The sequence below is a fragment of the Myxine glutinosa genome, chromosome 1 (genome assembly GCF_964187855.1).
Source record: "Myxine glutinosa chromosome 1, kmMyxGlut1.1, whole genome shotgun sequence".
NCBI classification, from domain to species: Eukaryota; Metazoa; Chordata; class Myxini; order Myxiniformes; family Myxinidae; genus Myxine; species Myxine glutinosa.
In genome coordinates this window covers 414,062,234-414,134,322 of record NC_136261.1, presented here as the reverse complement: position 1 = coordinate 414,134,322, position 72,089 = coordinate 414,062,234, and the positions used below count along the sequence as shown (strand labels likewise).

Here is a 72,089-nt window from a genome sequence, read left to right as displayed (position 1 = left end):
TTGCACTCACCCCTGTATTATGGGATATATGGTCAATTGTATTTCCCCTACCCCTAAATTTCTTGCTTTTTTACAGTTGACGCCCCAAGTTAAAAAATGTCCCTACAGAATTCGCGCAATCCAAACTACCTTGCTAAAGTCACTTTTCTGGTGGCTAACACCCCCACAGACATGATCTAGGGGTCAAACATTTTATAGCAGGGGTGTCACTTCAAAATCAAATTTTGAGGTCTCGGATCCCAGACTAAATTGTTCCCATTTGTATTTTCGTTATAACTGTTTATTTTATGGTGTGTGTACGTATATTGTGTCCCGACGAAGATTTTCGGTGCAAATCTTTCATACCTGTATTGAAAATCGTGTTAATTCGTGTCGTGTCTTGAGGCCTTGTACAGTGTACAACCTTGAGACTTTGTTTTTCTCTCAGCGGTCCGTCGTTTGTGATCCAATAACTTTCGTTCTCTGTTTTCCCAGTCTTTTCACCCCATAGCCTACTTCCTTGTGTAAATCTCAACTCACAAAAAACAAAAAAAAAACATTTCCTTCTCTGTTCTCATTCGTTTATTCATTCTTATTCGTTCGTTCGTTCTTCGACCACGTGTTTCTCCCCCATTTCCCCAGATAGTTTTCACTGTTATTAAACTTCAATGTTTACACTTTCCCCTCAAGTTATGTATTCCGTCATATATTATAACACCTTTTTCTTCTTATTCTTTAAAAGGCTGCTTTCGACTTGCTCACCAAATCTATTCATCCCAAAAAAAAATTCCATCTCCTATAGTGCCTTTTTTCTACATTCCCTAAACTCTCCTGCACTCCATCCTCCATCCAGCGTCCTTAAACGTATTTTTAACTCGAAGGTCACAAGAAACTCATTTTGCAATAAATGTTCGTTTCCCATTAATCGTACACTTTCTAAATTCAAATCTCACCCCTCCCCTCCAAATCTTCCCCATAACCCCTCCCCTCCAAATCTTCCCCATCACCCCTCCCCTCCAAATCTTCCCCATCACCCATCCCTTTCAAATCTTCCCCCTTTCCCCTCCCCTCCTAATCCTCCCTATCACCCATCCCTTTCAAATCTCCCCCCTTGCCCCCTCCGTCCTAAACTACCCCCTCACCCCTCCCCTCCAAGACTCCCCCTCGCCCCTCCCCTCCTAGACTCCTCCCTCACCCCTCCCCTCCAAATCTCCCCCATATCCCATACCTTTCAAATCCCTCCCCTTGTCCCTTCCCTCCCAAACTCCCCCCTCGCCCCTCCGCTTCAAATCTCCCCACCCTCATTTCTTCTCAATTTCCCCCCTCTCACTCCCCCTCCTCAAAGCGTCCTCCCCACTTCTTCCCCCTTCCAGCTCTCACCTCCATCTCCCCCAACCTTCTGCCTCGCTCTTCCCCCTCCTCAAATAACACCTCATTGTGCCTCACCCAATCACCATCAAACCTTTTGTCCGCCCCATCCTTCCCTTTCTCCGAGCTATTCTGAAATCTCTGACATACCTTCAACAGCTCTCCCTACCTCTTCCACCTCTTCCACATCTTACCCTACCCCTCCTCCTCCCTGTTCTGTATCCGATGCTCCCCCTTCCTCTTCATTAACGGTATGGACCTCAAACATCCGGGGCCTTCGTTCAAACTTAACTGATCTCTCCATACAGGTTGCTTCTGTCAAACCAGACGTGATCTGCTTAACAGAAACTTTCCTCCTTCATGATGTCTCTGATTTCTTAGTATCTCTCCCGGGTTACTCCCTCCTCCGGTATGATAGACCTGAGCCACGTCCTGGAGGTGGGCTTGCTATCTTTATCAAAAACTCTCTTCCTCACTCACCCTGCACTGCACTCTCCACCTCACCCCCAGGAATACCTCTGGCTACGGCTTCCCCTTCGCTCCCACCTCTTGTTCATATGTGTGTTGTGCCGTCCACCAAACAGTGATGACTCCATCTACATCTCGCTGTCTGATAATATGGACCAACTTCTATCTACTCATCCCAACTCTCTCTTCCTCATATGTGGTGATTTCAACTGTCATCATGCCAGATGGCTGGGTATGGGTACCTCTCTCACCAGCCATGGCTCCTCAGCAAAGGACTTCTGCGACTCACTGGGACTGACACAATCTGTCAATTTCCCGACCCGGATCTCAGTCAACGGAGCATCTTCTCTTCTGGACTTGGTTATGACTAACTTCCCTGAAAATGTCTGCTGCTCTGCTTCTGCTCCAATCGGATCATCTGATCATGTCCTTGTTAAAGTGGACATCTCTCTGACCATTCTCAGGGAGCCTGCTCAGTGTAGACGAGCCTGGCATTTCACTCAGGCCAACTGGCACGGTCTTCAAGCAGCCATCAATCATCTGGACTGGTCTCCCATCTCTACCACCTCTGACATCAACTCATCCTGGGAATTCTTCCAAATTAAATTGCTCTCTCTCATGCACAGATTTATCCCATCTCGTCTTCAGTTGTCATACCCTTCCTCCCGTCCATGGTACACGGAATCTTGTGGTGAGGCCGTTGCCCAAATACAACTTGCCTTCGTCTCCTGGGAAGCAAATCCAACGGAAGGAAATCTCATTTCCTTTCACAAAACCCGAAACAAGTGTGTGTCCACCCTCAGGAGAGCCAGGAAACAATATCTCTCCGTTCTCAAGACCGAACTCTCTTATCTGTCTCCCTCTTCCAAATCCTGGTGGCATCTGGTAAAATCCATTTCTGGTGTTTGTTCCCCCTCCATCCCCTCCCTTACCTCAAATGGCTACACAGCTGACTCCGCACGTGAAAAAGCTGAATGCCTCAACTCTGTGTTTGCCTCTAAATCTTGTGTCTCAAACCCATCCCTCTCTGTACCCACCATACCCAGTCGTACCCAGCTGCTCCTGGACTCCGTGTCCTTTCCTCCTAACAAGGTGGAAAAGTTTCTGTCAACCCTCGACTCTGATTCTGCAACTGGACCCGATGGCATCAGCCCACGGGTCCTAAAATCCTGCTCTGCCGCTCTATCTCACCTTCTATCTGTTCTCTTCCCCCTCTCTTTTGCTCAAGGTCAACTGCCATCTGCTTGGAAATCAGCCAACATCACCGCTTTGCACAAAAAGGTGCAAAAACAGATCCTAGCAACTACAGACCAATCAGCCTTCTCGCAATTATCAGCAAAGTCATGGAATCCATCATTGCTTCGGATATGAAATCTTTCCTCTTCTCCAATGGCTTGATCTCTGATCATCAATTTGGTTTCAGACCAGGTCACTCCAATATGGACATGCTGCTTCTGCTGTCTCTACAATGGATGGAGGTCCTCAATGCCAAACAGGAAATTAGAGCTGTCTCCCTCGACATATCACGTGCCTTCGATACGGTCTGGCACCCCGCTCTGCTCACCAAACGCTCCTCCTTTGGTATCCATGGAAATCTCCACGCACGGCTGGCGGACTTCCTCTCTAGTCGTCGTCAACGTGTGGCCCTGAATGGGTTTCTCTCATCTCCTCTTCCTGTTCAGGCTGGAGTTCCCCAAGGCAGTGTTCTGGGCCCTGTGCTTTTTCTGGTCTTCATCAATGATCTCTCTGACTCTCTTGAAAATCCTCTCTATCTCTTTGCTGATGACTCCACTCTCTGCCGCTCCATTCCTCTTCGCTCAGATCGATCGGCAGTCTGCAGCCTCCTCACTCTCTGAAGACTTGGACAAAATCACAGATTGGTCAAACAAGTGGAACATGTCTTTCAATCCTGACAAATCTCACACTCTTACTATGTCTCTCCGAAAAGATCGACTGGACAACCCTCCCATCTACTTTCTCAACAATCCTCTCCAAGAAGTTCTGTCGCTCAAGCTTTTGGGTCTCACTATCTGCCATGATCTTTCTTGGGAAAACCACATTTCCAAGCTGGCCTCCAAAGCCAGTCGCCGACCCTGAAAGGCACACCTGAGCTCCTCACCACATAGAAGGCTTTCATCCGCAGCTCAATGGATTACTGTTCTCCCCTATGGGCCGGTGCTCCTGCCTCACACCTAGCTCGGCTTCACGCTGTTGAAACCAAAGCTTTCAGAATTATAGGAATCTCCCACGATGAAGCTATCTCTGAGGGCCTTTCACTCACTCACCGCAGGCAGGTAGGTGGTCTTTCTGTCTTCTACCGACTCCTCTCCGGCCTTGAACCCCCAGCTCTCTCTGTGCTCTGTCCCCCAAATATTCCTACAGGTCGCACAAGAGCTGCCAGCAACCCTCTGATGGTTAAAATGCCGAAATCTCGGCTCTCTGCTCACCTTCACTCTTTCATTCCTCTTTTCTCCCGCCTCTGGAACAAACTCCCTCACTCCCTTCAATCCCACTCCTCCCTCCTGGTCTTTAAAACAGCTGTTCACCACCATCTCTTATCTTCCCCCATCCAAAACCTTGATCTTTTCTACCCTCGCTAATTCACCCCAGATCCACCTTGTTTGAAATTCCAACTTCTTTCCTGGAAGTCCTGGCAGTGTCCATATGTGTTATACCTCTCCCACCCCCCCCCCCCCTTTCCCATGCCCCTCCCCAAAACCCTCGCCCTCTCTCAGATCTCTCGATGTCTCCATGTCTCTCGGTCCCTGCTCTCAAATGTTGTGTTTGTGTCCTTCCCCCTCTCTCCCCATCTTGTCTACCGCTACCGATGTTATATGTTTTATGTGTCGGTTTGTCTTTATGTGTGATTAATGTTCGCTCTTTCACGAGCCTCGATCTTGTATACAAAAAAAAAAACAAAAAAAAAAAACGAAATTGACCAGACGCCACCAGGACTTGGAGGAGGGAGACAGGTTTGAGAGTTCAGTCTTGAGAGCAGAGAGATATTAGTTGCTGGCTCTCATCAAGGTGGACACACACTTGTTCCGAGCTTTGTGAAAGGAAATTTTGGGGAATTTTTAACGCCATTAAATTTCAGAATTTTTTTTAGATGAATTTTACAACCTTTATTTCATTGAAATGGATTTAAATACTTGAACACTGTTGAACACAAATGGCCTTCTTGTTACTTCCAATAACCTCCAGTGTAGCAGTACTTGGACATGTTAAATAGGGTGGTGATTAAGGCTGAAGTAGAAGACTGCTTCAATAATGCTTGACATCCGGAATTTTTCTTTTTAACAATCTTTTATTTCATTATTATCTTTAAATTGAAGTATATATTCCATGATGTAACATGTTCTGTGAATCCTCAAGATGTTTTTCAATCTCAAAACCCTGCAAATGGCTGATGCTGATTTGTACACAGGTGATGTCTGTCCTACAAATGTGGAAGGCAGACAACACAACAATGATTCATCTGCCACAGAAGATTCAAAATGTGCTTCTGCAAAGGAAAGTTCAAATGATATTCAAATGACAAACGCAAGTGCTTCCTGTTTTTCTACTGGTGAGTGGAAATGTACAAAATTAACATTCCACACAATATTTTGTTTTGAGAAAATACATAATTTTCGGAAATTTAATTTGCATTTTGATTTTGAGCAAAAAAATATAATGTTGTGTTCTTTATTTCTGTAGACCAATTCAGAAGCAATATGCGACAAATAAGGTCCAGTTGCAGCTTGACAGTGAAGAAGAAGCCTTGTTTGAAGAAACGATCATGACATCAAGACTCACTTCCTATAAAATACAAGTTCATGTCTGGGCCTCATAACACCAAGATTAATATGAAATTAAACAAACACAAAAAGGTTTTACAAAGGCGAATACGTATTAAGTGTAATGTGTGCAGAATGGATTTTGCTTCAACAAGTAACATCAAAATACACATGAGGATCCACACTGGAAAATGCCCCCACAAGTACTCTGTCGTGATAAAGATTTCTCTAGTAACAGCCATTTGCAAAAACATTTGAGGATCCATAGAGGAGAGCACCTGTGCAAATGCTCGATATGTGATAAAGATATCCCTCATAACAATAATTTGAAAATATGATGATTCGTACAAGAGAGCGACCTTACAAATGCTCATTATGTGATGAAGGTTTCCATTGAAAAAGCAGTCTGAAAGTACATTTGATGATCCATACTGGAGACGACCTTACAAATGCTCGATATGTGATAAAGGTTCCTCTCACAACAGCAGTTTGAAATCACACATGAAGATCCATACAGGAGAGCTGAAATCTGAAATATCAGGAAATGAAAAATGAGGTTAAGATTATTTCAAAATTGAAGAAACCTCAAATTGTACCAGTGATAGTCGGAGCAACAGGGAAGCCGGATGATCAAGAAACCCTAACTTAATAATTAAGAAGCATTCAGGGGAATATCACCACAAACAATCTGCAGGTGGAGGCTGTCAGAGTTTCAGTGAGGATTCCAAAACGAGCCCTCAGGAGAAAGCTATGGGAATGAAGTTTCACAAACTGGTTCATAAATAATAATCTTTGGAGGTGGAAATTTTGAGTTCTGGGAGAACTTACTACCACCTCCTAAAACCCACATAGGGAGATAACAACCAAAGAGAGCATCCTTACAAATGTTGTATTTGTTTCAAGGATTTCATTTCCAAATGGAGCTTGAACTTCCTTAGTGTAATCCACGCTGAAGTGCTCGCACAAAAAGTGCTCTGACTGTGGGAAAAGTTTTGCTGATAAAGGTTTGTTAATTTCACATAGCATTACCCATACCGGGTGTACGTGCCCCACTTGTAAGCGATCCTCAGCAATCGGCAAGGTATTCAGTTAACCAGAAGGAGAAAGCTATTGTGAAAGCGTACAGCCCTTTGGGCATCTACCTTGTCAGCACAACGTCTCAGAGTACCATCTGTATCCCGTGGCAACCAACCAGCACCCCGAACCCCTTGATGAAAGCCACACAGTTGGCTGTCACCAGAATGTCCACAACAATGACTGCAAACTGGTGTCAGAAGGCAACAAGAATCTCAAAATGCTAACCCCTTCTGCATCCTCAAACTAGGTTTAAAGAAAGTGACATCTTAAAAAAAAAAGTAAAATTTAATAAATTGTTTCTCCATATTCTCATAATAGAGGATAGTTTAAAAAATGATGCCAAAATCTCAAATGGTAACAGAACTTAATCTCTCAATCTGATCTTGGATCTCATTGTGCTTCTTTCAGGGTCTTCCTTAGGTTGCCAGTTTGTAATTATTGTCTCTGTCCTTGCCATGTATTCAGCGAAGTTCCATTTGAGTTTTTTTTTTATGACCAGTGTTTAGGAATTTTGTTTTCTATCTGATTGAGTTGTTTTTCTTGTCCTTTTTTGGTTTTGCTCAGATGGCATCTTTCCATGGCAGTTTGAACATCAATTTTTACTCGATCTTTCCTGTCGTCCTTGTTTCATTGCCATGTGTGACATGGGGAGAGCACCCTTGTTGTAAATGGTTTAACACAAGAAGACCTCTGCTTATGTTTTTCATGAAACTTGAATTTGTGAAGGGTTTCCCAATAAAGAGAGGTCCTCGAAGTACAAATGCACTGTCTGTGGATCAAATTCAAATTTGATCAAAGAAAAAAATGTTCAAAAACAGTAGAGTTGGCTTGCAACAAGTTGACTGTGCAGGGTAAGTAATCTATGAATACCATCTAGTTGTGAATAGGTAATGGCACATTATGATCAATTATTATCAGTGAGTGGAGAGTTTGGAGTTGTCCATATCCCTATAAGTAATCCTGATCAAACTGAGAGTTGTTCACCAAACCTGTTGAAAGCCTTGCATCGCATTTACCATCATGACTGCACTTCATGTCATCACTGATTGCTGCCAAGCAGCTCAGTTACACAGTTCCCAATGTGGAAGGCCACATAGCTGGTTGCTTCTACATTTTTCTCAACATCAATGTTAATGCATTGTTGATGGAGGGAATACCTTTAAACACAGACTTTCAAAGAGGTGAAGAGTGGAACGAACCCCTCCTCCTTCCCCTCCCTCTGCCCCCCTCCTCCCCTCCCCAAAAAAGGTTGAGATTTTGGCCAGGATATAATGGCGGGTCAAAACAAAACAAAAATTCCAAAAACAGATTCTTGCATCTGCAGACCAATCAGCCTGCTCCCAATCATCACCTATGTCATGGAATTCATAATCGCTTATGACATTAAATCCTTCCTCTTCTCCAATGGCTTCATCTTCGATCATCAATTTGGATTCAGACCAGGCCACTCTACTGAGGAAATGCTGCTTTGCCTGTCTCAACAATGGACGGATGTGCTCAACACCAAACAGGAAATCAGAGCTGTCTGGCAGACAGGAAATCGCTTGACATATCTTGTGCCTTTGATTCGGTCTGGCATGCCACACTGCTCACCAAACTCTCCTTATGGTATCCCTGGAAATGTCCATGCATGGCTCATGGATTTGCTCCTGTCATATTCAACGTTTAGCTCTAAATGGAATTCTCTCATCTCCTCTCCCTGACCAGGCTGGAATTACTCAAGGCAGTGTTCTGGGCCCCATGCTTTTTCTCCTCTTCATCAGTGATTTTTCTGACACTGGAAAATCTTTTTGCTGATGACTCCACCCTCTGCCGTTCCGTCTCTCATCCCTCAGATCGACAGTTCTGTGCAAAAAGCAGCCTCTTAACTCTCTGCAGACTTGGATAAAATTATAAGCTGGTCAAACACATGGAAGATGTATTTCAATCCTGAAAAATCTCCCACTCTCACCTTGTCTCTCTGAAAAGACCATCTGGAAAACCCTCACATCTACTTTCCCAACAATCCTCTTTGAAAAAGTTCTGTCTCTCAAGCGTTTGGGTCTCACTATCTGCCGTGGTCTTTCGTGGGAAAACCACATGTCCAAGATGGCCTTCAAAACCAATCGCCAACTGGGCATCCTCCATCTTGCGAAGACCTTCCTTAGCACTGCTGAGCTGCTCACCACTGTTACATATTTATGTGAATGTGTGTGAATTACCATTCAGGTCTTTGCTTATCCATGTGTATTAGAGTAAGGGTGGTTGTGGTTGGAGGGACAGGAACCCTTCTGAAAAGGGTCCGGAAACGGAAGTGACCGGAAACGGAAGAGAAAAGACACGAGGAAGAAAAGCGACGAGTATTATTCTTCCTCGCCCCGCTCCGACGAAAGGTGGGATCGACCTTGCGCTGCGTGGAAAAGCGGCGTTCCGAAGCCCGTCTGGCGAGAGGAGTTACCGGGATGTGTACCTACCCGGTGGAGACGTCAAGTTGACGTGGGGCCGTGCATCGACCCCCGCGTCTGGCACCGTTCGCGGCACCGCCTAAACAGACGCATACGGGTCGCACGTTGGGGCCTAACACGCCTTGCAAGCGGCGTGGGGCTTTTGGCTTGCTTTACCGTACCCGCTTCGCGTGGCCACGAGGGGCTGAAGCCGGGGTGCCTGATACGATACCTGCCCGGTGGAAACACGTCCACCCGGGGTTCGTTCACCCGCCCGAGTGCGGCGACGCCGACCAGCATCTTGGTCAGGAGGGGCCCAGAGACATTGTGAGGGGCAGAGACGAAAAGGGGGTCGTGAGTACAGAAGTGGACACACATATATAAGATGGCCATCTTAATCATATAGGGAATTGATTGTGGATTGGGAATTGTTGATGGTTGTTTGTTGTTGATTGCTCGGGGAAAATCTCCGTGGTTGTATCATTGAAATTGTATGGTATCATTACCATTGAATATATCCTTGAACATCAGTTGTCTCTTGGGTGGAATTCATATGGATTGCGTGGCGAAAGCGCATATATAATACAACTTTCTGGCGAAGTTCCTCTCACGGTCCGGGGGTCACCGAGACCAGGTATTCACCGAGGGGACCACGTAACAGAATTGGGGGCTCGTCCAAATTACGATTCGCAATTGGGTCTACGTCCGGGATCTAAAAGTGTATTTGTATAAAATAATAAAATAATATTTTTATTAATTAAAATGTATTAATTAAGTATTAATTGGTAAATTTTTGGGGAAATTGGGGTAAAGTCTTGAGTGAAGGTTAACAGGTGTTAACGATAGTCACCATGGCGTTTGTGGCACAGAACTTTGCGGTAACACCGAGTGAGGCACAGTTCCGAGCGTTACTAAAGTCGGACCTCTTGAAATTGGCCAAACATTTTAACTTGGAGGTCCGAACTAATTTGAGGAAGGCAGAGTTGCAGGCCACGGTGATACAATCAATGGTGGGATTAGGAACATGGGACGAGTTAGCCTGGGAGTGGCTACCAGAAGAACCAGAAGACGTGGAGCTCCGGAAACTGGAGTTGCAGTTACGGAGCCAGGAACGGATCAAAGAAGAAGAAAGGAAAGCAGAAGCGAGGAGAGAAGAGAAACAAGCAGAGGAAAGGAGAGTGGAACGAGAACTCCAGGAAAGGTTAAAAGAAGAAGAAAGGAAAGCAGAAAAGGAAAGAGCAGAAGAGGAAAGGAAAGCAGAAGAGAGGAGAGAAGAGAAACGAGCAGAGGAAAGGAGAGTGGAACGAGAACTCCAGGAAAGGTTAAAAGAAGAAGAAAGGAAAGCAGAAAAGGAAAGAGCAGAAGAAGAAAGGAAAGCAGAAGAGAGGAGAGAAGGGAAACAAGCAGAGGAAAGGAGAGTGGAACGAGAACTCCAGGAAAGGTTAGCAGAAGAAGAAAGGAAAGCAGAAGAGAGGAGAGAAGAGAAACAAGCAGAGGAAAGGAGAGTGGAACGAGAACTCCAGGAAAGGTTAGAAAAGAGAAAAGCAGGGGAGAGAAAAGCAGAAAGGGAATTAAAGGAACGTGACATGGAGCTTCAGCAGGAAATCAAATTCAAGGAGCTGGAGTTAATGAGAGAACGGGGAGAGGTACCACCCTTGCTGACGGGGTCGACACCTCGCCAGAACACCTGGGATGTGGGCAGACATGTGAGGCTGGTTCCACCGTTCAGTGAAAAGGAAGTCGCGAAATTTTTTCCACACTTTGAGAAAGTGGCTCGACAATTAAATTGGCCGGAGGAGGCCTGGACCATACTCGTGCAAAGTGTGCTGGTGGGGAAAGCTCAGGAAATTTATTCGGCGCTACCAATGGACCAATGTGCAGATTATGAGGTACTGAAGAAGCACATCCTCAAAGCCTATGAGTTGGTTCCGGAAGCTTACAGGCAGAAATTCAGGAATGCCAGGAAGAGGGAGAGTGAGACCCATGTGGAGTTTGCCAGAGTGAAAGAAAACATGTTTGATCGGTGGTGTGAATCAAAAGGAGTCGGGAAAGACTTCGACACATTGCGGGACTTGATCCTGGTGGAGGAATTTCAGCAGTGTGTCCACGAGGACATCAAAGTGTACCTGCAGGAAAAGAAAGTACCAAAGTTGTGGGACGCAGCCACCATGGCAGATGATTATGCCTTAACCCACCGAATAGGGGTCCACGAACCTAACTCCTCGCCTAGATCTCCGCAGGGGAGGTGGGGAACAACAGGTGCGGAGAACGACAATACATGGCGGCGGCCTCGAGAGGATTATGGGGACAACGCGGATACCCCACCTGTTCGAAATCAGAGGGATGCGGGCCCAAGACAAACTTATATTTCAGGGGGCCCGAGGCAGACCACGAGTTTTTCCTCCGGGCCTACTTGCGCTTTTTGCAAGAAACCTGGACACTTGATGTCCAGTTGTTACCGCATGAAAAGGGAAGACCCAGAGCGGAGTCCGACTATTACGACTCCAAATGCAATGGCCATTGTGAGAAATCGCCATCAAAAGGGTTACCAACCATTTATTTCAGAGGGGTTTGTGTCACTGGATGGAGCCTCGACTAACCGGAGACCGGTTAGGATATTGAGGGACACAGGAGCACATCAATCTTTAATGCTTGAAGGCATTTTGCCATGGTCCGAGGAGACGGCAACGGGGGATAGTGTTCGTGTACAGGGGATCGGGGGCGGTGTTAGTGCTCCACTTCATGTCATCCATTTGGAGTCCGATTTGGTGTCAGGACCGGTCACCGTCGGTTTACAAGCCACACTTCCTGTAGAGGGTGTATCTGTGGTTATCGGGAATGATTTGGCCGGGGGTCAAGTTTATGGTAACCTGAGGGTTGGTAAAGAGCCCAGCAGGGAAAATAACACCACACCAGCTCGGGATGGCGACAAAAGTACCAAGTTATTTGTAGGGGGACTGAACTTCAAAACAGAGGAAGAAGTTCTGACCTCTGTCTTCAACAGATTTGGGCCGCTGGTGGAAGTGCGGTTGGTAAGAGACAGGGAAACGCAACAGTCAAGAGGGTTCGGCTTTGTCACGTTTGCAAGCACAAAAGACGCCAGAGAGGCAGAGAAGAATTGGAATGGCAAGGATTTGGAGGGTCGGACCATAACAGTAGGGAAGGCATTTCGTAGGCGTCGAGAGGTCTACAGGAGAGTACAACTGGGCGGTAGTTTTGGTGGTGGCCGCAATCAATATTATTATGGAGGCTCCTTGAGTTACGGCAGCTCCCGAAGGAAGGATGGTCAAAGTAGTGGCCGAGAAGGAGACCGCTATATTTGGGACTACAGGGACAAGCGGTCCCCCCATAATTATTAGGGAAGTTCTAAAAAGCTGAAGCACTGAAGGCGGCGGAGCCGCCGAGCCAAGATTCCTACACGGATTAACCGTGAACGCCCCGTTCCTAAAGGCGTCCATGTAGTGAACTTTCATGCACGGACTAACCGTGAACTCCACGTTCCTCAAGGCGTCCATGTAGAGAACTTTCCTGCACGGACTAACCGTGAACTCCACGTTCCTAAAGGCATCCAAGTAGTGAATACTCGGCTTGGCCTCCCGGAAAAAGTGCTATCGAGTTGCTTAACTTTGGATCTTTGATCAACCCCTTAACCTTCATTCACGAGAAACTGACAGTCAAAGTCAGAGGGTCATGAGATGGGGTTTGGCTTGGTAGGAGTCCAACGGGAAATTGAACATGTAAAGGGCAGGGACAATGTCGTTGCTGGTGCTTTGTCCAGAGTGAGTTAATCTGGGGGGGGTTGTGGTGAAATTTTGGTTGCTTTATTTTTAAGTGATAACTGTGCCCGGGGGGAACTGATAATGTGGGGGGGGTTGAGTTATCTGGTTTGTTTCTCCAAATTGGCCGGCAAAGAAAGTTTTCGCTGGGTTCAAACTTTCTTTCTTGAAGGGGGGGAGTGTTACATATTTATGTGAATGTGTGTGAATTACCATTCAGGTCTTTGCTTATCCATGTGTATTAGAGTAAGGGTGGTTGTGGTTGGAGGGACAGGAACCCTTCTGAAAAGTGTCCGGAAACGGAAGTGACCGGAAACGGAAGAGAAAAGACACGAGGAAGAAAAGCGACGAGTATTATTCTTCCTCGCCCCGCTCCGACGAAAGGTGGGATCGACCTTGCGCTGCGTGGAAAAGCGGCGTTCCGAAGCCCGTCTGGCGAGAGGAGTTACCGGGACGTGTATCTACCCGGTGGAGACGTCAAGTTGACGTGGGGCCGTGCATCGACCCCCGCGTCTGGCACCGTTCGCGGCACCGCCTAAACAGACGCATACGGGTCACACGTTGGGGCCTAACACGCCTTGCAAGCGGCGTGGGGCTTTTGGCTTGCTTTACCGTACCCGCTTCGCGTGGCCACGAGGGGCTGAAGCCGGGGTGCCTGATACGATACCTGCCCGGTGGAAACACGTCCACCCGGGGTTCGTTCACCCGCCCGAGTGCGGCGACGCCGACCAGCATCTTGGTCAGGAGGGGCCCAGAGACATTGTGAGGGGCAGAGACGAAAAGGGGGTCGTGAGTACAGAAGTGGACACACATATATAAGATGGCCATCTTAATCATATAGGGAATTGATTGTGGATTGGGAATTGTTGATGGTTGTTTGTTGTTGATTGCTCGGGGAAAATCTCCGTGGTTGTATCATTGAAATTGTATGGTATCATTACCATTGAATATATCCTTGAACATCAGTTGTCTCTTGGGTGGAGTTCATATGGATTGCGTGGCGAAAGCGCATATATAATACAACTTTCTGGTGAAGTTCCTCTCACGGTCCGGGGGTCACCGAGACCAGGTATTCACCGAGGGGACCACGTAACACCACCTACAAAGCTTTCATCCTCAATTTGATGGAGTATTGCTCTCCCCTCTGGGCTGGTGCTCCTGCCCCATACCTTGTGCGGCTTCATGCTGTAGAAACCAAGGCTTTTAGAATCATTGGTATCTCCCACGAAGAAGCTGATTATGAGGGCGTTTCACTCTCATCACAGGCAGGTTGGCAGTCATTGTTTCTTCGACCAAGTCCTCTCCGGCCTTGCACCCCATGCTCTGTCTGTGCTCTGTCTCCCAAATATTCCTGCAGTATGCCCATGTTCTGCCAGTAAACCTCTTCTGGTGAAACAACCACAATCAAGACTCTCTACTCACCTTCACTCTTTCATTCCTCTTTTTCCGCTTCTGGAATGAACTCCTGCACTCTCTTTAATCCCACTCATCCCGCCAGGTCTTTAAAACAGGTGGTCGCCACCATCTCATATCTTTCTCCATCCAAAACCTTGATCTTTTCTTCCCCTGTTAATCCACCTTAAATCCACCTCCTTCAAATTCCGATTTCTTTCCTGAATAAAACGTCCGTCATGTCCATCTTGTTTATGCCGTATACACCCCCCCCCAGCCCTCTCTCTTCCACAGATCTCCCAATGTCCCTGTTCCTTACTGTCGTTGTACTTCCCTCACTCCCCCCCCCACCCCCCCTTGTTGTCTCCCGCTCCCCTTGTGATTTTGTTACGCTTTTTAGAACCTTCACTTTGTAAATTTTGGTAAATGTTCCCTTATAAATAATCCCCTGTAAATATCCCCATTATTTGGCTAATATTAAAGATCGCACCCTAGTTAGTCCATGTACAACACATAGAACACCATAGGACCTCTCTGTAGTTATCTCATTATTATGTGTTTTAGTTAAGGATCTGTTCCCAATAGTTGAATCTGCATTGTAATAATCAAATAAGATAGGCCCCTTCAATTATCCCCAATCATCTCTTCAAAGTGCCAGTAGCTGTATAGCAGCGTTCGCTGCCCTTTTTGTTGTTTGCTGGCCCCAAGCCGCCATTACGCACGCGGTAATCTGGAGGAAAAAGGGGAGGAGTGGGTTCGAGTGCCAGGAACGAGGCGTGGCCTGTCAATGTCTCCTCAAGAGGTGGAGCCAGGGAGCCCTCGCCAGCCAACCAGGGCCGAGGTGAGCCGACCAGTAGGCGTGTCCCAGGAGCCGGCGGCTGGATACAAGAATGCCCAATAAAAGCGTCTGGGAGGGACTGCTTCAAGAGATGAGTGCGAAGGTCCGAGATACGAGGTACCAGATGAATATACAGCTGAACCATAAGGCAGGAGAGTGGGTCCATTGACGACGACAATACCGCAATATATACACATTGTCCGACCACGTGAAACCGATAAGTGCAGCTGCCGCCGGCTTTCGCCTCAAGCCCGGAGCGTGGACCGGAGCACGACCTGGAGCGGACCTCAACGCTGTGCCATCTGCCCGGACCTTCCTGCCCTGCCATCTGCTTGGACCTTCTCCCGCTTCCAGCCATTCCTTCCTGCCATTCCCTATTCGTGTAAGTCTGTTTGCTCTGTCTGGGCGTATGGTAATATAAGACTGTTTTAAGGCTGCCCTGTGTATCTGCTTCTTCCTCTCCTTGTATATTCCCTTCTTTCATTTCCTCTTGTAGATAATGAATAAACCTGTGTTCTCTCTTACGCTTTTGGTTTCTTCTTCCCCCGATTGCTTTAGTCCTTTCCCAATTGAGTACCTGTGGCACGATTTGGCCAACACTTGGAATCGGGTTTAGTCTTTTGTTATCGGCCAGAGTCGCAGCTCGCTTCGCTCGGCGCATCCATTCACGCTGTGGCCCGGGTGGGAGTATCTCCTCGCTTACGGCCGGTGGTGGTAGTAAGACGGATTGGGCTTACAACCCTACTCACCACCGACCGGAAGTGACGTCATACTTCCAGGACCGGCGGACGGCCAGCTTAACAGGACAAGGGGACTAACCCCCCCTTGCTAACAGGAGTGCTGTCCCCTGGATCCATAACAATTGGTGTCAGGAGTGGGATTTGGACCCGAACCAAAATTTTAAAACATCTGAGAAATTTGGTCAAAATTTTGAGCGGCCGAAATTTTATTAACACCACTAAATTTAAATCGTGCCATGGATGATCAAGGCGATCGGGTGCCGGTAGGGGAGAATGAGGAGGTAGAGTCGACCCAGGACTGCAGAGAGGAGATGGGAGAGATAGAGGAGGAGGTTGAAGAAGGTGCGGTAGAGGGGGTTGCAGGCGCACAAGCTGGCGGCGCCCCGCACGTGGTTGCGGCAGCTCAAGATGGCGGCACCTCGCACATGGCCGTGGTAGCCGCGCCCACTGCACAAATCAGGGGAATGGATGTGCAGGACCTCATGGTGCAGTTTCATGCATCCATACTAATGGGGAATATGGGATTGAGAAATGAATTGAGGAATGATATGGGAAGCCAAATTGGGGGATTGAGGAAGGATATGGGAGAAATGAGGGCCGATAGTGAGGGAATGGAAACTAGAATGGGTGAGCAATTGGGAAATGAAATTAGGGGGCTAGACAGCAAAATTTTGGGGCTAGACAGTAAATTCGAGGGGTTAGACAGTAAATTTGAAGGGTTAGATAGTAAATTTGAGGGATTAGACAGCAAATTGGAAGGATTAGACGGCAAATTAGGGGGCCAATTGGAGGACATGGGTAGCCAAATTAGGGAAATGAAGGATGGGTTAACGGGATTGGAAAATAGGATGGCCACCCAGGAGAACCAAATGGAAGGGGTGAAGAATGGGTTAGAGGGGTTAGAAAACAAATGGAAGGCAAATTGAGGGAAATGGGGGAGCAATCCGCTCGGGAAATCAAACAAATGGGGGAGCACATAGAGGAGGTAAAAATCGGGCTAGAAACCAAATTGGACACCAACAAGGGGGAGCTGGAGCAGATGAGGGTGGCATCCACCAAGGAAATAGGAGAGACCGAGGGAGATGAACGAGATCGGCAGAGGCAAGAGAACAGCGCAGAGGCAGCGAATTTAAGAACATTGCGCAGAGGATCGTTTGGGACGTTCATTGTCAATACAAACTGCCATGGTTTTGAGAGCATTCGGCATGCTGAACGTATGCGCATTCCAGCCCCTCGCGTTTGTAAGGTCCGGTCGCGTGTTAAGCTGCCAGCCGTCCTTCACCCGCAGACACGGAGCCTGGATCATCCCCTCGCCTGGAACCATCTGCCTGGACCTTCCTCCCCTACCAGCTACCTTTCGTGTGAGTCTGTTTGTATTGTCAGGGCCATGTTATATAAGAGTGTCTACTGTCTAAGGTTGCCCTATGTCCTTTTGTTTCCTCTCCTTGTATATTCCCTTCTTTCCTTTCCTCTTTTAGATAGTAATAAATCATATTTGTTCTTCCTTTACCCTTCTTATTCTTTGGCTTCCTCTCGTCCGATCGTCTTAGTCTTTTCCCCATTGAGTACCTGTGGCATGATTTGGCCAACCGCTATAATCAGGTTTAGTCCTTTTGTTAACAGCCTGAGTCGTGGCTTGCTTCGCTTGGCGTGTCCATTACAGCCGCGGCTCGGGCGAGGCTCATTTCCTCGCTTACCGGAAGGCGCTGGTAATTAGGTAATAGGAACAATTGGCCTACCACCCTATTCAGTGCTGACCAGAAGTGACGTCATAGCTCCAGGACCGGAGACGGCCAGCTTAATAGATGAGGGGATTAACCCCCCCTCGGTAAGGGGAGTGCCGTACTCCGAGATCCGCAACAATTGGTGTCAGGAGTGGGATCGGCGGCAGCTGCACGTATCGGTTTCACGCGGTCGGGCAATGCGAATATATTGTGGTATTGTCGCCGTCAACAGACCCACTCTCCTGCCTTATGACTCGTCGTGTTCATCTGCTGCCTATCTCCCTCTCTTCACTGATCCCAGTGGGATTGGAGTTGGATTTCAAAACATATTTTTGTCTCCCAAAAGACAGGTCCTGGGTTTGCAGTGTACATAAATAGTGTCTTGTAAATATTGCTCCCCACCGGCTTTATGTGTAGTTTGGAAATAATTCCGTGATTCGGTTATCCTGTAGGCGTGAATCTGTTAGGTAGGATGCAACGCAGCAGGGGGACATACTTAATTGCTTTAAAACTGTCGCAATCAGGGTAAGGTTAATAGTACAGGGTTACTACACCTGAGTGTCACATTAAGTTAAAGTTCTTTCGGGCCGGGGCAGCCCGGGAGGAGAGACGGGTGCTGTGTTACGGTTTTTAGAACCTTCACTTTGTAAATTTTGGTAAATGTTCCCTTATAAATAATCCCCTGTAAATATCCCCATTATTTGGTTAATATTAAAGATCGCACCCTAGTTAGTCCATGTACAACACGTAGAACACCATAGGACCTCTCTGTAGTTATCTCATTATTATGTGTTTTAGTTAAGGATCTGTTCCCAATAGTTGAATCTGCGTTGTATTAATCAAATAAGATAGGCCCCTTCAATTATCCCCAATCATCTCTTCAAAGTGCCAGTAGCTGTATTGCAGCGTTCGCTGCCCTTTTGGTTGTTTGCTGGCCCCAAGCCGCCATTACGCACGTGATCATCTGGAGGAAAAAGGGGAGGAGTGGGTTCGAGCACCAGGAACGAGGCGTGGCCTGTCAATGTCTCCTCAAGAGGTGGAGCCAGCGAGCCCTCGCCGGCCAACCAGGGCCGAGGTGAGCCGACCGGTAGGCGTGTCCTAGGAGCCGGCGGCTGGATACAAGAACGCCCAATAAAAGCAGCTGGAAGGGACTGCTTCAAGAGATGAGTGTGAAGGTCCGAGATACGAGGTAACAGATGAATATACAGCTGAATCATAAGGCAGGAGAGTCGGTCCATTGACGACGACAATACAGCAATACATACGCATCGTCCGACCTCGTGAAACCGATACGTGCAGCTGCCGCCGGGTTTCGCCTCAAGCCCGGAGCATGGACCGGAGCGCGACCTGGAGCGGGCCTCGACGCTGTTCCATCTGCCCGGAACTTCCTGCCCTGCCATCTGCTTGGACCTTCTCCCCCTTCCAGCCATTCCTTCCTGCCATTCCCTATTCGTGTAAGTCTGTTTGTTCTGTCTGTGCGTATGGTAATATAAGACTGTTTTAAGGCTGCCCTGTGTATCTGCTTCTTCCTCTCCTTGTATATTCCCTTCTTTCATTTCCTCTTGTAGATAGTGAATAAACCTGTGTTCTTTCTTACCCTTTTGGTTTCTTCTTCCCCCGATTGCTTTAGTCTTTTCCCTATTGAGTACCTGTGGCACGATTCGGCCAATGCTCAGAATCAGGTTTAGTCTTTTGTTAACGGCCCGAGTCACAGCTCGCTTCGCTCTGCGCATCCATTCACGCTGCGGCCCGGGTGGGAATATCTCCTCGCTTACGGCCGGTGGTGGTAATTAGGTAGTAAGACGGATTGGGCTTACAACCCTACTCACCACCGACCGGAAGTGACGTCATACTTCCAGGACTGGTGGACGGCCAGCTTAACAGGACAAGGGGATTAACACCCCCCCCCCCCCTTTGCTAATGGGAGTGTTGTCCCCCGGATCCGTAACAATATGTTCCATGTGTTAGCTCTCAGCGGAGCAGAGACTAAGTATACAAAAATGTGTCACTGTCTCCCCTTCTGCCCACCACTGTTCATTGTCAGTTTCTCACATTGTGGGTGTTTTGACTGCGAGTGGAAAAGAACGAACATAAGGGATATTTGTTGTTTTCCCAGGAAGAGTTTGAGTATAGTGACGGCCTGTATACATGGAAACTGGTCCCTCCTCCCGATTTTGCACGGTCTGGGTGACTGTATGTATTTGTGATCGGCTCAGTTCCGGAAACAAAGAAATGAATGACTCAGGTGGCACTACTGTATCGTCAGACTTGTCCTTGTTCTGAACCATCAACTCGGAAATGACGTTGAAGACAATTCTTGTGTCTTTCACCGGTCCCTTTCTCACCAAAACAGGGACTAAAACAGACTCTTCTCTGCCACCGTTTTTAAGCTTAAACTCTGCTTCAAAACATCCTTCAAATGGAATGGGGCTTCCATTTTCATCCTTTAATCACAATCCATCCTGTAGGATTTCTTCTACTCGTCATACAACGGTGTCTCGCAAGTTATCTTATAGCCGATCCCTGCTTGCTTTGCTTACCTGGGAACCAGCATCCCAAAGGGCCTGAACCTCAATTCCATTCAGTTTTCAGAGCGTTATGGGTTAAACGTGGTCGTACACTGACGAACATCGACATCATTTAATCCAAACAATGGATGAGTTGGTTAAATCATGCATCAGTTCAACATTAAAGTGAATAATCGTGGAAATAAAAATGGGACTGCGGATCCTGAAGCTTCCTGGATCAGGAGCAACAGTAACGGAAACCCCACAGATCTCCTCAGACATTGCTTTTTTTTTAACGTCGTGAACAAACTTTGGTTCATCACGGTTGATGAAGGTTGTAGTCAAGTTTCATCGAAATAGTTTGTGTAGTTTCGGAGAAAAAAGTAAATACCTATTTTGGGTCGAGGCAAACCTCCCATCCACCTCCCCCTCCCCCTCCAGGAGGCGCCCCCAATGAGCGCAGATTTTGATGCGGTCAATCAATCCACCTTTATTAGGGATCAGGAATGCATCTTGTGGTCAGGTTGGTCAAAATCGTGTGTTTGGTTCAAGTAGTAATGATTGAAGTGTTTGCGGACTCACTCACTCACTCACTGACGCACACACACACACACACACACACACACACACACACACACACACACACACACACACACAGTCTCTCTCAGTCACTTATTTACCCTGGACACTGCTTGATCGATAAATTTACCGGACTAAGGTCCAGGTGAGCTAAAATCGAGTTTGTTACTTGGTAAAAAGTGAAACAACTTTTAGGAATCCTTTTTAACATCACACGAATGTAAATCCACGTGGGCATCGTGGGGAGTGACACATTTATTTTATATCAATAGATAATAAAAAATGGGGAATATCAATTAAATATTTTAATTATAAAAGGGGGAAATATCAATTAATTATTTTAATTATAAAAAGGGGAATTATCAATTAATTATTTTAAGTATAAAAAGGGGAAATATCAATTAAATATCTCAAAATTTTTACCTCAAATTTAGTGTTACGTCACACAATGTCAGATATGATTTTACATTGATAATTTCACAGGGATTCATTAGATATTATTGGTATCGATGAAACCTGTGTTATAATGCAAATGTACAATGCATTATGCAAATATGCAATGTATTATGCAAATGCACATTGTATTATGCAAGGGGCTATGTATTATGCAAATGTAAAAATGTATTATGCAAATGTACAATGTATTATGCAAATGTACATTATGCAAGTATACTTGATGCATGTGTATGTTATGCGCCATCATTGGACTTGCGCTATCGATCGACCGATCGTGCTGCGCTATCAATGGATCCATCGTTCGCGCAGGCATCGATCGATCGCGCATATCAGTACCACTCTTGGCATTGCTCACCTTCGATCAATAAATTTGACGTCATCTGAGCAGCAGCGTGTGTAATTTCTCCCCATTACCTTTTCATTTAAACTTGCTTTTTGTCATCATATAAAAATGGTTTTAAGTAAGGAACGAATCAGAAGACATTTTATATAGAAACGATTATAAAATAATAGAACGTTGAAAGGAATATTAAATGAAGAAACAGAGTTTCGCTTTGGTTTTTACCAACGCGCCTTCCAACTTCCAAGCCGATTTAAACATCCGTGTGCCGAATCCCCAATGTGATCGCCAAGGTATTTCTCCAGGTACACTGTGGTATTTCCATGTTTTCCCATGTATTACTTCAGCTCGTGATTGTGGTTGACGTGGATTTGTGTTCCATATAAAACGAATTGTTCCTTCCCTTCCTCACGTGAGTAAAGTTGCACATTTATTAATACTGGCAGAATACCCGCCCTACGAGCGAACCTCGTAGTTATGCTATGGGCGTTCTTGTTCCAAGCATACAACACATTTTCTGCTGATGCAACTTAGTCCATGGGCTGAGTCGGGTTTACATGCACCCCCCCCCCCCCCCACAACTTAACTTCCCGGGTATGTCCATGTACCCCCCACCCTAGGGGTTAGGAAAAACCATGTTAACAGAAACAAGTACAAAAAGTTTTAATTAAAACAAAAGCCGCGTCGATGTTACACAATGCCTAGATGCAGCTGTGCCTATAACGTCGATGTTATAGGCACAGGACATTCCTATTGATTCGATTACTTGATGTTATTTTTGTGCAAAGCGAAAATATATCTCGGCAATTTCCCGTGTGTGGCGACGAATTTTTAATATATCTCGGCATTTTCCCGTCTGTTATTTCAGGCGGTGTATGACTGACCATGCCGCGATTTAAAATATATATATCTCGGCAATTTCCCGAGTGTGGCGACACGTGAACGAAGCTATGCTCCTCTCTCCACATTATTGTGACGACGTATAAATTAAATATTTCATCGTGACGATTGTCATCAAATGGACGAATTTTTAATATATCTCGGCATTTTCCCGTCTGTTATTTCGGGCGGTGTATGACTGACCATGCCGCGATTTAAACAAAATATATATATCTCGGCATTATCCCGTCTCTTATTTCGGGCGGTGTATGACTCACCATGCCGCGATTTAAAAAAAAAATATCTCAATGGACTTGAAGTTACAGGCCTTTGAGAATTCATTTCGGTCTATAAAGGGCAACTTTCATCGGATTTTCTGCCCGTTTTTTTTCAACCGAGTCTAAAACTATGTTAGCGACTGTGAAAAATGAAATGATATATCGAATTTGATTTGAAATAAAACTGTGTGAGAGAAGAAGACACCACGGGCCTACAAAACAGGCCTCAAAGCTATGCGAGTTAATAAAATGGTGGATATTTGTTTATATGAAGGCTCTGCCAGAATGGGTGGAGCTATGGTTCCCAGAATGGGTGGAGCTTTGAGGTTTTGTCTTCTCTGCAAGAACAAGAAGAACAACAACAACAACAGCAGAGGGCACTCTATGAGCAGCGTCTGCGACGCGGCTAAAAAAACTCATTCCCAAGGTACCTCCCACGCATATTTTGATGTTACCCCCCCTGTGTCAGTGATTTCCGAAAATTAGGGGTAGGCGAAATTCAAATGGCCATAACTTTTTACCGAGTCATCCTATGGTTGCATATGACCCCTCAAAATGTTTGTCCTGGGACACTCTTTACAATGATATGTGTTATATGCAAATGAGGTCACTAATGAGGTCACCAGAGGTCAGACTATGAGGGAATGAGTTTTTTTCTGTTAACATGGTTTTTCCTAACCCCTAGGGTGGGGGGTACATGGACATACCCAGGAAGTTAAGTTGTGGGGGGGGGGGGGGGGTGCATGTAAACCCTACTGAGCCCACGGACTAACTGCTTTGAATTGGGTTTCTTGATTATTTCCTTTGGTAATATTGCTGGATTTCTGTTCAACTCAGGTGGCCTAGGTTTTGAGGCATCTCAATTTTCCAGAAAAAAACAAACATCAGCCATCCCCATAGCTAACCACACCCACGACCAAACCACACGCACCTGTTCACCCCTCCTCACTTCCACCATCTCCTCAAAATCCCCCTTCAACCGTCACCCAAGCCAACAATACGCACAAACAACCCACACCATCCCCCAGCAAACATCACCCTAGCTAACAATACCAACGACCAACCCACACACCCTCACCCCCTCCAACATTCCCAATCATTATCAGAATCCGAGTAGCTCAGAATGCACTGTCTCTATGTACTGTCGCTAGCAGGATCACAGTGAGATCACAATGTGATGTCACTGGCATATTCGAAAATCGACACTCTATGGCTTTTTTTCGGCACTTTATGATTCACAAATGAAATAAAAGAAAACCCCCTTCAAATTAGACTGATTAATGATTGTCAATGGTTTTCAGAAAGAAAAAAAATTGCATTTGGGTTTCCCTTCAAGTGTATTTTGGGTCTTTGGTGTCTTTTCAGTATTTTGGTTATTTTTGATATTTTGAATGTTTTTTGTCTTCAGTGTCCTTAAGGATAATTTGGGTCTTCAGGGTATTTGGGTCTTTGGTGTCCATTGGGTCTCTGGGGTATTTTGGGTATTCAGGGTCTTTTGCGTATTCGGGGTATTTTTGTTGTTCGGGGTTTTTTGAGATCTTTGGGTTTTTTGGGGGTCTTTGGAATATTTTGGGTCTTCGGGGTCCTTTCAATATTTGAGGTCGACGGGGTATTCTGGGTCATCAGGGTCTTTTCGGTGTTCGGTGTATTTTTGCTCCGGGGTATTTTCGCTGTTCGGGGTATTTTTGGTGTTCAGGGTATTTTTGGTGTTCGGGGTCTTTTCGGTGTTCGGGGTCTTTTCGGTGTTCGGGGTCTTTTCGGTGTTCGGTGTCTTTTCGGTGTTCGGGGTCTTTTCGGTGTTCGGGATCTTCAGGGTCTTTTCAGTCTTTTGGGTCTTTGGGGTATTTTGGGTCTTCAGAGTCATTGGGGTCTTCTGGGTCCTTCTGGGTCCTCTTTGTCATTTGGGTCCTTAGGGTTGTTTGGGTCTTTTGGTTCCTCTGGGTCTTTTGATCCTCGGGGTCTTTTGGGTCTTTTGGGTCCATTGTGTCTACATGGTCTTTTCAGTCTTTTGGATGTTTAACAGTCTATAGGGTATTTTGGGTCTTTGGGGTCCATTGGGTCTTTAGGGTCTTTTCAGTTTTTTGGGTCTTTGGGGTATTTTGGATCTTCAGAGTCCTTGGGGGTCTGCTGAGTCCCTTGGGGTATTTTGGGTCCTCTTTGTCATTTCAGTCCTTGGGTACCTTGGACCTTGGGGACATTCGGTCCTTGGGGACCTGTTTATACAACGACCGGCCTACTCTTGGACCATGATCCTTTGTGTCTTTAACAGACTACTGAGTATTTTGGGTCCTCTGGGTCCTTGGGGTCTTTTGGGTTCTCAGGCTTTTAGTTATTTTAACCGGTTGACACAGTCGTGTTCAAAGATTTCCCATTTAACCCACCCGGCCCCCTTCAAATCCCTCCAAAAGCACTATTCAAAGCCTTTAAAGCCGACCCTTATGAAGGGACACACACACACACACACACACACACACACACACACACACACACACACACACACACACACACACACACACACACACACACACATTGTGTTTTACATTGTAGATTATCTTATTGAAGAGCAACGAGTTTCCAAAGTTCCAGACAACCGCGGGCGGCTGGGTTCGTATCCCGACCCGGTATAAACTGCCGTCCAGGTGCTTCGCAAGCAGGTGATTCATCAATGTGTTCACCGTCGTCCCTCGGATGGACGTGAAGCTGGACGTCCTGTGTGCTCGCATTACTTGGTGAATGTTAAAGATCCCACGGTCTCCTTCGCGAAGAGTAGGCAAGCTATCGCCGGCATCCTGAACGAATTACACATTCCTGCTGAAACCCACGAGGCACTCCTGTAAACAAGGTAAAGGTACGACGAGCATTTGTTAGATTATCGGGAACACGTGACACCAGGATAGTTCCACCGACGTATTACGTCATCGTACACGCACCAACGTAATAAAACGTCATCACGACATAGAGTATTAAGGTGTGATTGAAAACCCGATCCACACCAGGTAACCCGGTTTGTAACGCGTGTCCCATCGTTTCTGAGTCGATTCCTCGAGCGAAGTGAATCACGTTCAAAGACCATTGTTGGATACCTGGTTTAAACGTGTACACCGTACAATGGCTGGTGTAACCTGGAGTCCCGATTCCCTGTCCTTGTACAACTCAATGTTCGATCGAACGAACTTTATAACAATCGGTACACGTGATCTTGTCTCCCAGGAGGAATGTCTTGGGGGTTGTCGGTGGATTGTGTCATCATAATGCGCTGTGACGTCACAGACGGGTGTTTCAACAGTTCGTTTCACGACTCGATAACAATCAGTAAACGTGATCTTGTCTCCCAGGAGGAATGTCTTGGTGGTTGTCGGTGGAATCTTTAGCTCATTACAATTTACCTGGAGCTTGATACAGTATTCGTTCGTTTATAAAGAACAACCTTCGATTTGAACACCTGGAAGCACCTGTACAGGTAAGAAATGGGGATTGGTGTGAGGGAGAGCAATGGGAATGTCATGTACTTCACCTGGACATTTACCATCATGGCTAAAATGATCCTTCTTTACCGACGATATTGAACATGTCCGGGTTCGAATCCAGACCCAGGTATAAACTGCAGTCCAGGTGTTTCACGGTCTGGGAATCATTTGTGTTCTCCTAAAATTAATTGCGAGTAATTGCGAAACAGGTAAACAAAACCGAATACCTGTATCGATTATTATGAATGTTTAATTGTCCTGGAGAGATGATTTTACCTTCAAGTGAAATTACCTTCAGTACAAGAACTCCATGTTTTTAATAACCAAAAATACCTGTTCAGGGATTGTACCAAGGAAGGTATTTGATCTCTCCTGAGGGAATGTGCTCATTCTGGGTTATGATTACCTGGACTCGGCTAAGACCATTAATCGAATTCCTTATCCTAAAAATCGGAAATTGCATGCACATGATCTATGACCCATTTGTATTGAAATATTAAATTTATGACATCATAGGTCACATGGTTTGGCAGCCATATTGGATAGAAAAACTAACCTTATCCGATCAACACAAAACTTCACAAACGTGATCCCCGACCCATACATATACAGATTGTACATTTTCCAGGTCATATGTCATGTGGTGCAGCAGCCATATTAGCTTGAAAGCCGATATTTAAAAAAGAAAAAAATTATGAATTTAATTAAAATGAAATTTATTTAAAATTAAATTGTAAATTTAATCATAAAAGAACTTAGGGTGGGGGGGGGGGGGGGAAATGCTCGACATCGCCTTACCCTCCTCTTGGGGTGGGGGAGATGCTAGATATCGCCTTACCCTCCTCTTAGGGTGGGGGTGGGGGGATGCTCGAGGTCGCCTTCCCCTACTCTTGGGGTGGGGGAGAGGGGGGAGGTGGTGGGGTTGGGGGAGGATGCTAGAGATCGCCTTACACTCCTCTTGGGGTGTGGGTGGGGGGATGCTCGAGATCGCCTTCCCCTACTCTTGGGGTGGGGAGTGGGGGGGGGGGGGGGGAGATGCTGGAGACCACCTTGCCTTCCTGTTAGTGGAGTGGGGGGTGAGGGGTAATTCTAAAGATATATTTGTCCTGTTGGGGAGAGGGGGAGGGACATGTTAGACATCGCGTTACCCTCCTCTTGGGGTGGGGGTGGGGGGGGGGGGTATGCTTGAGACCACCTTCCCCAATATTTGGGTGGGGAGGGGGAGGGGTGGGGGTGGGGAGGGGGATGCTAGAGATCGCCTTCCCCTACTCTTGGGGTGGGGGAGGGGGGGAGGGTGAGGGGTGTGGGGGAGTGTATGCTAGAGAACGCCTTCCCCAATATTTGGGTGGGGAGGGGGAGGGGTGGGGATGGGGATGCTAGAGATCGCCTTTCCCTACTCCTGGGGGGGGGGGGGGGAGATGCTGGAGACCACCTTGTGCTCCTGTTAGTGGAGTGGGGGTTAGGGGTAATTCTAAAGATGTCTTTGTCCTGTTGGGCAGAGGGGGAGGGGGAGGGACATGCTAATGTTACAATGCTCTCTTTTCAACATGCGATGTTTAAACAAATTTCTGTCCTCACCTCTAATCCTTCCCAGGGAAACTCTCATTTCCTTCACTGCATTAATGTAATATTTATTGCAAATAATCCATCGGACATAATCCATAACTGTATTTATTGTAATCCTCTGTGTTGTTAATTTTTGTGCACCCGTCTTTTTGACAGACTTTCCCCCGAGCTGGTATCGTAAAGGAGAAAACAAAAATAAAAATGTGCTGTTTGTGTAGGGTCATAGATCTACCAGGATTTCGGTTTCGGTGTTTCCAAGAACAGTCGGATCGAGGATTACAATCCAGGAGGAGAGGGACGGGACGGGACGGGACGAGACGGGGCAGGACGGGACGGGACGAGCTGGGGCGGGACGGGACGGGGCGGGCGTGAGAGGCGAGTGGCACTCCGAAGGGCGCGGCATGCTGGAGAAGGTTCTGATTTTCTCTCGTTCACTACTAGGTCAATATAATGGGTTCTGTGCAACTACAAACTTCGTGCCAAGTCCACGATTGAAAAACAACGGAACTAAATGTAATTATTCTCATGCACCATGAACGGGAGTGGTAAAATGGCCGATCTGTGGCTTCAGTTCTTTATCTGACGCCAATTGGCCAATGAGCCATCAACGACCACGTGATGGATATCGGTGATTCTGAGGAGGAGGAAGAAGAAGAATGACTTGCGTTCACAGGAAGGATTCAACAACGACGAGAACCTCCGGGTGATCTTATAAACGTTGAACTGTAACTGTGACGAAGAGTCGAAGATCCCCGTGATCGGATCGGATCGGATTGAGCCGTGTCCTTTTGTCCTCCATGCTCGGCTCCGCGTCCTTTTGTCCTCCGTGCTCGGCTCCGTGTCCTTTTGTCCTCCGTGCTCCAATCCTTGTCCTTTTGTCCTCCGTGCTCGGCTTCTTGGCCTTTTGTTCTCCGTGCTCGCCTCCTTTTCTCCTCCGTGCTCGGCTCCTTTTCCTTTTGTCCTCCGCGCTCGGCTCTTTTTCCTTTTGTCCTCCGTGCTCGGCTCTTTTTCCTTTTGTCCTCCGTGCTCGGCTCCGTGTCCTTTTGTCCTCCATGCTCGCCTCCTTGTCATTTTGTCCTCCGTGCTTGGCTCCGTGTCCTTTTGTCCTCCGTGTCCTTTTGTCCTCCGTGCTCCGCTCCATGTCCTTTTGTCCTCCGTGCTCGGCTCCGTGTCCTTTTGTCCTCCGTGCTCGGCTCCGTGTCCTTTTGTCCTCCGTGTCTTTTTCCACAAGCGGCTGAAACAGTGATCGGTTCGGATCTTCTGAGGAAAAGGTTTGTTCGGAGATTCTCATTTTATTATTAGTACTGAGAAAGATATTCTGTAATACGATCATTTGAAGTGATTATTTATAATATTAATAGAGAGATAGGGCAAACATTATGATTATACATAGCACGATATGACAAAGAGTTGTGGATGGATTATCATTATGACGAAACTCGTGGGATGAGATGGGTTTTTTGAGAAGAAGAAGAAGCGGATTCGATTTAGGTTCAGGTCTGAATCCAGATCCGGTCTGTCAGTGGATACAAAACGTTACCTGTTTATCCTGGTGGAGGTTTGTGCGATACAGAGTGACGTTCGATCACGTGACATAAATTATCAATTTTTTTTTAGATATTGTTGCGGTTTTTAGAACCTTCACATGTAAATTTAGTATTAAATTCCCTCAGGCCACATAAAAAGAAAAAGTTGTTGAGCGTCCTTTTTTCTCAAAAGTTCGGGTAGGGAGGGAGGTTTTTATTTTTATTTTTTAAATTTTTTTCCTACTTTCCATTGAGTTTTGTTGACATGGAAAAATATGAAATAGACTCCTTTCTCCTCAAAATGATTTCATTTCTTCATTCATTGGCTTCCATCCTGTGATCCGTGGCCGTGTCTGCAGCCAACACAAATTTGAGAAATGAGCCAAGAGTCATTGTCACATCAGAAACTTTGCAAGCTGGTGAAACTTTCGTCATGTCAGTTTTACTGGGGCCGGCGAATACTTTGACAAAAGTACCGCGTGTATCGTCAGGCAATGGCTCCCTATCCCCATCATACTTGCCGTCTGAGAACTCTGCATAGAAGTCCGAGATTGTAACATCCAACTCGATATTGCACGCAAACCAGTCCTTCACCGTCTTGGAAGAGCCCTCATGGGCTATTGATGCGATCACAATAGGCATTTCAAGCCGATTCTAGCACGAATCAATACAGATTTCAGCGGGAAAAATCTCACACAATAGCCGCCATGAATGGCCAACGTAAAATGGGTGAAGTTGCCCGGCAGCACTTGCGACGCTCTGCGCAGCACGCACTGCGCATGCGGTGCAGAACGGCGCCAAATTTGAATGTGAAAAGATCGTTTTTTATGATTTTTTTCAAAATAAAAAATAAAAAAAGTTTCGGGTCAGGTGTGTTTCGTAGGGTCGGGCGGGGACGATCAACAACTCTTTTTTTATCTGGCCTTATAAATAAACCCCTGTGTACATTTCCCCTTAATTGGCTGTTAATTGAAATAATTGCACCTTAGTTAGTCCACATTGCAACACGTAGCAAATCATAGGACCTCTCTATAGTTATATCGTTATTCTGTTTCAGGTAAGGCCATGTTTCCCATAGTTGAATCTGCGTTGCATCAATCAAATAAGATAGATCCCTTTCGTTCCCTTCAACAGGGTGCGAGTGGTTTTCCATTCCTGCAAGCCGCCATTGCCATGTGCTCATCTCGGGGAAGAAGGGGGGCGTGGCACCTCATCGTCATCAGAGGTGGTGTCAGCCAGCCCTAACAGCCAATCAGCACCGCGGTGAGCGACCAGGTAGGCGTGCCCTCGTAGCCCGCGGCTGGATTTCGGGGAGGGCAATAAAAAGAGGAGTGAGGGACTGCTTATGCAGTTGAGTGAGGGAGCACGAACCAAGCAGTTCTGTGGAGGGAGGCGCTTGAGTGATGACCAAGTTCGGAGTTCTGTGGAGTGAGGTACGAGAGAGTGACGCTGCTTCAAACACCTCCGCCACCCCCCCGCCGCGTGAAGCTTTAACACCCTGCCGCAAGCAACCCCGCCGTGTGAACCAGAGTGCGGGGAGTCGGCAGCCGCTCACCTCCAGCCCTGCCGTTCTGCACGGACCTGAACCTCATCCTTCCAGCCCGGTTGTCCCACCTGAACCTCACTCTTCCCTCCATTAAATTCCTGCCTGCAATTCCCCATTGGTATACGTGAGTTTGTCTTGTTTTGTCTTGTCCTGGGGTTCCATAAGTAAGCTTGTTTAAGGAATTGCTCTGTGTCCTTCTGCTCCTTCCATTTCCTGTATTTTACTTTTATTTCTGCTCTTCTTCTTTGGTTTTGTAAATAATTAATAAATGTCTGTTATTTCTTACCCGTTTGGTTTCCTTCTCATCCGATCGCTTTAGTGATTTCCCCATTGAGTTCCTGTGGCGCAATTTCGGCCAACGCTTTATAATCGGGTTAGTCATTGATAACGGCCTGCGTCGCAGCTCGCTTCGCTCGGCGCAATCAATCAATTACGCTGCGGCACGGGCGGGAGTATTTCCTCGCGTACCGGAAGGCGCTGGTACTTAGGTCATAGGAAGGATAGGCCCAATACCCTATTCAGCGCTGACCGGGCGTGACGTCATACTTCCAGGACCGGCGGAGATGGCCAGCTTAACAGGACAAGGGGATTAACCCCCCTTGCTAACGGGAGTGCCGTCCCCCAGTTCCATAACAATATATATTGGGGGAAATGCCAGGGGCAAAGAAAAGGCCCCTTTATATGGTATGTGCGTATGAGATGGGGGGGGGGGGGGGGATGTCAATAACTTCCAAGTTCCAAGAATAAGAACCAAGTTCCAGAGGGGGAACCAAGTAATGCTCTTCAAAAGTTTCTATAAAGGGGTGCCCAACATCTGGCAAATAAAATACATTTACTTCTTCATGCAGCTGTGTGAATGAAATTGGCATTTTCCCCAAGAATGTCCCTTCTTTTCTATAGTTTGCCACATGGCACATACCATATAAAGGGGCCTTTTCCATGCCCCTGGCATTTTCCACAATAATTAATGCTAACAGACTGGACAGCCAGCTTATCGTGCATCCGAGGGCCCAGACTAGACAGCTTAAAGGTGAGTGCACATACCTGTAGACAATACTACAAGCCCTTCCCACATTGGACTAAATAAATAAATACATAAACTTCTCTCTTTCTTAAAATACACAGTTTTGTTGAAAAAACCGAAAAAGGGTGACTTTTTAAGAAAAAGGGGATTTTGGTGTGTGTGTGTGTGTGTGTGTGTGTGTGTGTGTGTGTGTGTGTGTGTGTGTGTGTGTGTGTGTGTGTGTGTGTGTGTGTGTGTGTGTGTGTGTGTGTGTTGTGTGTGCGCCTTCATCATCTATGCTTTTCCATTCCACATTGTCCGAATGCCTTTCTTAGACAGCAACATTCCTAAAAAGCTATTTTATGGTACGGTTGCAGGTGAAATAATTAGGACTGTGTAATTAGGACTGTAAATAATCACTCTCCAACCACACAGCTCGGAGCTTGTCAATAAATTACAACAACTAGTCAGACGTATGTTAGCGCAGGGAGCTACAGTTGGTAGATTAAAAACAAGTTTTCTTTAATATCACAAAAAGGCACTAAATCGAATTAGTAAAATACAATACGAATTGTAAAAATATTATTCACGAGATATTTATGTAAATACAGTACAATATAAGAATTAAATATACAACAAATCAATGTTGCTAGGAATCGGTTGTTGCTAGGATACAGCAGCATGCCAAAAACCGTTATAGGTGACAGTTTCAACATTCGAAATACAGTTTGATCCAGATGTAGGTGGTGTGGCCGTGCTGGTTGGTAGATATGGTGTATTTAAGGTAAGATGTGCATGATTTAATGATATCATATAATTTAGTGTGTAAGGAAAGTTATACATATACCAGTGGGGTCACCCGTGGGAATCCCATGGGCATGGACGTGTGTGACATTTGGATATCTTGATTTAGATGCTGCACATTAAATTTTACAAAATGGTTACTGGCAATTCATCAGATCTGGAAATGGTGTAATGAATACAATTTATTTATTTCACATAATATGTGACCCCTCACTCCTCTCCACCTGACACTCTCCTCTCTCCACCCCCATGCCTCTCCAATCCCACTCCTCCTCACACTCCCCTCCAATACCTCCTCACACTCCTCTCCAATACTTCCTCACACTCCTCTCCAATCCCTCACACTCCTCTCCAATCCCTCACACTCCTCTCCAATCCCTCACACTCCTCTCCAATCCCTCACACTCCTCTCCAATCCCTCACACTCCTCTCCAATCCAATCCCTCACACTCCTGTCCAAATCCTCACACTCCCCTCCAATCGCTCCTCACTCTCCTCTCCAATCGCTCCTCACTCCCCTCTCCAATCGCTCCTCACTCCCCTCTCCAATCGCTCCTCACTCTCCTCTCCAACACCTAGCTCCTCACTCTCCAACCCATAGCTCCTCGCTCTCCAACACCTCGCTCCTCGCTCTCCAACCCCTAGCTCCTCATTCTCCACCCTCTAGCTCCTCACTCTCCAACTCCTTGCTCCTCACTCTCCAACTCCTCGCTCCTCACTCTCCAACTCCTCGCTCCTCACTCTCCAACTCCTCGCTCCTCACTCTCCAACTCCTCGCTCCTCACTCTCCAACCCCTTGCACCTCACTCTCCAACCCCTTGCACCTCACTCTCCAACCCCTCGCTCCTCACTCTCCAACTCCTTGCTCCTCACTCTCCAACCCCTCACTCCTCTCCAATTTCTCTCTCCTCTCCAATTCTCCTCATCGTTGTTTCAGCAGCATCCTGTGTGAGTCTGTGGTCACGTCGAGGGTCTCGTTCTCCCGTCTCGTTCTTTTTCTTGCTGCAGTCTAGTGGAGTCACCCATGGGAATCCCACGGGCATGGACGTGTGTGACATTTTGACATCTTGATTGAGATGCTGCATATTAAATTTTACAAAATGGTTACTGGCAATTCATCAGATCCAGAAATGGTGTAATGAACACAATTTATTTATTTCACATAATATGTGACCGCTCACTCCTCTCCACCTGACACTCTCCTCTCTCCACCCGCACGCCTCTCCAATCCCACTCCTCCTCATACTCCCCTCCAATACCTCCTCACACTCCTCTCCAATACTTCCTCACACTCCTCTCCAATCCCTCTCCAATCCCTCACACTCCTCTCCAATTCCTCACACTCCCCTCCAATCGTCCCTCACTCTCCTCTCCAATTGCTCCTCACTCTCCTCTCCAATCGCTCCTCACTCTCCTCTCCAATCGCTCCTCACTCTCTGCTCCAATCGGCCCTCACTCTCCAACTCCTTGCTCCTCACTCTCCAGCCCCACGCTCCCACTCTCCAACACCTAGCTCCTCGCTCTCCAACCCCTCGCTCCTCGCTCTCCAACCCCTAGCTCCTCGCTCTCCAACCCCTAGCTCTTCACTCTCCAATGCCTCGCTCCTTCCTCACCAACCCCAAGCTCCTCGCTCTCCAACCCCTCGCTCCTCAACCGCCTTGCTCTCCAACCCCTAGCTCCTTGCTCTCCAACCCCTCGCTCCTCGCTCTCCAACTCCTCGCTCTCCAACCCCTCGCTCCTCGCTCTCCAACCCCTCGCTCCTCGCTCTCCATCCCTTCGCTCCACCCTCTCCAACCCCTCGCTCCTCGCTCTCCAACCCCTCGCTCCTCCCTCAACAACCCCTCGCTCCCCAACCCCTCACTCCTTGCTCTCCAACCCCTCGCTCCTCGCTCTCCAACCCCTCGCTCCTCGCTCTCCAATCCCTCGCTCCTCGCTCTCCAACCCCTCGCTCCTCGCTCTCCAACCCCTCGCGCCTCGCTCTCCAACCCCTCGCACCTCGCTCTCCAACTCCTCACTCCTCGCTCTCCAACCCCTCTCTCCTTGCTCTCCAACCCCTCCCTCCTCGCTCTCCGACTCCTCGCTCCTCACTCGCAAACCCCTCGCTCCTCACTCACAAACCCCTCACTCCTCACTCGCAAACCCCTCGCTCCTCACTCTCCAACTCCTCGCTCCTCACTCTACAACCCCTTGCTCCTCGCTCTCCAACCCCTTGCTCCTCTCCAACCCCTAGCTCCTCACTCTCCAACCCCTAGCTCCTCACTCTCCAACCCCAAGCTCCTCACTCTCCAACCCCTAGTTCCTCACTCTCCAACCCCGAGCTCCACACTCTCCAACCCCTAGCTCCTCACTCTCCAACCCCTTGCTCCTCACTCTCCAACCCCTCGCTCCTCTCCAACCCCTAGCTCCTCACTCTCCAACCCCTAGCTCGTCACTCTCCAAACCCTAGCTCCTCACTCTCCAACCCCTAGCTCCTCTCTCCAACCCCTAGCTCCTCACTCTCCAACCCCTATCTCCTCTCCAACCCCTATCTCCTCTCCAACTCCTTGCTCCTCTCCAACCCTCCTCATCGTTGTTGCAGCAGCATCCTGTGCGGTTCTCCCATCTCATTTGTTTTCTTGCTGCATCCTGTTCAAGTCTGCGTTCTTCATCGACCGTCTCATTCATTTTGGAAATGGAAGTTTCCATGCAACGCATGAATTGCACAACGCAATACCTCTTCACACTCCTCTCCAATACCTCCTTACACTCCTCTCCAATACCTCCTCACACTCCTCTCCAATACCTCCTCACACTCCTCTCCAATACCTCCTCACACTCCTCTCCAATACCTCCTCACACTCCTCTCCAATACCCCCTCACACTCCTCTCCAATACCTCCTCACACTCCTCTCCAATACCTCCTCACACTCCTCTCCAATACCTCCTCACATGCCTCTCCAATACCTCCTCTCACACCTCTCCAATACCTCCTCTCACACCTCTCCAATACCTCCTCACACTCCTCTCCAATACCTCCTCACACTCCTCTCCAACATCTCACACTCCTCTCCAACACATCCTCACACTCCTCTCCAATCCCTCCTCACACTCCTCTCCAATCCCTCCTCACACTCCTCTACAATCCCTCACACACCTCTCCAATCCCTCACACACACCTCCTCTCCAATCCCTCACACACACCTCCTCTCCAATCCCTCACACACACCTCCTCTCCAATCCCTCACACACATCTTCATTTCCAATCCCTCACACTCCTCTCCTCTCCAATCCCTCACACTCATCTCCTCTCCAATCCCTCACACTCCTCTCCTCTCCAATCCCTCACACTCCTCTCCTCTCCAATCCCTCACACTCCTCTCCTCTCCAATCCGTCACACTCCTTTCCTCTCCAATCCCTCACACCCCTCTCCAATCATGCCTCACTCTCCTCTCCAATACCTCCTCACACTCCTCTCCAATACCTCCTCACACTCCTCTCCAATAGCTCCTCACACTCCTCTCCAATAGCTCCTCACACTCCTCTCCAATCGTGCCTCACACTCCTCTCCAATCGTGCCTCACACTCCTCTCCAATCGTGCCTCACACCCCTCTCCAATCGTGCCTCACACTCCTCTCCAATCGCGCCTCACACTCCTCTCCAATCGCGCCTCACACTCCTCTCCAATCGCACCTCACACTCCTCTCCAATCGCGCCTCACTTGCCTCTCCAATCGCGCCTCACACCCCTCTCCAATTGCGCCTCACACGCCTCTCCAATCGCGCCACACACTCCTCTCCAATCGCCCCTCACACTCCTCTCCAATCGCGCCTCACACTCCTCTCCAATCGCGCCTCACACTTCCCTCCAATTGCGCCTCACACTTTCCTCCAATCGCGCCTCACACTCCCCTCCAATCGCGCCTCACACCCCCTCCAATCACGCCTCACACCCCCTCCAATCGCGCCTCACACTCCCCTCCAATCGCGCCTCACTCTCCTCTCCAATCGCGCCTCACTCTCCTCTCCAATTGCTCCTCACTCTCCTCTCCAATCGGCTTTCCCACGTCTTGTTTCTCTCGTTTTTCTCCCGTCTCGTTCTTTTTCTTGCTCCATCATGTTCAAGTTTGCATTGACGTTCGTCGATGGACTCGTTCACCTGTCTCATTCGTTTTCTTGCTGCATCCTGTTCAAGTCTGCGTTCTTCATCGAGCGTCTCATTCATTTTGGAAATAGAAGTTTCCATGCAACGCATGAATTGTCACGATCCTCACGAGAAATCTCGTAATCATCAAATGACAAATGGCAAGTAAATTATATTGTGGAAAATTGAAGATTTCAAATAAATCTCTTTAAAGTGTATGCGCACATAACTAATAAAAAAAAACGAAGAAATATCTCTCGGTAATTTCGTGAAACATATTTTACTTCCGGATAATAATGTTGAATGAAATAAAAACGAAGAAATATATGTCGGCATCATTGTTGACGTTTTTGTGACAACTGTCATCAAACGAAAAAGTAATATATCTTAACAGAAAAGAAAAAGCGAATTTTTAATATATGTTGACACGTTGCCGTCGGTGTCAAGTTGGGCAACGACAACGTATGATACATCATGACGTGATTTTAAAATATATATCTGCATTTTCCCGCGTGTGTGTGAATGTTCTCAATTATTGCTGACACTGAGTCTAAAACCATCGATAAAAATGAAATCAGATGGTGAGTTAGATTGGAGATAAAGGCATGAGAGAGACTCAATGGCCTTGAAGTTACAGGCCTTTGAGAATTCATTTCGTTCTATAAACGGAAACTTTCATCGGATTTTCTTCCCGTTTTTTTTCAACCGAGTCTAAAACTATGTTAGCGACTGTGAAAAATGAAATGATATATCGAATTTGATTTGAAATAAAACTGGGAGAGAGAGCAAGACACCACAGGCCTACAAAACAGGCCTCAGAGCTATGCGAGTTAATAAAATGGTGGATATTTGTTTATTTGAAGCCTCTCCTAGAATGGGTGGAGCTACTCTCTCAACGGAGTAAGCCACACCCCCGGACAGACGGACAGAATCACCGTAGCCTATTATAATATAGATGATAATACATTAAATCCTATTGCGAGTGAAGTTGGAATAAATGATGTTTCATTAATGAGTTGACTGACTGCCTGGATGCAACTGAGGTTGTGGATCTACTGATGTAGCATCTATTGATGTGGATCCATGATTGAGGTTGTGGATCTACTGATGTACCATCTATTGATGTGGATCCATGATCGAGGTTGTGGATCCGCCGTTTGGAGACATTCTGGACTGAAAGGATCGAAACCTCGAGGAAGAACGGTGCCCATCTGATGATCCATGCAGTCGGGAAACTAGTCAATTTCACACAGGTTAAGGTTCTTGGTTTAGGTAAGGGAACTATGTTTTGAGGTTTAGAATTTAAATAAAGTTGATATGGGATGTTGTGAAATTAGCATCATTTTCAGCAATTCTTTCAATTATTTATATGTAAGTTTAGGAACAACCAATACTGTACAATTAATTAAATGCATTTTTAAATAAGAACTGAATAAAATAAATAAGAATTGAAAATCATAAGAGATAGAATTGTGAGAAACAAATTTTTTTTAAAAACAAGGTGTGTGTGTGTGTGTGTGTGTGTGTGTGTGTGTGTGTGTGTGTGTGTGTGTGTGTGTGTGTGTGTGTGTGTGTGTGTTAAAATTGGCATATCATTTATTTATCATGGTAAAAGGTACATATTTCATTTTCTCGCTCATTTTGGGAGCTCAAATAGTTTGTCATGTTCAAATTTGATGTGATGGTAGATAAGATCTGGTGATGATGTCACGGCCAACACATTTTTGAATGGCTCCGGTACCTCAAAATTTGGCACAATACCACTGTGGACATTTCTCATAATGATGCTGAAAATCAGGTTTAAGAATGAATACGTTTTAAAGACGAACAAATTGCATTTTGTTCATCGCACAAAACTTTATTCAAGACTATATAAAAGATTTGAAAAGAAAGAAGGAAAAAAATATTCAACCCAGATGGGGCTTGAACCCACAATCCCCAGCTTGGAAGTCTGATGCCTCACTCATTAGGCCAATAAAGGGGCGCCATTGAATTATCCACAACATATTTCCATAGAAGATGTCACCAAAAACATTCTGCCATGGCCTGCTTCCATGTGAAATCCCCATTCACATTAAGATTTCCAAACACATCACAATAATAACTCAATCACAGTTCATTTCCAACCTCACGACCACAAAAAACACAATACCTTTACACTTTACATAAGAAGAAGTAGATGTATTTTATATGCCAGACATAGGGCACCCCTTTATATGAACTTTTCTAGAGCATTGCTTGGTTCTTCCTAAGAACACGAGGGCAGTCCAGCATGCACACACAATTTTTTGAATGTCCCTTATTTTCTGTTTGGCATTTTCTACAAGCTATGGAATGTCCCTTCTTTTCTATACTTTGCCACATGGCACATACCCTATAAAGGGGCCTTTTCTATGCCGATGGCATTTCCCCCAAGAATGCCCCTTCCTGTAACATGCATTAGAAAGGAGGCGGTTATGATTGGATATGATAGATGTTTAAGATATGAAGGGCATAGACAAATTAAGTGCAGAATAATTATTCAGCAGAGATAGAGACAGGACCAGGGGCCGTAGCCTCATAAAGAAAAGAAGAGTTAATACAGTCGTAAGGTAATAGTCAGGCAGCTCAGCAAATGGATGTCTATGTTCTGGACAAAAGCACTAAATTTTCCCCACATGCTGCCCATAGCTTTAGCTTTCCATTTTTGGTAGGAACCACTTCCTCCGAATACATTATTTTTTTGCAGTATTTTCAGTGACTATAGCACATTAACAGTATTCCGTTTTAATTTTTTTTTCAAGTTTGATGTTCAGTTTCTTTTTTGTGTTACTAAAAATCGTCTGGTGCTTTTCTAAATGGTATAGTTGTAAACCTTGGCTCAGAAAATTGATGTTTAGACATCAAGATTGTGATCCTAAGTGGCCTAGAAGCTGAGATATTGGTAGACATAGGTTTTTTACGTGTCAGCGATCTTGGAAATCCAAGATGGCCTCCATATTGTATTCGGAGGAAGTGGTACCTATCAAAAATGGAAAGCTAAGGTAACTGGTAACAAGTGGGAAAAGTTAACGCTTTTGTCCGGAACGTCCATATCCATCTCAAATCCGGTCCTAATCTGCCTGACTATAAGGCTCTTTCACTCATTGAGTAGTTAATGCATGGTATGGTCTCCGAGAAAGGCAGTGACAACAGAACCAATAAATAAGTTTAAATTCGGATTAGATAGATACCTGGAAGCTTTAGAGATAGAAGAGTATCGGGATATTGGCAAGACGTTTGTGTCTTGAGTATGGATTGGGTGATTGTGTGTATCTGAGTGAAGTGAATTGGAGTGGAGTGGAGTGTCGTGTCTGCGGGGGATCTCGTCAAAGGGTAGTGTGTGGTTGATGCTGTGTGTTTTTTTTTCATCCAAGAACTGCCATCGCCCAAACGTATCCCCTCCCCCCACCCCACCCACCTCTGAAAAAATAACACAAAAGATTGCTTTTTCTCATTTTTATTTTATTTCAACAATTAAAATAATTGTACTTCCCCATTTGTAGTTGATGCGCTTGGCATATCCCTGGTTGTGCCACATCATCTCATCTACATTCCTCCCCTCATTCACCAAATGAAATTGCATCGTTTTGGCGGATAAACTTTGTCTGGTGTTGATGTGGCACAGCATAATGGGCCGAATGGTCTCCTCTAGTTTGCTCTGGGTTTATTTTTGTCTCTGTATATAATAACTCACATTCATTAGATGCTGATTGATAAGCAAACGTACAAAATGGGACACAGCGGTTGAACAAACTCGATGCAAAAGCCTGCATTTATTGGATAAAAATGTATTGGATTGTCAATGGAAATAACTCACAAAAATTGCAAACAGAGTAAAGAAAATAGCATGTATAACTTTTCTGTGATTAACATAAGCATTGTATCCTTCGCAGGTCATCGTTGAAATGGAGAGTTTCTTGGAATGGCTGAAGTTCCAAGGCCTCAGAGCAGAAACAGCCCAAGCAGTGATCGATAAGCTTGGAATTGAGAATCAGAAGGTTATTCGAGCTTGTACTGAGTCGGATGCATTGCGGACCGAGCTCCTCTCCCTCTCCAAAGAGAAATTACAATTTGCAATGTATGCTGATTTCTGTAAATTTATGAATTCTTTTTCAAAGCCGCAAGATGTCCAGATTGCAGGTTCTTCTCTTTTGGGAAGTATTTTCGTCAACTTGGAGAATGTTATTCGGGAACTTTCCAGTTTCTGTGAAAAGATTTTTGGATCCCCAAATGTGCACCGGGACAACGTTTCTGGTTTCTCTGGAGTCGGGTTCAGTGATGTCTGCAGTCTCCGCTCTCAGCATGAAGCGTCAAGAACCACGTCTGGTATGAGACTTTTTTTTATACCACATCGCATGTAAACAAATATCTTGGTCTTCCGCCATTGTTTTGTTTTGCATACTTTGAACTTGTGTAATCTCTTTTGGTGCAGTTTTGTATTGTCTAGTATGAATGTTTTTTTGATGTAGGGTACAAGCTAAATTTTTACCTCACCTGAAACATATTTCTGGGGAGCTTATGGGATGGCGCATGGTCAGTCCGTCCTTAGACACTTGCAAGTTCTTCTCTGAAACTGCTGATGCGATTGTGACCAAACTCTGCGAAGATTATATTTTGTGTGTTGGAACTCAAGTTTGTTCAGGGCATTAAAAAAATAATCGAGGTCTCAGGGGGTCTTCCGGGGGTCAAAGTGGGTCCAGGTTTGACCCACCCAGGTCCCGAAATTAGAACTACACAAACGATTTCGATGAAACATGACTACAACCTTCATCACCCGTGATGTGCAAAAGTTTGTTCGGGAATTTGAATAATCGGGGCTATTTCCCCCTTTTTTTTCTTTTTTGGAAATTGCATTGAATTCCAAGGTGTTCCGTGTTTAACGGTGCATTTAAGTTATCTGCAAGCAGAAAGTAGTTTGTTCCCTCTCTTTAGCCGTGGAAGGCTTATCCTTCTTATCCCACGCTTTTTGAAAAATATAAAGACGCTTCATCGTAGTCATTGTAATCGGCTCCATCCGTATGTCTGTCTGTCTGTCTGTCATTCTGTCTCCTCCTGAACAGTTGTGTAAAAATTCACATACTTGGTTGTTATGATCACCACCTGGCAATAAGGTGCAAGAGCAGTATCATTTTGACCCTGCCACCTGGGTACATTACCAAAAATAGGGGCAATAACCTTGGCGCTCACCTGGTGGAATAAACAGTATATTACACTGACAAAAGGTATTTTTAACCAGTTTCAATGATCGCTAGAAGACAGGGAAACATGTAGAATCATACAACCATAATCATAAGACTTTAAACAAACAAACAAAAAAAATACCTATTTCGAAGGGAAAACCCCCCTCCCCCCTCTCCCCCCATCCCGCATACTTCCTCAGACCCCAATTCTTGTAATGACTTCCAATGAAACTTATTTTCCGAAACAACTGATGGGATTGCAACCAAATTTGGCACAAATGATATTTGTTGTGTTGTGACTAAAGTTTGTTCACGGCATTAAAACAATTGGGTTCTATGGGGGTCTACCGGGGGTCAAAGTGGATCCAGGTTTAACCTCCCAAAATAGGAATTTGCTTTTTCCTCTGAAACTACACAAACTATTTCGATGAAACTTTCAAGTTCTTCGGTACATCATGGGTGTGATGAAGGTTGTGGTCAAGTTTCATTGAAATAGTGTGTGCAGCTTCAGAGGAAAAAGCAAATTACTGTTTGAGGGGAGGGGGGAGGGTGGTCAAACCTGGAGCCACTTTGACCCCTGGAAGACCTTGGACCTTGATTTTTTTTAATGCCATGAACACACTTTAGGCACAACACAACAAATATCATTTGCACCAAATTTGCTCGCAATCCCATTAGTGGTTTTGGAGAAGTTTCATGTGTTTACGGACGGACGGACGGACGACGCGCCATTGCATAAGCTCCCCTGAACTTTGTTCAGGACATTCAGAACTTCAATGTATAAGCTTCCCAGACCACGAACACACACACACACACACACACACACACACACACACACACACACACACACACACACACACACACACACACACACACACACACACCTCGACTCTGATTCTCGTATCTGAATCCATATTCAGATCTTCATAAACATCGAATCTATTTGTAATTGTTACACATACAACCTGTCCACCAAGTTTCGTCCAAATCCGTTCTTAACTTTTTGAGATATCATGTTATATATCGTTTTTGGTCCCAGCTCCCAATAGTAAAGAATCACTTTAAAAATTCTACTAGCCGGATCCGAATCCGGATCTTCACCCAAATCGAATCATTTCGTCCTTGTCACATAAACTACCTCTGCCAAATATCGTCCAAATCGTCAATAACTTTTTATGATATCTTGTTCACAGACGGACAGACAAACGTACAGGGGTGAAAACATAACCTCCATCCGCCTTTGGTGGCGGAGGTAAATATATTTGCACGTGCACACATAATCCGCCCGTCCAGATCGCAATTTGTGATGGGAGATAAACAGCCAATTAGTTGTACATGTTGAAACATCTGATTAGCCTGTGACACACCGCACATATCTTGAACATCCAATTTAAATGATGCAATTGCATAGAATCGCGGCCTCACAGACAATTATTGTTGAAGGGGATTCAGCACATTGCTCCTCATCGTAGGTTGATCCAGGTGAACTTACACAAGATTCAGCAGTGACCAAAATGATTCCTTTGAGGGTCTAAGGCTGGACAAATTTAATATTGCCATATTTCTTCAGAGGATTGCATCTATCCTCAAATATTCTCAATGCATGTCAGTGAACTGCTCTATTACTGTCCTCTTCTTCTTCCTCCTCCTGAGCTAATTCAAGCACTCCTAACACATCTATACGATATTCACCATCCCATGTTAACTCCCAATCACAAGTCCTGCACTGCTTGCTTCAAGTCCTACAATACACTCTTAAACATGCGGTTGCCAACATTTTAAGTTTTGTTGTTATTTAAACGCTTATGATTAGGTTTTGACAGCGCATCAGATAATCACTCTTCGGCGATTGGCGACTAACTTTGAACTGTTGACCATCGCACATTAGTGTTTCTACACACGTGTAATTCTTAAACACCTTTCGTAAATTCAGCCCTTTATCTTTTGAATTCAGAATACCGTATATTCCAGCGTACATGTCGAGGTCTTCTTCTTTTATGGTATGGACCTCAAACATCTGCAGCATTCGCTTATACCTGACAGATCTGTCCATAGAGGTTGCTTCTAACAAACCAGACTTGATCTGCTTAACAGAAACTTTCCTCCTTCAAGATGTCTCTGACTCCTTAGTATCTCTCCTGATTACTCCCTCCTCTGGTATAACAGACCTGAGCCTTGTCCTGGTGGCAGAGTTGCTCTCTATATCAGAACTCTATTCCTCAATCTCCCTGCATTGCCCTCACTCCACTACACCTCAGGAGTGTCTCCCTCCTCCAAATCCTGTTGGCGTCGTCAAATCTGTTTCTGGTGTTTGTTCCCCTTCCATCCCCTCCCTTACCTCAAACGACTACACAGCTGATGCCACACATGAAAACTCTGAATGCCTCAACTCTGCGTTTGCCTCTAAATCTTGTGTCCCAAACCCTCGCTCTCTGGACCCACCTTACCCAGTCGTACCCCGCTGATCCTGGATTCTGTATCCTTCTCTCCTGACAAGGTGAAGTTTCTGTCAAACCTCGACTCTGATTCTGCAACTACACCAGACGGCATCAGCCCAAGGGTCCGAAAATCCTGCCCTGCCGCTAAATCACATCCTCTCTCTGTTCTCTTCACCCTCTCTTTTGCTCAAGGTCATCTGCCATCAGCCATCTCTTTGGAAATCAGCCAACCTTACCGCTTCACTCATAAAGGTGCAAAAACAGATCCCTGCAACTACAGACCAATCAGCCTACTCCCAAACATCAGCAATGTCATGGAATCCATCGCATCCTCTAGTAAATCCTTGCGCTTCTTCAATGGCTTGATCTCTGATTATCAATTTGGATTCAGACAAGGACACTCGACTCGCGCCATGGTGCTTTTGCGGTCTCAAAAATGGACGGATGTCCTCAATGTCAAACAGGAAATCAGAGCCATCTCCCTTGACATATATTGTGCCATCGATATGGTCTGGCACCCTGACCAGCTCTCCAAACTCTCCTTCGATAGTATCCATGGAAATCTCCACGCATGGCTTGCGGAATTCCTCTTCTGTCGCAGTCAACATATGGCCCTGAATGGAATTCTCTCATCTCCCCTTCCTGTTCAGGCTGGAGTTCCTCGAGGCAGTGTTCTGGGCCCTGTGCTTTTTCTGGTCTTCATCAATGATCTCTCCGACTCTCCAGACAATACTCTATCTCGTTGCTGAGGACTCCACTCTCTGCCGCTCCATATCTCAACCCTGAGATCGGCAGGCCTCTTCACTCTCTGCAAACCTGGACAAAATCAGACTGGTCAAACAAGTGGAACATGTCTTTCAATCCTGACAAATCTCGCACTCTCACTTTGTCTCTCTGAAAAGACTGTTGGGAAAAACCTCCCAACGACTTCCTCAACAATCCTCTCGAAGAAGTTCTGTCACTCAAGTTTATGGGGTCTCACCATCAGCCATGATCTTTCCTGGGAAAACCACATTTCCAAAGCTGGCCTCCAAAGCCTGTCGAGGACTGGGCATCCTCGTCGTGTGAAGTCCTTCCTTGGCACCTTTGAGCTCCTCACCACATGCAAAGCTTTCAACCACAGTCTGATGGAGTACTGCTCTACCTTCTGGGTTGGTGTTCCTTCCTCACAACTATCTCGGTTTCACGCTGTAGAAATTAAAGCTTTCAGAATCATTGGTATCTCCCATGATGAAGCCGATTCTGATGGCCTTTCACTTGCTCACCGCAGGCAGATTGGTGGTCTTTCTGTCTTCTACCGTCTCCTCTCCGGCCTAGCTCTCCCAGCAATGTCTGTGCTCTTTCCCCCAAATATTCATTCAGGATGCACAAGGTCTGCCAGTAAACCTCTTCATGTGAAACTGCCAAAATCAAGTCTCTCTGGCCTCTGCTCACCTTCACGCTTTCATTCCTCTTTTCTCCCACGTCTGGAACAAACTCCCACACTCTCTTCAATCCCACTCCTCCCTCCAGGTCTTTAAAACATCTGTTCACCACTTATCTTATCTTCCCCCATCCAAAACCTTGATCTTTTCTACCCCCTCTAATTTCACCCGATCCACAATTTTGAAATACCAACTTCTTTCCTGGAAGTCCTTGTAGTATCCTTGTGTTTTATACTTCTACCACCACCACCACCCCCCCCCCCCCATTGCCACGCCTCCTCCCCCCCAAGCCCTCTCCCTCCCACAGATCTCCCGATGTCCATGCTGTTGTGTTTGTGTGCTTCCCCTTCTCTCCCCATCTTGTCTACCGCTCCCCTTATTATATACTTTGTGTGTCTGTTTTGATTTTTTGTGTGATAAATGTTAGCTCTTTCACGAGCCTCGATCCTGTATACAAAAAAAATAATCTTTCAGCTTCCCCCATCCTAAACCTTGATCTTTTCTACCCCCGTTGATACACCTCAAATCCACCTCTTTCAATCTCAGACTTCATTCCTGAAATTCCTTGCAGTGTCAATTTGTTTTATACAGTGTACCATCCCCTCCCTCCCCACCCCCAGCCCTCTCCCTTACACAGATCTCCTGATGTCCCTGTTCTCGACTGTTGTTTTGCTTGTGTGCTTCCCTCTCTCTCCCCATCTTGTCTCCTGCCCTCTTTATAATATTGTTGTGAATTTTGGGGTAGGGCATATATAGATTTAGGTAGATCTGTATAGGTATCATGCTTTGTCTGTCAAGTTGGAACAATCTCGACGTGAAGTCCTGTTAGCCCGGTTTGTCGGATCAAGTGTGTACCTGTGATCATACGAGGATGATCCAGTAATAGGTAGAATAGGGACTAAGATAATTCCCCTTTGTATCAAACCTGGTGATCAATCCATCGTCCTGTATGGCAACGCACTCCTATAGACACTTAGCCAGACCCTTAGCTGCACACATTAATTAATTTCCCTCTCCCACAATAAGACGTTCAGAACCACGGGTAGGAAACCAGTTCTGGGCACCGCCGATGGTGCCGCAGTCAGCCACATCACCAGCTGGCATAGCAGGCAAACATCTTGCAAGGCAGGCTGGGGCCACGCCCACCTCACACGTGATTGGTCAAAAGGGTTTTGATGGGAGGATCACACCATGGGGTAAGAAGCTGGCCACTGATTGGTGGAAGGAAGGTGGAAGGAATCGGCAGACTGATTGGCCACCGACCGATGACACCTCGGCCAATCAGTGAGGAAGGCGCAAAAAAGAGCCACAACAAGCGACGCTCTGGTTGGAGGGAAAGCGAGTTGACGTCAGATGATCGCCAGTAAAACCTCTTGCTAGCTGGCATTTTGAGCTCTTCCCTTTGCCCTCTTGCATTGGACTGTCTCTCTGTGCTGGACCTTCTTGCTTCGGACTTTGGTGGAGGAATGAGGAGTTCGAAAGTTGGTGGAGAGACCAGCACCGACGATTCTCTTCCCCTGTGTTCACATACGAATGACGTGCGAGGCTTGTGGTTGGAGCGCTGATGAGCGATTGCGCGGGCGCGCCGAGGACCGCCCCGCGCCAACGACCAGGCAGTTCCCGCCAACACCAGCGCTGTGTTAGATGAACGTGCTCGGTTCCAGACTATCCTTGACGAGGACACACACTGCAGACAGATAAGACGCACCATGCAGAAACATACAACGTTTATTTTTCATATATCCTCACCATCTGTACGTGTGTGTGTGTTTGTAATAGGATTGCTCGAGTTAGAGGGATTATACCGGTGCATTTTATTTTGGATTTATCGGTATCCGTACAATAAATAGTTTATTTTTGTACATTGAATTTGGTTCTCGCTTGAGTTAATTTCCACAGGGAGAAGACATCATCGGGGCCATGAAGGTAAGCCGCGGCATTTTCCCCCAAAGCCCCCTCTTGTGTATGATCCACCATTGAATTGATTGTCGCCTCATTAAGCTCGATTCCATCCATGCACGCTCTGTCTTCACAGAGCGTCCACACGGCAATATGTTTTATGTTCGCTCTTACACGATCCTCGAACTTGTATACCAAAAAAAATGTCACGCTGAGGTGAGCAGGTCCTTGTGGGCTTACTTGAGAAGGATATGGAGAGCTCATGGCCCAGGAAGCTGCATATGAGTGTAAAATTGTGGGAGAAGGACCAGAGGGGCAGTAGTAGAGGTGCCGAAAGCGATCGAGGACCCAACCCTCCCCTTACGCCCCCCCCCCCCACCCCACCACCAGCCCCTAATGGCTCGGAATAGTGAGTGGGTCGCCGTTGCGTTTGAGTAGGTGCTGTTGTTGATTAGTCCACTAATGGCACAGATGATGATGAAAATGCAGGAGGGACAGGCTGACTGGCATTCGGAGTGACATGCATGCGGAGCAGGCAGAGGTAAAGGCTGATATGAAGGTTATGGGCAATGAGATAGCCGCAACGCTCAAGGCTGTACGGGGATAGGTGAGCATGTGGATGGTGTACGGAACGAGATGGGAGCAGGTGAGGCTAGAATGATGGAGATAATTTCGATAAAAGAAGAGGTAAATGGACTTAAACAGGGAGTACAAGGACATGTGGAGGAGCAAAAAGAACTGAAGAAGCAAATCAGAAGAAACACAGGATCTAAGGGCAGCTCAGAAGGATGTAAAAAGGGAAATGCTGGCAAGTAAGAAAAGAATGTAAAATGGGACATAATGGCCGAACACAGAAGATAAAAGAAATGGGATGAATGATTAGAGACAAAAGAACGGAAAATGAAAGAAAGAATGGAAGACACAAAAGTAATCTCAAGCACAAGAAGACAAGTGAGAGAGAAAAGAATGTTAAGGAGCAGATCATGGAATGTGTTGAAACAATGTGTAAAGATCAGGATAACGCATGGCAGGTGCAGGTGGAGAGGATAGGAGCGATCAAAGCGGACCATGACGAGGTGAGGATGTGTAAGCTGGAGCAAATTCATGTTGTGAAAGGGTGTGTGCTGAGCTTGGGTGCAATAACGAACCTGGGGTTCCTTTGAATGCCGAGCCTGAGTATAACAGAGTGTGTGCCGCGAGCATACAGAGTGGGTGCCGCGAGCATGCAGAGTGGAGTGCATGAACGAGCGAGAGTACGGGTCTTGCACTGACTCAGACGGGCGTAACCATTAGCTCGACTGAGGGGAGGGCTGAGCCTCCCGAACGGGAAATATTTTAGATGCTGGGATGTTCTGGTCCTGTGTGCGGGAGATTAAAAAGAACAGCTTTGTAATCCGTACAGGTCCAAGGGAGGTCACATTTCAACACACTGCATGTCTTGTGTGTTAACAGTCCATGCCGGGCAAAACTAAAGTTTGTTCACGGCATTAAAAAAGTCGGTGTCTAATGGGGTCTACCAGGGGTCAAAGTGGATCCACGTTTGACCTCCCCCCCCCCCCCCCCCCTTCCCCCAAAATAGGAATTAGCTTTTTCCTCTGAAATTACACAAACTATTTCGATGAAACTTGACCACAACCTTCATCACCTGTGATGTACCAATGTTTGTTCACGGCACAAAGAAAATCGAAGTCTAAGGGGCTCAACGGGGGTGGCGGAGGGGAGGGGAGGGGGGTGGATACACCACCCATGCTGTACCAAATTTGTTCATGGCATTAAAAAAATCTTTTCCCCTTTGGGGTTGTACGGGGGGTAGGGGCTGCCCTCTAAAATAGGTATTTCCTTTCTTCTCAGAAACTACACGTACAATTCCAATGAAACTTGACCACAACATTCCGTTCATCCACCAGATTTTCCTGGCATTTACAAAAACGGGGTCTTAGGTAGTCTATGGTGGAAGGGGGGGTGGGGGGGGGGTGGGGTTGTTAATTCTGCTTTATTCTACCAGGTGAGCACACATGGGTATTGCCCTTATGTTTATATTTCAATTGAAGTATACATTCCATGACGTAACATGTTCGATGAACTCTCAAGATGGTTCTCGATCTCATTACCCTGCAAAAGACTGATGCTGATTTGAATACAGGTGATGTCCATCCTGTAAATGTGGAAGGCAGACAACACAACGATACATCTGTCACAGAAGATTCAAAATGTCCTCCTGCAAAGGAAGGTTCAGATGATAGTCACATGACAAACGGAAGTGAATCCCGTTTTGCAATTGGTGAGTGGAAATGTAAACAATTTACACATGTACGAACTCTTGTGTTGATAAATTATAAAAGTTTCGGGAAAATGTTTGTGTGTGTGTGTGAGGTGTGTATTTTGTGTATTTTGTGTGTGTATTTTGCATTTTGATTTTGACCCAAAAAAAAAATGGTGTGTTCTTTGTTTCTGTAGAACAATCCAGAAGTAATCTGGGACAAATAAGGTCCAGACACAGCTTGACAGTGAAGAAGAAGCCTTTTTTGAAGAAACAATTACAAAATCAAGACTCGCTTCCCATAAAATACAAGTGCAAGTCTGGGCCTTGCAACACCAAGATTAATATTAAATTAACCAAATGCAAAACGGTTCGAGAAAGGGGAATACGTTATAAGTGTAATGTGTGCAAAATGGATTTTGCTTCAATGACTAACATCAAAATACACATGAGGATCCACAATGGAAAACACCCCCACAAGTGCTCTATCTGTGATAAAGGTTTCTTGACAAAAAACAATTTGAATAAACATATGAATATGCATACAGGAGGGCATCTACACAAATGCTCTATATGTGACAAATGTTTCTCTCAAAAAGGCAGTCTGAAATTACATATGAGGATCCATACAGGAGAGCGACCACACAAATGCTCGATATGTGATAAAGGTTTCTCTCGAAAAGGCAATTTGAAATCACATATGAGGATCCATACAGGAGAGTGTCCTCATAAATGCTCGATATGTGAAAAAGGTTTCTTTCAAAAAGGCAATTTGAAAATCCATACGAGGATCCATACAGGAGAGCGACCACACAAATGCTCGATATGTGATAAAGGTTTCTCTCTTAAAGGCCATTTGCAATCACATATGAGGATCCATACAGGAGAGCGACCTTACAAATGCTCGATATGTGAAAAAGGTTTCTTTCAAAAAGGCCATTTGAAATCACATTTGAGGATCCATACAGGAGAGCGACCTCAAAAATGCTCGATATGTGACAAAGGTTTCTCTCACAAAGACCATTTGAAATCACATATGAGGATCCATACAGGAGAGCGACCTTACAAATGCTCGATATGTGATCAAGGTTTCTCTCAAAGCAACAGTTTGAAATTGCATTTGAGGATCCATACAGGAGAGCGTCCTCACAAATGCTCGATATGTGATAAAGATTACTCTCACAAAGGCAGTTTGAAAATACATATGAGGAGCCATACAGGAGAGCGTCCTTACAAATGCTCGATATGTGATAAAGGTTTCTCTGACAAACGCAGTTTGCAACTACATATGAGGACCCATACAGGAGAGCGACCCCACAAATGCTCGATATGTGACAAAGGTTTCTCTCGAAAAGGCAGTTTGAAAATGCATATGAGGAGCCATACAGGAGAACAACCTCACAAATGCTCGATATGTGTTAAAGGTTTCTCTCGAAAAGGCAGTTTGACGTTACATATGAGGGTTCATACAGGAGAGCGACCCCACAAATGCTTGATATGTGATAAAGGTTTCTCTCAGAACAACGGTTTGAAAGTACATATGAGGATCCATACAGGAGAACGACCTCACAAATGCTCGATATGTGATAAAGGTTTCTCTCACAAAGGCCATTTGGAATCACATATGAGGATCCATACAGGAGTGCGTCCTTACAAATGCTCGATATGTGATAAAGGTTTCTCTCAAAACAGCACATTGAAAATACATATGAGGATCCATACAGGAGAGCGACCGCACAAATGCTTGATATGTGATAAAGGGTTCTCTCAAAATAGCAAATTGAAATTACACATGAGGACCCATAGAAGAAAGCAAGCAACCTCACAAATGCTCGATATGTGACAAAGGTTTCTCTCAAAAAGGCAATTTGAAATTACATATGAGGATCCATACACGAGAGTGACCTTACAAATGCTTGATATGTGATAAAGGTTTCTCTCAAAAAGTCAAAAAAAATAAACCTGAAATTGTCCCAGTGATCATCGGAGCAACAGGGAATATGGATGATCAAGAAAACCCAAAGTGATTACTTAACCCTACGATGCATTTGGGTACGATACCCCTACTCCTCCATTCGGTGGTCTTTTATGCCCTCAGGCTGTTGTTTTTTTGTTTTGCAATAACTGTTGTAAAAACGTTTTTAACCAAGATCTTTCATATTTGCTTCGAAGAAAGGGTGGTGCATGTCCCTGTGTGTGTGGATTTTTTTTCCCTTGAGGATTGGGGGAAAATTTTTGTTCTGTTTTTTTTTATCCCATCAAATTGCCTGGGGGCAAGATTTTGTTTTTGCGATAACTTCTGACAATCTTCTTCTGATAAAATCTGACAATCTGCGTCTTCTGACAATCCAGACTTAATCTGCTTAACAGAGACTTTCCTCCTTCAAGATGTCTCTGATTCCTCAACATCTCTTCCTGGTTACTCCCTCTTCCGGTATGATAGACCTGAGCCTCGTCCTGGTGGTGGGGTGGCTATCTTTATCAAAAACTCTCTTCCTCATTCTCCTTGCACTGCCCTCTCTCCTCCTCACCCCCAGGAGTACCTCTGGCTATGGCTTCCTCTCCGCTCCCACCTTTTGTTCATATGTGTTCTGTACCGTCCCCCAAACAGTGATGACTCAATTTACATTTCACTCTCTGACAACATGGACCAACTTCTATCCACTCATCCCAACTCTCTCTTCCTCATATGTGGTGACTTCAACTGTCATCATGACACCTGGTTGGGTGTGGGTTCCTCTCTCACCAGTCATGGCACCTCAGCAAAGGACTTCTGTGACTCACTGGGATTGACACAATCTGTCAATTTCCCGACCCGGATCTCAGCCAATGGAGTTTCTTCTCTTCTAGATTTGGTTATGACAAACTTCCCTGCTAATGTCTGCTGCTCTTCTTCTGCTCCAATCGGTTCTTCTGATCATGTGCTTGTCAAAGTGGACATCTCTCCGGCCATTCTCAGAGAGTCTCCTCAGCGTCGAAGAGTCTGGCATTTCACTCAGGCCGACTGGGACGGGCTTCAAGCAGCCATCAATCGTCTGGATTGGTCTCCCATCTCCACTGCCTCTGACATCAATTCTTCCTGGGAATTCTTCCAAAGCAAACTGATCTCTCTCATGCACAGATTTATCCCATCTCGTCTTCAGTTGTCTTACCCTTCCTCCCGTCCATGGTACACCGAATCTTGTGGTGAGGCAGTTGCCCTGAAACAACTTGCCTTTGCCTCTTGGAAGGCTAATCCAACTGAAGGCAATCTCAGTTCCTTCCACCAAGCTCGGAACAAGTGTGTGTCTACCCTCAGGAGTGCCAGGAAGCACTATCTCTCCTCACTCAAGAACGAACTCTCAAACCTGTCTCCTTCTTCCAAATCCTGGTGGCGTCTGGTCAAATCCGTTTCTGGTGTTTGTTCCCCCTCCATCCCCTCCCTTACCTCAAATGGCCACACAGTTGACATCGCACGTGACAAAGCTGAATGCCTCAACTCTGTGTTTGCCTCAAAATCTTTAGTCCCAAACCCATCTCTCTCTGTTCCCACCTTTCCCAGTCGAACCCAACTGCTCCTGGACACTGTGTCCTTCTCTCCTGACAAGGTGGAGGAGTTTTTGTCTAACCTCGACTCTGATTCTGCAACTGGACCAGACGGCATCAGCCCACGGGTCCTAAAATCCTGCTCTGCCGCTCTATCTCACCCTCTCTCTGTTCTTTTCACCCTATCTTTTGCTCAAGGTCATCTGCCAGCATCCTGGAAATCAGCAAACATTACCGCTTTACACAAAAAAGGTGCAAAAACAGATCCTTTTAACTACAGACCAATCAGCCTGCTCCCAATTATCAGCAAAGTCATGGAATCCATCATTGCTTCGGATATGAAATCTTTCCTCTTCTCCAATGGCTTGATCTCTGATCATCAATTTGGATTCAGACCAGGTCACTCTACTCTGGACATGCTGCTTCTCCTGTCTCAACAATGGATGGAGGTCCTCAATGCCAAACAGGAAATCAGAGCTGTCTCCCTCGACATATCACGTGCCTTCGATACGGTCTGGCACCCAGCTCTGCTCACCAAACTCTACTCCTATGGTATCCATGGAAATCTCCATGCATGGCTTGCGGACTTCCTCTCTGGTCGTAGTCAACGTGTGGCCCTGAATGGATTTCTCTCATCTCCCCTTCCTGTTCAGGCTGGAGTTCCCCAAGGCAGTGTGCTGGGCCCTGTGCTTTTTCTGGTCTTTATCAATGATCTCTCCGACTCTCTGGAAAATCCTCTCTATCACTTTGCTGATGACTCCACTCTCTGCCGCTCCATTCCTCTTCCCTCAGATCGGCAGTCTGCAGCCTCCTCACTCTCTGAAGTCCTGGACAAAATCACAGACTGGTCAAACAAGTGGAACATGTCTTTCAATCCTGACAAATCTCACACTCTTACTATGTCTCTCCGAAAAGATCGACTGGACAACCCTCCCATCTACTTTCTCAACAATCCTCTCCAAGAAGTTCTGTCGCTCAAGCTTTTGGGTCTCACTATCTGCCATGATCTTTCTTGGGAAAACCACATTTCCAAGCTGGCCTGCAAAGCCAGTCGCTGACTGGGCATCCTCCGTCATGCGAAATCCTTCCTAGGCACACCTGAGCTCCTCACCACATACAAGGCTTTCATCCGCAGCTCAATGGAATACTGTTCTCCCGTATGGGCTGGTGCTCCTGCCTCACACCTAGCTCGGCTTCACGCTGTTGAAACCAAAGCTTTCAGAATCTTTGGAATCTCCCGCGATGAAGCTATCTCTGAGGGCCTTTCACTCACTCACCGCAGGCAGGTAGGTGGTCTTTCTGTCTTCCACCGACTCCTCTCCGGCCTTGCTCCCCCAGCTCTCTCTGTGCTCTGTCCCCCAAATATTCCTACAGGTCGCACAAGATCTACCAGCAAGCCTCTGATGGTTAAACTGCCAAAATCTCGGCTCTCTGCTCACCTTCACTCCTTCATTCCTCTTTTCTCCCGCCTCTGGAACAAACTCCCACACTCCCTTCAATCCCACTCCTCCCTCCAGGTCTTTAAAACAGCTGTTCACCACCATCTCTTATCTTCCCCCATCCAAAACCTTGATCTTTTCTACCCCCAATAATTCACCCCAGATCCACCTTGTTTGTAATTCCAACTTCTTTCCTGGTAGTCCTGGCAGTGTCCATATGTTTTATGCCTCTCCCACCCCCTTTCCCATGCCTCCCCCCCAAAGCCCTCTCCCTCCCACAGTTCTCTCGATGTCTCCATGTCTCTCGGTTCCTGCTCTCAAATGTTGTGTTTGTGTCCTTCCCCCTCTCTCCCCATCTTGTCTACCGCTCCCGATGCTTTTTGTTTTATGTGTCGGTTTGTCGGTTATGTGTCGGTTTGTCGGTTTGTCTTTCTGTGTGATAAATGTTCACTCCTTCACGAGCCTCGATCTTGTATACAAAAAAAAAAAAAAAAAAAAACTGTTTTAAAAACGTGTTTACCCATGATCTTTCATATGTGCTTTGAATAAACCATAATTCATATTCCTGTATGAGTGTTTTGGTTGTTTTTTTTTCAGGGCCCAAGAGAATGTATTTTTAAAATTTTACCCCATTAATTAATTTGGGGGTCTATTTGGACCGGTTTAGTATTTAGGTTATTGATGGTAAAAACAAACCAATGCGATGTAATTTTCTTTATTGCTGTTATATTTTGGATGTATTCTTTTAATTTTTATCATTATTAATTAATACCCACTCCTCCTCCCTCCTTTACATAGTATCACTAAATGTGTGTGTGTGATGTGTTCTGATGCATCTTCCACACCCTCTGACCCACAGGGCTCAAACTTGGCATGAAGAATGTTTGCTTACCCAGAATAGTTTTGCAATTTAACTCCCCCCCCCCCCCCCCCCATCTTGAATGTATGGGTGGTGGGATAGATAAAGAAACCCCTGAAAACACAGATGTATATCCAGGACATGCATTTTCAAGAAATCGATACAAAACATTTTCAATAGTAAATTTATTCTCATTTCTTATTTCTTATTGATGGCATCTTAGTGATGGCATGGCATTCTTATTGATGGCATTTGTTGCACAAAAGCAGGCTGTGCCTCTTGCACACATGCTGTGAGCATTTTTGGCATGTTGTGGAGATTTTTCTGTCCTCCTGTTTTGGACAGTATGTGCACCTTTCCTTTTTTTGGCACCACCTGTGGACATCTCGGCTTTTGGGCATCAAATGCCAAAAATCCTTCATGGAATATTTTCCGCTGCTTGGAAGTGAAGTGTTGTTATTCAGCCTGTCTTCCATATGAGGCATTACCATTTCCACGACAAGTTCTTTCGGGAACAAGTGGCGTTTGTTGGATACCTTTAGATGGAATTCTGGATGTTGTAATGAAAACAGCAGAAATGCATCCAGGCAGGCAACATCCAGGACGTTATACCACAGTGCCATGGGCCACCTCATGGTTTGTCATTTGCAAGAATATGTGCAAACCATTTGATCCATGGTATCCACGATGCCTTTGGTGGTGTGATAGTAGCCGCTTATTTTGGGCTTTTTTTCCCTGCTCGCTCCTTCCATGATCGCCTTGTCATGGTGTAGTGTGCTGAGCAAAATTACGGCTTTGTTGGGTCTTGGCACATAGCTCACCATAATTAGATTTTCAGTGAATCCAAATTCGCTGCTGTGCCGCGCTCTGTCCTTTCTGGCTGCCATTTTAACCTTATCAATGATCTCTCCGACTCTGGAAAATCCTCTCTATCTCTTTGCTGATGACTCCACTCTCTGCCGCTCCATTCCTCTTCCCTCAGATCGGCAGTCTGCAGCCTCCTCACTCTCTGAAGACCTGGACAAAATCACAGACTGGTCAAACAAGTGGAACATGTCTTTCAATCCTGCCAAATCTCACACTCTTACGATGTCTCTCCGAAAAGATCGACTGGACAACCCTCCCATATACTTTCTCAACAATCTTCTCCAAGAAGTTCTGTCACTCAAGCTTTTGGGTCTCACTATCTGCCATGATCTTTCTTGGGAAAACCACATTTCCAAACTGGCCTCCAAAGCCAGTCGCCGACTGGGCATCCTCCGTCGTGCGAAGTCCTTCCTCGGCACACCTGAGCTCCTCACCACATACAAGGCTTTCATCCGCAGCTCAATGGAATACTGTTCTCCCCTATGGGCCGGTGCTCCTGCCTCACACCGAGCTCGGCTTCACGCTGTTGAAACCAAAGCTTTCAGAATCATTGGAATCTCCCGTAATGAAGCTATCTCCGAGGGCCTTTCACTCACTCACCCCAGACAGGTAGGTGGTCTTTCTGTCTTCTACCGACTCCTCTCTGGCCTTGCTCCCCCAGCTCTCTCTGTGCTGTGTCCCCCAAATATTCCTACAGGTCGCACAAGATCTGCCAGCAACCCTCTGATGGTTAAACTGCCGAAATCTCGGCTCTCTGCTCACCTTCACTCTTTCATTCCTCTTTTCTCCCGCCTCTGGAACAAACTCCCACACTCCCTTCAATCCCACTCCTCCCTCCAGGTCTTTAAAACAGCTTTAAAACAGCACCACCATCTCTTATCTTTCTCCATCCAAAACCTTGATCTTTTCTACCCCCACTAATTCACCCCAGATCCACCCTGTTTGAAATTCCAACTTCTTTCCTGGAAGTCCTGACAGTGTCCATATGTTTTATACCTCTCCCACCCCCCCCCCCTTCCCCTGCCTCCCCCTCCCCAAAGCCCTCTCCCTCCCACAGATCTCTCGATGTCCCTGCTCTCAGATGTTGTGTTTGTGTTCCTCCCCCTCTCGCCCCATCTTGTCTACCGCTCCCCATGTTATATGTTTTATGTGTCAGTTTGTCTTTCTGTGTGATTAATGTTAGCTCTTTCACGAGCCTCGATCTTGTATTACAAAAAAAAAAAAAAAAAAAAAATCAGTGCAGGGATATCGGCTTTATTTTTCGTAAGTGTTCCCACAAGCATCAAACCTTTCTCCAGCAGTGTCCGAGCAAGTGGAACACTCGTAAAGAAGTTGTCCATGGTGATATTTCATCCTGAAACCCTCAATGGACCACACAATGTCTGTATGACATTTGATCCGAGTTTTTTTTTTTTTTTGCACGGATTACCCAGGCTGTCTACCTGTGTTTGCCATGCCATCCACAGCATACGAGGTCTTTGCATCACAAGCCCAAAATATGTTGATGCTATATTTTGCCGGTTTGCTCGGCATATATTGGATACATTTACAACGGCCTCTGAATGTTACCAGTTGCGCATCCACAGTGATGCTACGTAACAAAAGTGTGTCAACTAGTGCCCTGTGACATGCAATATCAGACTAGGCTGACTGAGCTGGTAATATAAATTCAGCACACGAGCAATGTTTCAATTGTGCAAACCATCTGTGCAAAATTCTGATGGATATAACAAGATGAACGGTTGGAATATATTTGTATACTTCCAGGCAATGTTTTTGAAGGCTCACAAACAAGGATTGCAAGAGATTGACAAGGACTGCAAAATGGCAGGCTAACTTGTCACCACTTCCTGTGAGGTTGTGACTTGTGATATCACAACCTGTTATACACAATGTCAAACTAGTCCAAAAATACCCACGAATGCATTCAACAGGGTAAAATTTCAAAAATAAATTCCCCTGATCCTGAAAGAAAAAACCCCCAAAAGCACACATACAGGAACATGTATTTATTACCCTTCATTTGAAGCAAACATGAAAGACCATGGGTAAAACGTTTTCATAACAAAGTTATAGCGAAACAAAAATCATGTTTGGCCCGGGTCCAAAAAGACCCATGATGCATTCATGGTGGTAAAATTAAAAAAATACATTCTCCCCAACCCTGAAAATAAAAAAAACCAAAACATGCACAAAGGAATATGTATTACCCTTTATTCAAAGCACGTATGAAAGATGATGGGTAAAAACGTTTTTATAACAAAGTTATCGCAAAAACAAAATCATGCCCCAAGGCAATGTGATGGGATAAAAATGTAATAAATAAATTTTCCCCCAATCCTGAATGGAAAAAACACACACACAGGGGGCATGCACTACCTTTTATTGAAAGCATATATGAAAGGTCATGCAAATATAAGTTAATATAACAAAGTTGTAGCGAAACAAAAATCATGTTTGGCCTGGGTCAAAAAAGACCCACAAATGCATTAATGTGGGTAACATTTTTAAAATACATTTTCCCTGACCCTGAAAAAAAAATAAAAAAACACACACATAAAAATATGTATTACCCTTTATTTGAAGCATATATGAAAGATCAAGGGTGTAAACATTTTTATAACCAAGTTATCGCAAAACAAAATTATGCCGGCCCAAAAAGACCCCCAAATGCATCCAATGGTTAAAATGTAGGTGTGAATTGCCAACCCAATATATTAAATAAACCCTTACATATTTTATTGTGAAATTGTTTTCTTTCGACCGTTTTAAGAATCGTAAAATCTTCATTACATTTATGATTATGCTTACATAATAAATGAAATAATAATTCTTGTATATTCATTTAAAAAATTCCTATCTAATTCTTCATCTTTATTTTTACCATGTTTTTCATCGTAAAATTTTAATAATTGTTTAAAATCTTTAACCAAATCATACTCTAAATGAGAAATATTATCTAATTTCTTTTTCGTTAACGTTATATATATTAAATTAACACCATCATAATATTTTGTATATTTTTATTATTTTAAAAACATGATATGTGAGTCGATAGAAAAGGAGAGATCCAGACCAGGCCAGGAGCAGAATCCCCATATCCCCCTTGCCCCCCAAACAGGAAGTTGTGGGTTACAAACCCACAAGTGGTCGAAATAATTATTTATTTATTTTTCAATTTTCACATTTTCATGATTTTCATGATTTTCCCAAAATTTCCAAAATGTCTAAAATTTCCGAATTTCTCGATTTTCTTGATTTTTCACTAAAATAATTATAAAAATTAAAAATTGAATTTTTTATTGAACGGGATGAGAATTATAATACAAATGAATAACTTAAATGAAAAAATACGTATTATTAACATTAATAATGAAATAATTAATAAATTCAACATGGAATTTGATGTACTTCATGGAAAATGAAATAAGATAAAAGATTTAATTTTAACTTATAATGAAACATCAGTTGATATTAAAACAAATATTGCAAATATTGAACAAACATTACAGAATATTAATCAGGATAAAATGTGTTGCATGTATTATTGCATGTATTATTATTGCATGTACATTGCATGTATTATTGATACATGAATATAAATCAATTTTATCTAAACCATTATCACCGATGAATACACATAATCCAATCTTTAAAAAGAAAGTATCTATTATAAATGCGTTTTTAGATATTGCTAGGGAAATAATAAGGTTAAAATTATGGAATATACCCATTTTATATGACATTAAACCTATCACTAATATTACTTGTACATTTTGTAAAAATAAAAACTTCTCTGATTTTGAAATAACTAACACAAATATTAAAACGTGTTTGCGGTGTAATAACCAACAATTAAGTTTTGACACTAATATGACTTGTAATGATTATAAGAGAGTAAATATAATAGGGAAATATATTTACAATAGAGTTTCTCATTTTCAAAAATGTATTACTCAATATCAAGGTAAACAATATTGTAAAATACCAGAAAAGGTTTATATCGATCTCAATGAAAAGTTTAAAACATATAGACTTTTGTTAGATGATGAACAGGAAAGTGTGAAGAAATATTCAAACATTACAAAATTTCATATAACTATATTTCTAAAAGAATGAAAATATACGAAACATTTTGATAATATTAATCTAATCTATGTAACATTAACCAAGAAGAAATTGGATGATATTTCTCATTTAAAACAAGGAAATTAGAGCTGTCTCACATGACATATCACGTGCCTTCAATACAGTCTGGCACCCAGCTATGCTCACCAAAGTCTCCTATGTTATCCATGGAAATCTCCACTCATTGCTTGTCGACTTCATCTCTGGTCGTCGGCATCGTGTGGCCCTGAATGGATTTCCCACCTCCCCTGCCTGTTCTGGCTGGAGTTCCCCAAGGTAGTGTTCTGGGCCTTGTGCTATTTCTGGTCTTCATCAATGATCTCTCCGACTCTGGAAAATCCTCTCTATCTCTTTGCTGATGACTCCACTATCTGCCGCTCCATTTCTCATCCCTCAGATCGGCAGTCTGCAGCCTCCTGACTCTCTGCAGACCTGGACAAAATCACAGACTGGTCAAACAAGTGGAACATGTCTTTCAATCCTGACAAATCTCACACTCATACTATGTCTCTCCGAAAAGACCGACTGGAAAACCCTCCCATCTACTTTCTCAACAATCCTCTCCAAGAAGTTCTGTCACTCAAGCTTTTGGGTCTCACTATCTGCCATGATCTTTCTTGGGAAAACCACATTTCCAAGCTGGCCCTCAAAGCCAGTCACCGACTGGGCGTCCTCCACCAGGAGAAGTCCTTCCTTGGCACACCTGAGCTCCGCACCACATGCAAGGCTTTCATCTGCAGCTCAATGGAATACTGTTCCCTTCTCTGGGCCGGTGCTCCTGCCTCACACCTAGCTCAGCTTAAAGCTGTTGAAACCAAAGCTTTCAGAATCATTGGAATCTCCCGCAATGAAGCTAACTCCAAGGGCCTTTCACTCACTCACCGCAGGCAGGTTGGTTGTCTTTCTGTCTTCTACCGACTCCTCTCCGGCCTTGCTCCCCCAGCTCTCTCTGTGGTCTGTCCCCCTAATATTCCTACAGGTCGCACAAGATCTGCCAGCAACCCTCTAATGGTTAAACTGCCAAAATATAGGCTCTCTGCTCACCTTCACTCTTTCATTCCCCTTTTCTCCCACCTCTGGAACAAACTCCCCCACTCCCTTCAATCCCACTCCTCCCTCCAGGTCTTTAAAACAGCTGTTCACCACCATCTCTTATCTTCCCCCATCCAAAACCTTGATCTTTTCTACCCCCGCTAATTCACCCCAGATACACTTTTTTTGAAATTCCAACTTCTTTCCTGGAAGTCCTTGCAGTGTCCATATGTTTTATACCTCTCCCATCCCCCCCCCCCTAGCCCTCCCCCACCCAAATTTCTCTCGATGTCCCTGCTCTCAAATGTTGTGTTTGTGTCCTTCCCCCTCTCTCCCCATCTTGTCTAACGCTCCACTTATTTGGTGTTTTATGTGTCGGTTCGACTTTTGATTAATGTTAGCTCTTTCACGAGCCTCGATCTTGTATAAAAAAAAGACATCTTAAATCCCACAAACACACATGCAAATCTTTACACATGATTGCCCCACCTGAACCAGAAAGAATATATTGTAAGGTATGTGGTAGTAAGCCCATCTTGAAGACGTGCTTTCCCTCTCATCCTAAATCAAAAAAACACATAAAGTTGTTGGGGTACACTATTAAGGACTGTGATGGAGCATTTAAGGGCCATATTAGAATAAAAACCCGCAGTCAAACCCGCCGTTGAAAGCTATGTAAAGAATACGTTGGCTGAGATTATGCCCCTTAAATTTTATATGGGAGTCAAAATGTAATTGAAAAAATCGATTACTGAAAAAGAGGATCTTGTTGTAGAACACTGTATGAGAACAAAACATTACTTTATCGCATCACTCTAGGGGTTCTTATTAACGGACGTTTATGATAAACTTGTAGAACAAGAAGAACAGGTGGATCATTCGCTTGTGGGTAGTGGATTTACTATTACTGGAATACTTTTCATCGATATACATGTCTAAAATCAAACCCCCTAATTCTAAAAAATAAAAATGCAGTTATTAATATTCAAAACAAAGATAAGAAATATTTTATATGGGTTGTTCTTGCACACCGACATCCCGCTAAACATCATGTCCAAAGGGTATCGCATTATGAGAAATATTAAAATGAGTTAAATGTTACCGGTTTACCATTTCCAATGCCCTTGAAAGATATTCCTAAATTTGAGAAGATGAATAATCTATTTGTTAATGTTTATGGTCTAATGGATAAAAGCAATGTTCAGAAATTGTACATTTCTGATAACTATAAAAATGATGAAACTCATTTTAACCTTTTATGTTATAATTCAGGAGAAAATTCACATTACGCTTACATCAAAAAAAATTCAAGATTAATTTCTTCACAAGCAAGTAAACATCATGGCAAAATATACTACCGGAGAAAATTCACATTACGCTTACATCAAAAAAAATTCAAGATTAATTTCTTCACAAGCAAGTAAACATCATGGCAAAATATACCACCGGTTTAAATGTTACCGGTTTACCAGTGCGATGTCACTCCCTCACCCACAGGAGCCAAGAAGCGTTAGACCAACACTCAGAATTCTGTGGTAAACATAAAGCCATCAGAATTACTATGCCTTAAGAAGGTTCAAACATAACATACAAAGATTTCGATAAAACTATAAAACATCCATTCGTGATATATGCTGACTTTGAGTGTATTCTTGAAAAGATTAATGACGCTTCTTCAAAACCAAACGAAACATCCACTAATAAATATCAAAAACATACTCCTTGTGGTTTCTGTTAATATATCAAATCATCCGTTGGTGACAAATACAACCAACAAGGACTTTATAGAGGAGAAGATGTGGCTTCTGAGTTTATAAAACTATTAGAAAAGGACTGTCTTCGCTTAAGAAAGATAATGAGATTAACCAATAAACCGATGAACCCCCTAACAAAAGAAAAAGAAACAGAATTTAAGCAACCAAATAGCATCTGTCATATTTGTGGAAAAGAAATTGATGCGAAGATAGTTACTGGGGGGCCAAAGGTTAGAAACCATGGTCATCTCACCGGTAAATATAGAGGTCCGGCCCATCGAGACTGTAATCTTAATTATAAATCCTCCACTTTTATTCCGGTCTTTCTTCATAACAATGCTCATTATGACACACATCTATTTTTTGAGGGGCTTTCAAAGACGTTCGAATACATTTCAGCAATTCCTACCATGGATCAGGACTACATTTCATTCACAAAAACAATCCACACAAAAATAGGATTTGACAAAGAAAAAGGTAAAGATATATATGATATGACTCACATCAGGTTTCTTGACTCATTTAAATTTATGGCAAGTCCATTATTATCTACCTGGGCATCAAATATTAAAAACTTTCCGTGTCTTTCAGAGTATATATCAGCCAAAAAAGAAATTTAACTCTTATCACAAAAGGGAATATACCCGTATGATTACATGGATTCATTTGAGAGATTTAAAGAAACACAACTTCCCCCAAAATAATGTTTCTATAACAAGTTAAAGAAATGTCATATAACTGATAAAGAATATACTCAAGCACAAAATATTTGGAAAACGTTTAACATAAAGAACCTTGGAGAGTATCATGATTTATATCTTAAAACCGACTTCTTACTACTAGCTGACGTCTTTGAAACCTTTAGAACAGTTTGCCATAATAAACAGTCATACGGGTTAGATCCTGTCCACTACTACACCGTCCCTGGATTTGCTTGGAGTGCCATATTAAAAATGACAAAACAGAAGTTGGATTTAATCAGTGATGAAGATATGCTTTTGATGATGGAAGAGGCTAAAAGAGGAGGAATATCACAAGTATGTTCTAAGAGATATGCTAAAGCAAACAATAGGTATCTTCCCAATTATGATGATACGAAAGATAGTTCTTACCTGATGTATTATGATGCTAATAATTTGTATGGACGGGCTATTACTCAAGCTCTACCTTATGGAGGGCTTAAATGGGTTGAAGAGGAAGATTATGAAAAGGTGTTACAAAACATTGTTTCATCCTCACAAAAAGAATTGGACGATTCGGAAGTTGGATATTATTTTGAGGTTGATTTGAAATATCCTGAAGACCTGCATAATAAACACGACGACCTACCATATTCCCCAACCAAAGAATGCCCGTAAGAAGAATGGCTAAGTGATTATCAACAAACATTTAATATAAAAGGTAAACCACCAGAAAAATTACTTACTACATTATATGATAAAGAAAATTATGTTTTACACCAAAGGAACTTGAAGCAATATGTATCGGCAGGATTGATAGTAAAGAAAGTCTATAGAGTTATACAGTTTAACCAAAGTCATTGGATGAAGGAGTATATTGATTTTAACACTCAAAGGAGACCCGAAGCAAAAACTGATTTTGAGAAAGACTTTTATAAATTGATGAATAATTCTGTATTTGGAAAGACGATGGAAAGTCTTAGAAATAGACAAAACATGAGACTTACTACATCTTTGGAGCAAGCAGCAAAATTAATTAATAAACCTAGTTTTCAAAGAGAAGTGGTGTTTTCAGAGAACTTTGTTGCTATTCATTTGCAAAAAGAGTATTAAAATGGATAAACCTATTTATATAGGAATGACGGTTCTTGATTTATCAAAATTACTAATGTATGATTACCTTTACAATAACTTGAAGAAGAAACATCAAGATAATGTTTCTCTACTTTATATGGATACAGATAGATTCATTATAGAAATTAAGATGGAAGATGTTTATTCAGATATGCTTGAGGATAGTGACTCGTATGATACGAGCAATTATAAGTCAACTGATAAGTTGTTTTCCCTCAAAGAATAAAAAGGTTATTGGAAAGTTTAAGGATGAATTAAGGGGAAAGGTAATGACAGAATATTGTTGCGGATATGAGAATGTTTTTTTTTTGTTGTTGTTGTGTAAATTGTTGTAAAAGTATCGCCCTCCTTGCTCCAGTTATGTATAAAGGTCAAAGTGCGTCCCGTAATTAGTTCATAAACACCACACGTTAGCCAATCATAGATTTCCCCCTTGTTGACAGTTATATCCTTATTATGTGTATTAGGCTAAGGATTTGTCTTCCATTAATTTGACACTCCATTGCACTGCATTAAATAAAGTAGATCCCTCCGACATGGCATCTTCCAAGTGCCAGGTTTAGCCACTTTGCTGCATTTCATCTGCCGTCCACTTTGCTGCAATTGCCAACTGCATTTTGGGCGGTTTTCTTCATTCGCCATTGCTGCCCTTTGGCTGGGGCTAGCTCGAATCGCCCCAAAACCACCATTGGCCACGAGGCAAGGTCTGGGAAGAAGGGCGTGTCTCCACCTCGTCATAGAGTGGAGGAGTGAACCAGCCCTTGCCGACCAACCGAGAACGAGGGGTTGGCTTTAGAGGGCGGAGAAAGAACGTTTGGGGGAGGTTCACAGAAGGGTCAAGGGTGGGGCTGATATAACCCGAGGCAGAGGCCCCCAGAGAGAGTCGAGGAGGGAGGAGATCAGAACAAAGAAAGGCCTGGAAGTAGTTGGACTAAGCAAAAGAGGAAGTTGTTGGACTGGGTTGGACTAAGAAAGCGAGAGGAGAGAACCCGTCATGCCAGACCCCCCACCAGCACGTTGGCTCCACCAAGCAGCTCCGACCCGTTACCTGCGCACACGACAGGATCGCTGGCATCAGCGGCCGTCGAGCTCCAGCCTGACGTCCCGTGCGGGATCAAGCTCCAGCCAGCTCCATGCCTTCCTCCCCATCCAGCCACCCACCTCCTTCCAGCCAATCCACTCTGCAATTCCCCGTGTGAGTCCGTTTTTGTTTGTTCTGTCCTGGGTTAATTAAGACTGTAGGTAAGCTAGCATTGCACTGTGTCTCTGATTTCTTCTGTAAATTATTTTATTATCCTTCCTTCTCCTTGGTTACTTTTGGTTGTAAATAGCAAATAAATTATATTCGTATTCCCTACTTCTGTCTTCCTCTTCTTCACATCCGTGTCGCCTTTGTCTTTTCCCCATTGAATATCTGTGGTGCGATTTTGGCCAACGTTCAGGAATCGGGTTAGTCGGGGTAACTGTTAGGGCTGCGGCGCCATCCGCTCGGCAAATCAACATCCTATCCGCGGTCCGTAACGATTGGTGTCAGGAGTGGGATTCGAACCTGGGACTAAATTTATTTAGCCCAAATTTTGGGACACCAATTGTACAATTGGCCGTAACAATTGGTGTCTGGGAGTGGAATTCGAGGCCCGAACCAAATTTTTAAACATCTAAAAAAAAAATTTGGTCAAAATTTGGAGTGGCCAAAATTTGTTTTTTAAAATCCCAAATTGAGTCGTGCCATGGATAGTCAAGGCGATCGGATGCTGGTGGGGTTAGAGTTAGAGGGGGTAGAATTGACCCAGGACCCCAGGGACGAAGTGGGAAAAATGGAGGAGGAGAGCAATGAGGTGGTTGAGGAGGTGCCAGGTGCACAAAATGGCGCCCTCGCGCACGTGGGTGTAGCGGCACCAAATTTAGCCGTGCCCGTGGTTGCAGAGGCACAAAATAGCGGCGCTTCAGCAGCCATGTCCGCGGCATTGGGGAAATTGGACCTCTTTATGGCGCAAATCAGGGCATGCTTCGTGGTGCAAAGTAAGGAAATAGATGAAAAGATGGATAAATCAAGGGCGGAAAGCAGAGAAATGGGACAAATGATGGAAGGAATAGTGAGCGATTGGAGGGCCAAATGGGAGCAATGAGGGACGAAGCGAGGGGTACCAGTGCCCAAATTGGGAAGATGGACAATAAATTTGAGGGGTTAGACAACGGGATAAAAGAGGTGAAAAATGGGTTAACGGGGGTGGAAAATAGAATGGCTGCCCAGGAGAATCAGATAGAGGGGGTGAAAAACGGGTTAGTCGGGGTATCTGTTAGGGCCATGGCGCCATCCGCTCGGCAAATCAACATCCTATCCGCGGTCCGTAACAATTGGTGTCAGGAGTGGGATTGGGGCAAAGACCAAAAGGGGAAGAGGTCACCCCCCTCGGGGTGCAGACAAAGGCGTATTGGGCTCAGTGGCAGACCCTGGAGTTGAAAGATAACATCTTGTATCGCAAGTGGGTGGAGGTTCCCTCTGATAGGACTTCCTGGCTGGTGATAGTCCCCGAGAAATTCAAGAACGTCATATTACAACAGGTGCATGGTACCCGCTCCGGTGGCCATTTGGGCAGGTCAAAGACAATATCTCGGGTCCGTCGGAGGTTCTATTAGGTGAATATGGGGCGCGACATACAGGACTGGTGTCGGAGATGCGACGCCTGTTCTGCCAAAAAGGGACCAGCACGGAGGATAAGGGCCCCCCTTCAATTACATCAGGTGGGGGCCCCCCTTGAGCGGGTGGCTATGGATATTCTAGGACCGCTGCCCTGCACCCGCCAAGGTAATAAGTATATTCTTGTTATACTGGACTATTTCACCAAGTGGCCGGAGGCCTACGCCCTCCCCAACCAAAAAGCCGGGGTTGTAGCGCAGGCCTTCGTGGAAGGATTTGTATGTCGGCACGGGATTCCACAGGAGCTGCACACCGATCAGGGTCGAAATTTTGAAAGCCAATTACTAAAAGATGTGTGCAGACTCCTGTCAATTCGAAAAACCAGAACCACGCCCTTGCGGCCACAATCTGACGGGATGGTGGAGAGGTTCAATCGAACATTGATCCAACAACTGGCATTGTTCACCACAACCCGTCAGGATGACTGGGACGAACATCTCCCATACTTATTAATGGCCTATCGAACCAGCCAGCACGGGGCCACCGCATGCAGTCCAGCGTTGCTTATGTATGGGCGGGAGTTACGGGCTCCCGCCGACTTGCTATGCGGTCCCGTGCCAGACACCACGGATACACCGCCGAGGGAGGGTTACGCACGTCACCTGGAGGAAGGCATGGAGCGGGTCCATGCCTTCGCCCACCGCCAGCTCCATCTGGCGGGGGCCAAGATGAAGCGCAGGTACGACGACCAGAGCCAGGGGAGTCAGTACGTTCCGGGGATGAAGATTTGGTTCTTTAATCCCCGGAGGCGGAATGGTAGGTGCCCAAAACTCACCTCCCCCTGGCAAGGCCCAGGAGTCGTCCTGTCACAAATGTGTGACGTGGTCATTAAGATCAAAATGGGGCCACGGGCCCTCCCTCGGATCGTCCATGCCGACCGGATAAGACCTTATGCCGGCGAGCAGGCGCCCTCGTGGATCGCCTCGGCTCTAGATGCCGAGGCAGGACCCAGTACCTCTTGCGACGGGGGCTCGTAGCGTCAGAGGACTGGGGGGGTTGGTAGTTTGAGATACCCGATGTGATGGGATGGCAACTCTGCCATCTCTCACAGACGGGGGCAAGGGAGCACTAGTCTTATGGGGTTTGGCAGTGAAAACTAGCCTGGGAGGGTTAGGATAATGATAGGGATCTAGAGAAGATGACCTTAGGTAACGGTAAGATTAGGTAGTGACAATGATACCTGTAGTGGGGACGCAGGTAGATTAGTTTGGATGATAATGATGTGGTATGTGCTTAGTTTAAAGGGAAGACAGGGAGCACTAAGTTAGCAGGGCAACAGGTAGTTCAGATGATGCCGTGTGTGAGGAACAGGTGTGATTGCACAGGTGTGCAACTGAACAGGTGTGTGGAGCAGTGTTTGAGTGAGTGATAGTGATGTGTATTGTGTTGACCAAATGGTCCAGGAAGGAAGGAGGGTGCAGGTGGCACCAGGTGTGATTGCACAGGTGTGCAACAACAGGTGAATGGAGAATGGTTGTATGGATTACATGGAGTGTGGAATACATGGAGTATTGGAATGGATGGTCGTGGAGTGAGTATGGTGGAAACTGTGGAGTGGAGTGGATGGTGCGAAGGTGTGAATGGGGGAAGAATGGACCCCCATCACGAATACCCAGGGAGGGTAGTTTAAGTGTTAGTTAGAGGGTACAGGTAAATTGTGGTTGGATATTGGCATCTGTGGTGCGTGGTGGAAGAATGGTATTTGATTGGGTGCATTAGTGATGTGGAAATGGCTGGGCGTGTAGCCTGTTAGTGTGTGTAGTTGGTTTGGCACTCCACCACTGTGAGGATGTCGGCCAGGTGAGGCCGCAGGTGGGCTCTGGGAGCCGGTAGTTGTTGTGGATGGGGCCCGAGGATCCGGAGGACGGACCCGGGTAGCCCAGTGCCAGAGGGCACCAAGGGGGGACAGAGCCAGGAGGGGCCTTCCCCAATTAGATAGGTTAGGGTGAGGAGCTAGGTAAGCTCGGGTGGCAACTACAGTGGTGGATGTGTGCAGGTGGGTAGACCTGCTGGGAGAGCTACACGACTCAGCCCGGAAATTGTGCAAGGGCACAGGGAGATGAATCGGGGGAGTGAGACCCCAAATTGAGAAGCACCACAGTTTGGTCAATGGGAATTGGTTTTTAGAACCCATAGTGTAAGTTGGCCAATGGATTGGCAGGGAAAGACCCCGGGTAGTGTAAAGTGTGTTAGTCATTTAGAAAGTAGTTAGGATGAAGGTCTCCTCGCACCATCTGCATCCACTCACCTGAGGTAACGATGGTACTCCACACCATGCCATGGTTTGTTGGTTTTTTAAATTATTTTTGATGCAAATTGTTTGGAATGTGAGACGCATCATGACGTGGGTGTGACATTGTGCTTTGTTGTTCCATCTCTTCCTCCTTATGAGGATTGATGATGAATTGGGTGATGGCAAATTTTGGATAGAGGGATTGTGGAGACGAATTTGGTATAGGGGAAATATGGGGAAGACGTGACATTAGCGACGAATTTGTAAATGTGTAGATTTTGTACATATGGGGTAAGGGCAAGGGTAGAGTAGGTGACGGTGTGGTGATGTACGGTAGGGACGAGGTTTTCTCACTTCGCTCTCCATACGCACTTCGCCTTGCATTGCCTGTATTGATGTGTACCCTTGTGACCTTACCCCTTGGTCATCTGTCTTTTCCCCCTTTGTCTCCCACATGAGGACCTGTGCGCCACTGGGCGCCGAGGGGAGCGTGCGTGAGTCCGCCATTGTGCGCCCGAACCTCTCGCAACCACAGCTGTCTGCATCGATGCACCACCTTATGGACCACATGTCTGTGGCCGAGCACCACTTATGGACCCCATGGGTTGGGGCATGGCCCCTCTGCTGGAACCGGCCATGAAGGCCCGAGATCTTGCTGGCGGACCCGGGTCACAGGGCACCTATGCCCCACAGGTGAACCACACTAGTCGGCCCTGTGGGCCATAAATAAATAAAAATGGACACGTTGGGTGCATTTTATTATTGCAAATAGGCCACCAGCAAAGAAGATGGCAACATCAGGAAGATAGCAATAGCCAGCAGAGGGAGCCGAAGAGCAAGAGACCACCAGCAGGGTTTGTTTAGTTATTTTTATTATTGAGAATTGTGATGACTGTGCACCGATTGGTGCTTGAGGCTGCTTTGGTGCGTTTTTGGGTGCTTTCATGGTGCATCAATGCAGGGCAGACTGTCTCCCCCCCAAAAAGAACAATCACAGGTCCTGGGTTAGTATTGTAAATAAAAGCAGAGCCATTGTAAATAATGCGCCCCCACCGTAAATGTATAGTTTGAAGACCAACCCGCAATTCGGTTAGCTGTGGGCGTGAGTCTGTTAGGTAGGGTGCAATGGAGCAGCGGGACATATTTATTTATGTTTTAAAACTGTCGCACTCAGGGTCAGGTTAAATGTAGAGGGAACTACACCTACGTGCCACACTAAGGTAAAAGTTCATAGGCCCGGGACGTGCCTAAGAGGAGGAGGGTGCAGTGTTGCGGATATGAGAATGTTTTTTTTTGTTGTTGTTGTTGTGTAAATTGTTGTAAAAGTCTCGCCCTCCTTGCTCCAGTTATGTATAAAGGTCAAAGTGCGTCCCGTAATTAGTTCATAAACACCACACGTTAGCCAATCATAGATTTCCCCCTTGTTGACAGTTATATCTTATTATGTGTATTAGGCTAAGGATTTGTCTTCCATTAATTTAACACTCCATTGCACTGCATTAAATAAAGTAGATCCCTCCGACATGGCATCTTCCAAGTGCCAGGTTTAGCCACTTTGCTGCATTTCATCTGCCGTCCACTTTGCTGCAATTGCCAACTGCATTTTGGGCGGTCTTCTTCATTCGCCATTGCTGCCCTTTGGCTGGGGCTAGCTCGAATCACCCCAAAACCACCATTGGCCACGAGGCAAGGTCGGGGAAGAAGGGCGTGTCTCCACCTCGTCATAGAGGGGAGGAGTGAACCAGCCCTTGCCGACCAACCGAGAATGAGGGGTTGGCTTTAGAGGGCGGAGAAAGAACGTTTGGGGGAGGTTCACAGAAGGGTCAAGGGTGGGGCTGATATAACCTGAGGCAGAGGCCCCCAGAGAGAGTCGAGGAGG

The 72,089-nt window shown here is 45.4% G+C and overlaps 1 protein-coding gene across 2 annotated transcripts; it reads left to right on the top strand.

Moving 5' to 3' along the window:
- Nucleotides 1-28,254: 28,254 nt before the first annotated feature.
- On the top strand, nt 28,255-51,954 carry LOC137419039 (uncharacterized). Of its 2 annotated transcripts, XM_078770541.1 has the most exons (6): nt 28,418-28,907; nt 30,297-30,437; nt 30,651-30,832; nt 40,551-40,983; nt 49,742-49,879; nt 50,056-51,954. In XM_078770541.1, exons 4-6 carry the CDS (start codon nt 40,563-40,565, stop codon nt 51,699-51,701), a joined length of 2,205 nt encoding a protein of 734 aa, XP_078626667.1. In that variant the 5' UTR covers nt 28,418-28,907; nt 30,297-30,437; nt 30,651-30,832; nt 40,551-40,562; the 3' UTR covers nt 51,702-51,954. The 2 variants fall into 2 exon arrangements, with proteins under 2 accessions (XP_078626668.1, XP_078626667.1); XM_078770542.1 differs by having other exon boundaries at nt 28,255-28,907; nt 30,297-30,826.
- The last annotated feature ends 20,135 nt before the right edge of the window (nt 51,955-72,089 follow it).

Excerpts from the sequence above, each read along its gene's own strand:
- LOC137419039 (XM_078770542.1), top strand. The coding sequence starts at position 40,563 with ATGGAGAGTTTCTTGGAATGGCTGAAGTTCCAAGGCCTCAGAGCAGAA. Across the intron at positions 40,984-49,741 it reads AGCGTCAAGAACCACGTCTG|GTGATGTCCATCCTGTAAAT; the intron begins GTATGAGACTTT and ends ATTTGAATACAG. Across the intron at positions 49,880-50,055 it reads TGAATCCCGTTTTGCAATTG|AACAATCCAGAAGTAATCTG; the intron begins GTGAGTGGAAAT and ends TTGTTTCTGTAG.